General features: G+C 38.5%; 1 protein-coding gene across 2 annotated transcripts; it reads right to left on the bottom strand.

Annotated features, from left to right (window-relative positions):
* Positions 1-33,638: 33,638 nt before the first annotated feature.
* Positions 33,639-69,694, bottom strand: LOC138335415 (lysine-specific demethylase 3B-like). Of its 2 annotated transcripts, none has more exons than XM_069284495.1 (17): positions 69,487-69,694; positions 64,268-66,200; positions 60,872-61,109; positions 60,348-60,515; positions 57,926-60,166; positions 52,431-52,610; positions 47,062-47,680; positions 46,712-46,904; positions 43,462-43,679; positions 42,899-43,204; positions 42,448-42,560; positions 41,561-42,301; positions 39,844-40,015; positions 39,325-39,546; positions 38,765-39,030; positions 36,759-37,070; positions 33,639-36,542 (listed from the first exon to the last, which is right to left on the bottom strand). In XM_069284495.1, exons 2-17 carry the CDS (start codon positions 65,359-65,361, stop codon positions 36,468-36,470), a joined length of 7,158 nt encoding a protein of 2,385 aa, XP_069140596.1. In that variant the 5' UTR covers positions 65,362-66,200; positions 69,487-69,694; the 3' UTR covers positions 33,639-36,467. The 2 variants fall into 2 exon arrangements, with proteins under 2 accessions (XP_069140596.1, XP_069140595.1); XM_069284494.1 differs by lacking the exon at positions 69,487-69,694 and adding an exon at positions 66,427-66,478.
* Positions 69,695-72,089: the final 2,395 nt, after the last annotated feature.

The following is a 72,089-nucleotide window of genomic DNA, read 5'->3' as shown; positions in this document are numbered from 1 at the left end:
TCAGATACAGTTCAGTACCATGGTAACTTACCGTTCAGATACAGTTCAGTACCATGGTAACTTACCGTTCAGATACAGGTTCAGTACCATGGTAACTTAACGTTCAGATACAGGTCAGTACCATGGTAACCAACCGTTCAGATACAGTTCAATACCATGGTAACCAACGTTCAGATACAGTTCCATGGTACCATGGTTCAATACAAATACCGTTCAGATACAGGTCAGTACCATGGTAACCAACCGTTCAGATACAGTTCAGTACCATGGTAACCAACCGTTCAGATACAGTTCAGTACAGTAACCATCTGTTTCAGATACAGTTTTGACTTTGCGGAATGGTAAGTTCAGATTTGACTTCGCGGAGGATTTAATCTAAGGTTTCAGTCCCGTTGAAGTCGCGTTTTCAACTAATATAAAAAAAAAGTTATGAGATTTTCAAATACAATCTATTAATATCTGTAGAAGTTGCAGTTGCAAATTTTTATCAAAAAAGGTCTAGCCCTTTTAGCCAAATTACGCTTATCAAACTTACATTGCCGTGTATATGTACAGGACCATAATTGAAAAGATGCTAAAACATAGCACTTATAGGAGTTGCCTCCCTTACACAACTTTAAAAAAAAGTTGTCGGCGGGTATTATTTGAAGTAGCGTTTGAATCACGGATAAACTTGTAACAAATTAATTTATGAAAGACAACTCGTGAAGACTTTGAGTTTAAAGGAAGGACTTGTACCAAGAAATTGCTCAAATTACAGTTAATTATAAGACAGTCAATCAGTAGGTACAATGTACTGTGTATTATTTGAAAAGACATTATGACTACATACATGACATGGTCTTCATCATAATTGTACATTAGAAATTACATTCTATAATCTCCGTCGTATTATGAAAGATGACAAAGTATATACTGTAATTTGTATTTTTTCGGGGCGAAAAGGCGAAAAAGACGAAAAGACGAAAAGACGAAAATTAAGGTTTGTTAATTTTCGTCTTTTCGGGGCGAAAAGACGAAAAGAGACGAAATTTAAGGTATGTAATTTTCGTCCTTTTCGGGGCGAAAAGACGAAAAGACGAGATTTTTGAAGACGAAAAGACGAAAATTAAAGGCGCTTATTAGCGTGCTTCACTTTCGGCTTTTCGTGTTTGACTTTTCGACTTTTCGTCTCTTTGCGCCGCGAAAAGACGAATTTTAAATTTGCGTTAATTTCGTCTTTTTCGGGCCGCGAAAAGACGAAGAATTTATATAATTTTCGTCTTTTCGGGAGCGAAAAATACGAAAAGACGAATGGCAGAAAATCACCACCGTAAATAATCTCGAAGTAGATTTTTTTTAGTACATGGAATTTAAAGACAATGCCCAAATTTTCGTCTTTTCCATCTGGTTTAAAATTGATGTCTGGAATAGAAAATGGCCCAAGAGCCACTTTTCCTTTTTTACTGATTACTTAAATCACTGCGCCAGCATAAAAATGTGTCAATATTAACATTTAATGAAACAACAAAATATTCAAATGGGCAAAAAAAAAGAGAAGCACACGAACCTCCCATTTTTCTGTTTGATTTAGAAAGAACAACCCTTTCCATATTGGTATCCAAAATATTAACAAAAGTTGAACACCAGAACTTTTTCTATATAGGGTAAAATTTGGCAAAAATCGCTGAAAATGGTGCATTTGTAGCTCAAAATTAAGGGGTAGGGGTTGGATATTCTTATTAATCAAAACTGGTATATAATTAAAGAAGACCACTGGTAAATTATTTCGATAATATAATGACAGAGAAAGTAATCCCTTGAGTATGAAGGATGGTCGACTCACAGGGATTTGAGAATTAGTTACAGTTTATATAATTATTATATACATACATTATATATCAGAGATCAAAAATTGGTAAAATCTTTTTTCTACATTGTACTATACAGATTTATAGTACTACAATGTATATAGAGTTTGATTTTTACTGATATTTTTCTTATCTAGACCCCAAAAAACGTTTAAAAATGGGCTAAGGGCACTTACTGGTAGGTCCATAATAACTTGTAATATAAACTGTAACTAATTCTCAGATCCCCGTGACTACACTATAGGTACATAAATTATGTAGCTACTTGTGACATACCCATATTTTCACAAAATGTGACCATTTTTCTAATATTAGTTTACTGATGTACAGGGACATTTCAGAAAATTGTTAATATACAGTTTTCTATAAACCAATTCCGAAAATGTATGCGTCTGATTATCAAATTTAATATTTTCAATTACGTGTATATCAAAATGATAATAAACTGACCACGAGAAATGACCGTTAATGCGGGCTATTTGTGTCTGTTTTCGAGACCCAAATCACGACAGGAAGCCCCAAATGGTAAGCAACACCCGTGAATGGTAAACTGGACTCATGGAAAAAATAATAATAATTCAATTTAGCAGGAATACCGAATATAAGTTTGTTTTTACGTAAATTTACTTACCTAAATGCAGTTGGTAAACTTACGTAAAAAAAAACCTTATATTTTATATTCCTGCCAAATTAAAATTATCATTATTCAAAAATTGAAGTGTATATGATGTAGTCACTTTCCTAACTATCAATCCTCACAAAAAAACTGTTCTACCTGAACACACACATTGCTGGTATTATTCATTAATTACTTCTACCTGAACACACACATTGCTGGTATAATTCATTGATTACTTCATATACAATATATGAAGTGCATACTGTAATATTTACATTTTAGATTGTTTACTGTATTGTTTACATTTTATGTTACAAAATTAAAAAAAAAAAATTTAATGCTGCCTAGCAATTTTGCTAGAATGCCCAAAGCCCTTTTAAAAAGCAGAGGGGAATATTTTTATATTTACTAATAAATAATATATAAAAAAAACCACCGAAGAAAAATAACATGATAAAAGTGTTGATAAAAAATCCTGTGGTGAAATGGTCATAAGTTGTCACACTTTGGAGACCCGGGTTCGATTCCTGGTGGGATTTTTAACACATTTAGCACAGATTTTCGCTCATATTTCAATACCTCGAGCCATATCTTTGTCGTTTCTTACTAAATATATTGTCAATCTTATTAAAACCAGATCTTCGATTACGATCTGAGACTCTACGCTCCCGTACGATGTGACACGAGAACATGTACGTTCACCGGAACGGCGTGGATATCAATATATGATTTTAATCGGAATTGTATTATTCAAGGATGGCATTCAAGTACTCCTTATTTTTCTTTCATTTTTTTATTTTTTTTTTTTTATTTTTTATTTTATTTTTTTTTTCGAATTCAGTTGCGTGATTTTAGGTGAAACTCTTAGTATTGGTTATTATATTCAACGAATAGATGAAACATAACGAAAAAACGCAAAATAATTTCTATGGTGAAGTGGCTTCACACATGTTCTATGTGACAGGAGACCCGGGTTCGATTGAATACCTTCTGAACAATTTAATCAAAATAACTGAAATTCCGTTTCCCGCCGTCGTCCTAATTACCGGGAGTTATCTCTCTTCCCCCAGAAAATTTCATAGATGGCTAACGCGTGCTAGCTCTGAAGAAAGACACAGCTGGCCGGTTACGTTTTATTTTCTTTTAAATTAAAACAAAAAAAAACTGCGTTAATATACTAGCAAATTGTCATGTTTATCCAATTATACTTTCAAATCAAATATTTCTTATTTTTCTTTCTCTGAAGATGGCTAAAACGATGCGCGTAAATGTGTCGTCTGCTCCAGTCAGCGCGTCTGAACTCAAATTGAGTGCAACTGTGCTTTAAAGGCTACGCAAGTTTTTTTTGTGAAACATTAATTTATGGACAAATTGCTACTAGTGTTTCAGACACTGACATATTTAGATTATGATTTTTGTTTAATCTTTTTCAAAATATTGATTTTGTGCAGTGTCTCATATGGAAAGAAGCTTGAAAGAGAGACATTCTAACTATAAGTTAAATTTACATGAATTACAGAATCTTTTAGAGAAATCCCATATTACATTTGTTCTGAATTTGAAATCGGTTCTTTTGAATTTATCTTTATGACTATTTTCTGATTGTAAAGATAATTGCACTTTCCCTAAAACATAGTTACTATTTGTAGTCTGTTTTGATGTCCTTTGATTAATTTAGCGTTGCGTAACTGTTAGAGTAATGTATTGTCTGATTGAAGCAGGAATGGAATCATCTGAGGATCGTACACAGTTAAAGCTGTGTGCTTTCATAATGCTGTTTTGCAGTTCTTGTAGAATGTCCTTTTTTACAATTTGAAATGAAGCATGACAATACGTTAATGGTGTTCTACTACTGACTGGGTGGTTAATGTGTCTAACTCTACCACTGACTGAATGGTTAAGTTGTCTAACTCTACCACTGACTGAGTGGTTAAGGTGTCTAACTCTACCACTGACTGAGTGGTTAAGTTGTCTAACTCTACCACTGACTGAGTGGTTAAGGTGTCTAACTCTACCACTGACTGAGTGGTTAAGGTGTCTAACTCTACCACTGACTGAGTGGTTAAGTTGTCTAACTCTACCACTGACTGAGTGGTTAAGTTGTCTAACTCTACCACTGAGAGGTTAAGTTGTCTAACTCTACTGAGTGGTTAAGTTGTCTAACTCTACCACTGACTGAGTGGTTAAGTTGTCTAACTCTACCACTGACTGAGAGGTTAAGTTGTCTAACTCTACCACTGACTGAGTGGTTAAGTTGTCTAACTCTACCACTGACTGAGAGGTTAAGTTGTCTAACTCTACCACTGACTGAGTGGTTAAGGTGTCTAACTCTACCACTGACTGAGTGGTTAATGTGTCTAACTCTACCACTGACTGAAATGGTTTAAAGTTTGTCTAACTCTACCACTGACTGACGTGGTTAAGTTGTCTAACTCTACCACTGACTGAGTGGTTAAGTTGTCTAACTCTACCACTGACTGAGAGGTTAAGTTGTCTAACTCTACCACTGACTGAGTGGTTAAGGTGTCTAACTCTACCACTGACTGAGTGGTTAAGTTGTCTAACTCTACCACTGACTGAGAGGTTAAGGTGTCTAATACTACTGACTGAGTGGTTAAGTTGTCTAACTCTACCACTGACTGAGTGGTTAAGGTGTCTAACTCTACCACTGACTGAGTGGTTAAGGTGTCTAACTCTACTGACTGAGTGGTTAAGGTGTCTAACTCTACCACTGACTGAGTGGTTAAGGTGTCTACTAACTCTACTGACTGAGTGGTTAAGGTGTCTAACCTATTGTCTAACTCTACTAACTCTACTGACTGAGTGGTTAAGTTGTCTAACTCTACCACTGACTGAGTGGTTAAGGTGTCTAACTCTACCACTGACTGAGTGGTTAAGTTGTCTAACTCTACCACTGACTGAGTGGTTAAGGTGTCTAACTCTACCACTGACTGAGTGGTTAAGGTGTCTAACTCTACCACTGACTGAGTGGTTAAGGTGTCTAACTCTACCACTGACTGAGTGGTTAAGGTGTCTAACTCTACCACTGACTGAGTGGTTAAGGTGTCTAACTCTACCACTGACTGAGTGGTTAAGGTGTCTAACTCTACCACTGACTGAGTGGTTAAGGTGTCTAACTCTACCACTGACTGAGTGGTTAAGGTGTCTAACTCTACTACTGACTGAGTGGTTAAGGTGTCTAACTCTACCACTGACTGAGTGGTTTAGGTGTCTAACTCTACTCACTGACTGAGTGGTTAAGGTGTCTAACTCTACTGACTGAGTGGTTAAGGTGTCTAACTCTACCACTGACTGAGTGGTTAAGGTGTCTAACTCTACTGACTGAGTGGTTAAGGTGTCTAACTCTACCACTGACTGAGTGGTTAAGTTGTCTAACTCTACCACTGACTGAGTGGTTAAGGTGTCTAACTCTACCACTGACTGAGTGGTTAAGTTGTCTAACTCTACTGACTGAGTAGTTTAGGTGTCTAAATCTACTGTGAGTGGTTTAAGGTGTCTAACTCTACTGACTGAGTGGTTAAGGTGTCTAACTCTACCACTGACTGAGTGGTTAAGTTGTCTAATACTCTACTTACTGACTGAGTGGTTAAGGTGTCTAACTCTACTGATTAACTCTACCACTGACTGAGTGGTTAAGTTGTCTAACTCTACCACTGACTGAGTGGTTAAGGTGTCTAACTCTACCACTGACTGAGTGGTTAAGTTGTCTAACTCTACCACTGACTGAGTGGTTAAGTTGTCTAACTCTACTGACTGAGTGGTTAAGGTGTCTAACTCTACTGACTGAGTGGTTAAGTTGTCTAACTCTACCACTGACTGAGTGGTTAAGGTGTCTAATCTACTACTGACTGAGTGGTTAAGGTGTCTAACTTTACTGACTGAGTGGTTAAGTTGTCTAACTCTACCGCTGACTGAGTGGTTAAGGTGTCTAATCTACTGACTGAGTGGTTAAGGTGTCTAACTCTACTGACTGAGTGGTTAAGGTGTCTAACTCTACCACTGACTGAGTGGTTAAGGTGTCTAACTCTACCACTGACTGAGTGGTTAAGGTGTCTAACTCTACCACTGACTGACTGAGTGGTTAAGGTGTCTAACTCTACTGACTGACTGAGTGGTTAAGGTGTCTAACTCTACCACTGACTGAGTGGTTAAGGTGTCTAACTCTACCACTGACTGAGTGGTTAAGGTGTCTAACTCTACTGACTGAGTGGTTAAGTTGTCTAACTCTACCACTGACTGAGTGGTTAAGGTGTCTAACTCTACTGACTGAGTGGTTAAGGTGTCTAACTCTACCACTGACTGAGTGGTTAAGGTGTCTAACTCTACCACTGACTGAGTGGTTAAGGTGTCTAACTCTACTACTGACTGAGTGGTTAAGGTGTCTAACTCTACCACTGACTGAGTGGTTAAGTTGTCTAACTCTACTGACTGACTGAGTGGTTAAGGTGTCTAACTCTACTGACTGAGTGGTTAAGGTGTCTAACTCTACCACTGACTGAGTGGTTAAGGTGTCTAATACTACTGACTGAGTGGTTAAGGTGTCTAACTCTACTGACTGAGTGGTTAAGGTGTCTAACTCTACTGACTGAGTGGTTAAGGTGTCTAACTCTACTGACTGAGTGGTTAAGGTGTCTAATACTACTGACTGAGTGGTTAAGGTGTCTAACTCTACTGACTGAGTGGTTAAGGTGTCTAACTCTACCACTGACTGAGTGGTTAAGGTGTCTAACTCTACTGACTGAGTGGTTAAGTTGTCTAACTCTACCACTGACTGAGTGGTTAAGTTGTCTAACTACTACTGACTGAGTGGTTAAGTTGTCTAATACTACTGACTGAGTGGTTAAGTTGTCTAACTCTACGACTGACTGAGTGGTTAAGGTGTCTAACTCTACTGACTGAGTGGTTAAGTTGTCTAACTCTACTGACTGAGAGGTTAAGTTGTCTAACTCTACTGACTGAGTGGTTAAGTTGTCTAACTCTACTGACTGAGTGGTTAAGTTGTCTAACTCTACTGACTGAGTGGTTAAGTTGTCTAACTCTACTGACTGAGTGGTTAAGTGTCTAACTCTACTGACTGAGTGGTTAAGTTGTCTAACTCTACTGACTGAGAGGTTAAGTTGTCTAACTCTACTGACTGAGTGGTTAAGTTGTCTAACTCTACTGACTGAGTGGTTAAGGTGTCTAACTACTACTGACTGAGAGGTTAAGTTGTCTAACTCTACTGACTGAGAGGTTAAGTTGTCTAATACTACTGACTGAGTGGTTAAGGTGTCTAATACTACTGACTGAGTGGTTAAGTGTCTAACTCTACCACTGACTGAGTGGTTAAGGTGTCTGTAATAACTGACTGACTGAGTGGTTAAGTTGTCTAACTACTACTACTACTGAGGGTTAAGTGTCTAATCTACTGACTGAGTGGTTAAGGTGTCTAACTCTACCACTGACTGAGTGGTTAAGGTGTCTAACTCTACCACTGACTGAGTGGTTAAGGTGTTTCTAACTACTAACACTGACTGAGAGGTTAAGTTGTCTAACTCTACTGACTGAGAGGTTAAGTTGTCTAACTCTACCACTGACTGAGTGGTTAAGGTGTCTAACTCTACCACTGACTGAGTGGTTAAGTTGTCTAACTCTACTGACTGAGTGGTTAAGTTGTCTAACTACTGACTGAGTGGTTAACTCTACTACTGACTGAGTGGTTAAGTTGTCTAACTCTACCACTGACTGAGTGGTTAAGGTGTTATACTAAACTCTACCACTGACCTGATGAGTGGTTAAGGTGTCTAACTCTACTGACTGAGTGGTTAAGTTGTCTAACTACTACTGACTCAGTGGTTAAGCTGTCTAACTCTACTGACTGAGTGGTTAAGCTGTCTAACTCTACTGACTGAGTGGTTAAGCTGTCTAACTCTACTGACTGAGTGGTTAAGGTTGTCTAATACTCTACTGACTCAGTGGTTAAGCTGTCTAACTCTACTGACTGAGTGGTTAAGTTGTCTAACTCTACTGACTGACTGAGTGGTTAAGTTGTCTAACTCTACTGACTGAGTGGTTAAGGTGTCTAACTACTACTGACTGAGTGGTTAAGGTGTCTAACTCTACCACTGACTGAGTGGTTAAGTTGTCTAACTCTACCACTGACTGAGTGGTTAAGTTGTCTAACTCTACTGACTGAGTGGTTAAGGTGTCTAACTCTACCACTGACTGAGTGGTTAAGGTGTCTAACTCTACTGACTGAGTGGTTAAGTTGTCTAACTCTACCACTGACTGAGTGGTTAAGTTGTCTAACTCTACCACTGACTGAGTGGTTAAGGTGTCTAACTCTACTACTGACTGAGTGGTTAAGCTGTCTAACTCTACTGACTGAGTGGTTAAGGTGTCTAACTCTACTGACTGAGTGGTTAAGCTGTCTAACTCTACTGACTGAGTGGTTAAGTTGTCTAACTCTACTGACTGAGTGGTTAAGGTGTCTAACTACTACTGACTGAGTGGTTAAGCTGTCTAACTCTACTGACTGAGTGGTTAAGGTGTCTAACTCTACCACTGACTGAGTGGTTAAGGTGTCTAACTCTACTGACTGAGTGGTTAAGTTGTCTAACTCTACCACTGACTGAGTGGTTAAGGTGTCTAACTCTACCACTGACTGAGTGGTTAAGGTGTCTAACTCTACCACTGACTGAGTGGTTAAGTTGTCTAACTCTACCACTGACTGAGTGGTTAAGTTGTCTAACTCTACCACTGACTGAGTGGTTAAGGTGTCTAACTCTACCACTGACTGATGAAGTGGTTAAGGTGTCTAACTCTACCACTGACTGAGTGGTTAAGGTGTCTAACTCTACTGACTGAGTGGTTAAGGTGTCTAACTCTACTGACTGAGTGGTTAAGGTGTCTAACTCTACCACTGACTGAGTGGTTAAGGTGTCTAACTCTACCACTGACTGAGTGGTTAAGGTGTCTAACTCTACCACTGACTGAGTGGTTAAGGTGTCTAACTCTACTGATAGTGGTTTAAGTGTCTAACTCTACTGACTGAGTGGTTAAGGTGTCTAACTCTACTGACTGAGTGGTTAAGGTGTCTAACTCTACCACTGACTGAGTGGTTAAGGTGTCTAACTCTACTGGACTGACTGAGTGGTTAAGGTGTCTAACTCTACCTACTGACTGAGTGGTTAAGGTGTCTAACTCTACTGACTGAGTGGTTAAGGTGTCTAACTCTACCACTGACTGAGTGGTTAAGGTGTCTAACTCTACTGACTGAGTGGTTAAGGTGTCTAACTCTACTGACTGAGTGGTTAAGGTGTCTAACTCTACTGACTGAGTGGTTAAGTTGTCTAACTCTACTGACTGAGTGGTTAAGGTGTCTAACTCTACTGACTGAGTGGTTAAGTTGTCTAACTCTACTACTGACTGAGTGGTTAAGGTGTCTAACTCTACTGACTGAGTGGTTAAGGTGTCTAACTCTACTGACTGAGTGGTTAAGGTGTCTAACTCTACTGACTGAGTGGTTAAGGTGTCTAATACTACTGACTGAGTGGTTAAGGTGTCTAACTCTACTGACTGAGTGGTTAAGGTGTCTAACTCTACTGACTGAGTGGTTAAGTTGTCTAACTCTACTGACTGAGTGGTTAAGTTGTCTAACTCTACTGACTGAGTGGTTAAGGTGTCTAACTCTACTGACTGAGTGGTTAAGTGTCTAACTCTACTGACTGAGTGGTTAAGTTGTCTAACTCTACTGACTGAGAGGTTAAGGTGTCTAATACTACTGACTCAGTGGTTAAGCTGTCTAACTCTACCTGTGACTGAGTGGTTAAGGTGTCTAACTCTACTGACTGAGTGGTGAATGTGTCAAACATTTTTCTAATACTTGTCCATCTCATGGTCCAGATTTTAGAACTAGTTGACAAGGTACTGACTAGGTCTGTGTTTGTTTCTTTAAGACTCGGAATTGTGTTAAAAATTCATAAACGCTTCCTGATGTAAAAAAATGATGTTATGTTCTAAAATCTTTAGTTATAAACATAATATACAGACAATTACGTGATATAATCATTTTAAAATATGTTTTTTTAATGATTAATGGGTTGGTAATTTACATAATGTAGATTTCATTGTTATATAATATTGTTTTAATTTTCATGTAAGTCATAAATTTCTGGTGTTAAAGGTCAGAATTTCCATAGATATGATAGTGTAATTACCTCTGTGAAACATTAATACGCATAGTTCTCGGAATTAGACACTCTATTTTTAATGATCCAGACATGCCATAATTTGACAATCTCAAAACCAACTTCGTACGTAAACAACCTAAGATAACAACGTGAACAGCCTTTGTTCAGTAAAGCGCTGTTGCTACCGAAATGTAACCCTTCTCAATGCTGTAAAAAGAAAAGTTTAGATTATAAACAAAACAATATTTAGTGCTATTATCGAATATTTGATCATTTCCTTTGATATTTGTGTTTATTGAGTTTTTAGTGGGCTTGGCTTAGTAGTTAAGATGTCCCAACAAATTACAACAAGCCCTCCATCTCTGTGTCACGAGTTCGAATTCCATTTGGGGCAGTTGCCAGGTACCGATCATTGGCCGTGGTTGGTGGGTTTTCTACGGGTACTCCGACTTTCCTCAATCAACAAACTTGGCACTTCCTTAAGTGAGCCTGATTGTTAATAGGGCGTAAAACCAAACATAACAAGTTTTAAAAAGGTCAAAAATAGCATTCAATGTTTTGCTATTTTCATGTGTTCCAGCGTCTGATCTTAAGGAAAGTGCATTAAGCTTGAGTGCAGAAAGGACACCTGATGTTAATATTTAATGTACCAGTATTGTGGTGTTATTGATTGATCCACTGTTTTACATGCAGGTCGATCAATCTGTACTTTTGTTTGAATGATTTACAAGTTACACTAATTAATTTTTAGTTACTGTTAACTATCCTGATTTTAGTGGTCGTCTTATTTTGTAGGTTTTGGTTCTGTTGAAAATAAATAACTTGGAAAATCAATGGATCGTACGTGTAAATGTATTTTATATTATCAAGTAGTCTATAAAATTAATTATAAGCATTGATTTGATTTCACTATTTCTTAATTTCATCAGGTTATGAAAAATCAATTTTATTTGCAAACAAACGTTTTTTTTATACTCTGATGAAATCAAAATAGTGACATCAATACTTAAATAAAGACCAGTTTCCTGTCTCTTTTGGCTGGCCTTTATCGTTAGTTTTGAGTAGCAGGCTGATTGACCTTCACCTTTTTGAGGACCACAAGGTTGTTATCCACATTAAGAGAAAAGCGATTGATTCTCGTATTTGCTGATAGAGTACCATTAACAGTTGGTATTTCTACATCTTTATTGATCCACTCCATATTTGATAGCATTGGTCACGATCTTATACATCTTGGAAGCTGTCGAATTTCATCCATGAATGATCTTCCATTAGATTCCCGGATTCATAAAGCACTTGTTGACACGTAGCAGTGTGTTTGTGTCGGCTAGAGGTCATTAGCCTCATTTTCCGCCTGCTGTCAAAGGTCAAATAAGCAGGACTGTAAAGAAGTAAACAACAAAAGTCAAGGTCAAAGGTCAAAGAAGGACATATACTTAGGAGTTGGAGACATAAACAGTCAATGTCATTGGAATTCATATATCAAGGAAACACCAACAGTCAAGGTCGTTGAAGATCAGATGTCAAGGAAACACCAACAGTCAAGGTCATTAGATTTCATATGTCAAGGAAACACCAACAGTCAAGGTCATTAGAGTTCATATGTCAAGGAAACACCAACAGTCAATGTCATTAGAGTTCATATGTCAAGGAAACACCAACAGTCAAGGTCATTAGAGTTCATATGTCAAGGAAACACCAACAGTCAAGGTCATTAGAGTTCATATGTCAAGGAAACACCAACAGTCAAGGTCATTAGAGTTCATATGTCAATGAAACACCAACAGTCAAGGTCATAAAAGGCCAGGTGTTAAGGAAACACCAACAGTCAAGGTCATTGGAGATCAGATGTCATGAAAACACCAGTAATCAAGGTCATTTGATATTTGACATTTGTCAAGGCAACACAAACACTCAGAATCATAAGAGCATGTGATGTCAATGAAACGTCAATTACCAAGCTCTTCTATGGACGTTTGTCAATGGTACACCAATTACCAAGCTCATATATGGATGTGTGTCAGTAAAATACCAATTACCAAACTCATATATGGATTTATGTCAATAAAACACCAGTTACCAAGCTCATATATGGATGTGTGTCAATAAAACACCAGTTACCAAGCTCATATATGGATGTGTCTATGATACACCAATTACCAAGCTCATATATGGATTTATTTCAATGAAACACCAATTACCAAGCTCATATAAGGATATATGTATATAAAAACACCAATTACCAAGCTCATATATGGAGGTATGTCAATGAGACAAATATCTGTCACATATATCTGAACATGTCGACCGAGAGGAAACCGTTTCCATGTGACTGTATTCCAATAATTCTTTTGATAATGTTATAGAATAATATATTTTTTACGTGTCTAAATCCGTCTTCCCTCTGTGAATATGTTGCCAGCCCAGGCGGTCCACGTGGCCATAGCACCAGACATAGAACTAATTTGGCTTATATGGATGTCTTGCCAGACCCTATTAGTATGTCTAAATCTGGTGTCGGGTTCAGAGGAAACTCATACCACTGTCGCGTCATAAAATGATGATCGTATGCTTTTAGCGGCTGCTCCCTGCTTCCGTTTATTTTTCTCAGTATTACTGAAATAATGTCAGTTTTATATTCTGCTGTCATGCTATTGAAGCCATCCAACAGGTCGTCTGCAACAAATCTTAATTCATGCTGGCCATACAAGTGGCAGGGGAACGCATTCAACTATTCTGTACTTGTAGCATATGCAGAAATACAAGCAAGTTTTCTTCAATTCATGTTTACCATACAAGTAACAGAAGAATACTCTGTACTTGTACCATATGCAGAAGTACAAACAAATATCAATTTTCTTGTGACGTCGCCTGTTTCCTTTGCATTTAATAGAATATACTGTGTAAATATTCAATTAAATTTTAGTCGCTAAGGATAAAAATCTAATAAATAAACAAACAGTGATGCAATATAACAGCAGACGCGGTAATTAGTTTCCGAGCAGAAGGAAATTTGAACGGAGAAGATATCAATCTGCTCCTGTGAGATGAATTTGAGGCTTTAAGACTTTGAGCTGACTGTAACTTAATTATTTTGTTCCAATTTTCTGCTTGGCAAACGCATCGCGTTGTATTGATTTCGCCAAAGATCTGTATGCGTTTCTGCATATTGCATGCTTAATTACATTTGCAAGTTAATGGAACTTTAAATGGATATTGACATAAACCCCCACCCCACTCCCCTGAATTTTAGAATGGAATCTTCCATCAAGAATGCACGTGGTGCAGTTCTAACTTTTGTTGATGGTGTATTAGAACGGTTCACATATCGACATGTGAAACACAAGGGGGAACACATTCTTATTGGATTTTTAAGATGTATTTATTTAAAAAAAAAAAAAAAAAAAACCAGGAACGATGATCCAAACGGATCATTGGGCTTTATATAATTATACTAAAATTATGTTTATCTTGTAGGTGTAAAAGTCCAAAAGAAATGCCACTGGAAAATAGAGTTTATGATTTTTTTACAAACCACTCGCAATGAAATGAGACTACAATGCATTTTTAACCATAACATATTATCGTCTGCAGCCGATGTAGAGTATTTTTCACAACGAAGCCAGAAGAATTCATGAAAAAATGTTTATGAATTCACACGGAAGAAACCAATAATTAATCATTGAAGAAAACGGAAATGAAGATAATTTGTCTTTTTGCTATTGGCCATCAGTATGGCGCCCATTCTGTTAATTGTCTCGGCTTATTTCCTGGAGGGACACATCTTTGTGACAGCGTTAATTTATGTAGTATATGGTGAAATCTAAATCGTAATATTAGATATGCTGTGATTTTCCTCTATTATCATTGGCTACTACATGGTCACGTGGGGTTCAATATTTAGCATGTCAACTCGATGTTTTTTCCCTTTTAGAAACACCGAGTTAATATTCCTTCTGTGACGTCATTACCCAAATATTGAATTCTTCAAGGTGGCGTACTATGACCATCACTCTTCTTGTAACTAACATCTAAATCGTATTATTTGTTTGACAACTGCTAAAGAAACTACATATCTAAAATAAAAATTAAGAACCTTTGATTCGGTTCATATGATGTTATATCACCCTTGTAAAATCTAGAATAAGGATTATTTATTCTATCAGGGCGTTATAACTCCATACGAACCTCAACAAAGGTCTATAATTGATAAATATTTCTAGGATTTTCGTTGTTTGTCAAGACTTATCACAAGAAGAGACAGACAAAGGAAATGCGCTTTTACTCATTATGATTGTAGGATGAAAAGATACTCATTGTTTAATAAATTTCTACAAAATTAGATATTTCTAATTTTTATAATGATTACATTTTCCATTTGTATAGGAAAAAACCCCCACTAATTATCAAATTTTGACCAAGCATTTTCCACTTTATTTTTTAGTTTATGATAAAACGTCACGTAAGAACCGTTTTCATGTACTGAGTGAAATTGTAGCGAAACACAAGCCGCCCGTTTCTAAATGACATTTGGATGTAGTTGGATATTCTAGCCGTGGACTTCAGTTCGATTCTCTCGGATGTAAAAAGGTCAGAGGCCATCTACTCGATCACGTGTATTTTCACCGGGCACTCATATTTCCTCCACATAAAGTTGTATTATATAAGTTGTTTAGCAATCGACGTATACAATTTATTTTTAGTTTGATATGACTATAGGCTCGGTGTTTTAAACGGCATGTAAATAAACAATCTATCTCTTTCGTGTTTCGTCGGGTTCTACTGGTTTTAAAGGTACAATAGGATACTTCAATCATCAATATTTTGTTTGTTAAGATATCGAACAACACATCCACTTACTTGTCAAATAATTATGTCGACGTCAAAATGTCGCATTATGTAATGGATTTTTAATGGGTTTCATTTTTACACTTTTCCGATAAAGACACTCCCCTTTCTCTCCGAAATTAGATTCCCCACCTAACAACATACTAGCACATCAAATAATACAATTGTGACACTTTTTGTATGTTCGATTTTCTGTCTACATTCAGCCCGATCATTAAAACTGAGGCATTAAAACATTTTAAATTATTATGTCTGGAATTGATCGATTTATGGACCAGTCCAGGAATTAAAACTTAGTTAAACATGTGCATGTGGTTATATTGGCTGATCCATTCAATTCAATTCTTTTATTACCTTGAGCCTTTCGGATCCGGATACACTGTATATGCCAAATAACGATCAATCAATCCAAATCACATATCTGGCCATATATAAAAACATCAATACCTTATTTCAAATTCAACTGATTTTAGTTCACTCGTCTCAAAGTTGATTTGGTTAGGTCTTGTCCCCATGACTCTCGCTTTTGCCTAATTTCTCTTCTATTTCGTCGTCGCACTTTTGAATTCATTTCCTTCCGTCTGAAAATAAACTCATGGAAATCTATTCTCACATGTTTTTGTCTCTTAAGCATCTATCCTCAGAAACACTTATTTTGATGAATCATTGACGTATTTCCTTATATGATCCTATCTACCTTGATACCAATTCTCACATGTCCTTGATCCCATCCTCATATGTCCTTGACACCCATCCTCATATGTCCTTGACATCCATCCTCATACGACCTTGACACTCATCCTCATAAGACCTTGACCCCATTATCATATCACCTTGATATTCGTCCTCATATGTCCTTGACACCGATCAACATATGTCCTTGACACCCACCCTCATATGTCTTTGACACCGATCAACATATGACCTTGACACCATTCTCATGTGACCTTGACACCATCCTCACTCGACATTGACACAATCCTCATTTGACACCCATCCTCATATGTCCTTGATAATAATCCTCATATGACCTTGACACCATCCTCATGTGACCTTGACACCATCCTCATTCGACATTGACACAATCCTCATTTGACACCCATCCTCATATGTCCTTGACAATTATCCTCATATGACCTTGACATCATCCTCATATGACAATGAAACCATCCTCATGTGACATTGACTCTATCCTCATGTGTCATTGACACCATCATCATGTGACCTTGACACCATCCTCATTCGACATTGAGGCAATCCTCATTTGACATTGACACCATCCTCATGTGACCTTGACACCATCCTCATATCACCTTGACACCATTCTCATGTGACATTGACACCATCCTCATGTGACACCAATATTCATGTGACCTTGACACCATCCTTATATGACATTGACACCCATGCTAATACGTCCGTCATGGATCCGAACAACTTGTCTTCGGTAGTTTTGTGGATAGATTCCGCATTAAAATATGTATCTATGTATAAAACACATACATTATTACAGATAACATGCTTGGTTGACATATTGGATGTATATATTGATTTATTTATAAGACATTCTTACAGCTAGAATCAGGCGCGGGGGCGGGGGACGGACTAGTGAGCCCACGGGATATTAAAGCTACAGTCATTCTGTGACAGCCTGGTAAATAATTAAACACACAGTAATTGACTGTCTGCATCAGTTAACTAAGTGCCATCATCCCGACGTTCCAGAATGTCGGCCATCGACAGAGGTTGTGAGCAAATCATCTCGCTACTTTGTCGTGGACGCAACAGAAGTAGAAATGGCACTGAAAGTACCTTCATCACATCCTCTTAAAACATAATGGTCATTTCAATGGCGTGTTGTGTTCTTGTGGTACAGGAAATCCAGAGTACACAGAAAAAAATCGCTAAGCTATAACAACACCTCGCAACAGCTGGTGTGGGCTTCGAAGCAAGAAATGGAGGGTTTGTGGTAAAATATCAGATGTCAATTATCATTTATCAAAACTGTGAACAAGAGGCGACTGGCGGGCTAGTGTTAGAATGTCAGACACCTTAACCATTTGGTCACCTTGACCCAGGGGTGAAGGCCTAGTGGATTTCGAGTTAGAAATACGATTCGGTTAAATTCTAACCTTTCCGTCTCTTTTTCTTTTGTCTTTTTTTCCTTTTGTGTGAAATGCACATTTCATTGTGGATAAAATCTTCGTAGAAAGAAATTTTTCGCTGAAATGATATACGTAGCGTTTTCTGAGAACAGTATATACTGTCATAAGAATAGACGCACCTTGAAGCGATATTCCATTAGCTTCTGACAAACCTGCTGTTAAATGCCGTATTGCAGAGGCTTAAAATCGATTAATACTGGCACAGTTTTCAAATTTATAATTTTACACTATGTTTTCAGATTATCCATTCTTACAGCTAGATCAGGCGCGGGGGATGGGCGGGGGGACGGACTAGTGACAAAAACTGCTAGTTTTGTTTGAACTGCTAGTTTTAAGTTGCCATCATCCCGACGTTCCAGAATGTCGGCCATCGACAGAGGTTGTGAGCAAATCATCTCGCTACTTTGTCGTGGACGCAACAGAAGTAGAAATGGCACTGAAAGTACCTTCATCACATCCTCTTAAAACATAATGGTCATTTCAATGGCGCGTTGTGTTCTAGTGGTACAGGAAATCCAGAGTACACAGAAAAAAAATCGCTAAGCTATAACAACACCTCGCAACAGCTGGTGTGGGCTTCGAAGCAAGAAATGGAGGGTTTGTGGTAAAATATCAGATGTCAATTATCATTTATCAAAACTGTGAACAAGAGGCGACTGGCGGGCTAGTGTTAGAATGTCAGACACCTTAACCATTTGGTCACCTTGACCCAGGGGTGAAGGCCTAGTGGATTTCGAGTTAGAAATACGATTCGGTTAAATTCTAACCTTTCCGTCTCTTTTTCTTTTGTCTTTTTTTCCTTTTGTGTGAAATGCACATTTCATTGTGGATAAAATCTTCGTAGAAAGAAATTTTTCGCTGAAATGATATACGTAGCGTTTTCTGAGAACAGTATATACTGTCATAAGAATAGACGCACCTTGAAGCGATATTCCATTAGCTTCTGACAAACCTGCTGTTAAATGCCGTATTGCAGAGGCTTAAAATCGATTAATACTGGCACAGTTTTCAAATTTATAATTTTACACTATGTTTTCAGATTATCAAACAAAAACTGCTAGTTTTGTTGTGATTTTTTTAACTTAACTAACAAAAAATCCGACCATATCAGCCGATCATGTGCCAATCAGGTGATATATAAAATGGACGTGATAACCCCTAAAATGGTTATTTTTAGATCGAGAGTTTCGACAATACAATACATCTGATAGGAGATAAAGACTTAATAACGACGGGCATCATTTTGATTTAAATCTGCTAGAAATTGATCCTTGTGTTGACAACGATCGACAGGATTTTGCTATCATTAAAATGGTATTTCTGGTCCCTTCAACTAACTCGGAATTCTCACGAACGCTTCCACTCTCGATAGATAATCAACAGACGAAAACAAGCAACGGTATTCACTAGACAGGAAGTAGTATTCTATGGGTCAAGGTCAATCGCAACATCGGCAGGGTAGTGTCTTGGTTGTAGTGGTTTAAATTAATCGTCCATGATTACGGTATTCCGCATCGTCTGGAACGGAAGACACTATGTAACACAAATGTCATCCTGGTCACGGCACCAAAATATACTCAAACTGGTGTATCACAAAGCCTACTACTTACTAGTGCGTTTCAATGGAGGTGAGATTGATATATAAGACTATAGAGCTGAAATTCTGACCTCCTTTAAATGTACTGTCCACGTAAAAGGATTTTTTGTTCATAAGTACTCACACAGTATTTTGGAACCTACAATTTAGATTTAATTGAAATTATCCTTAATTGAGTGACAGCTAAAATATATATATATATATAAAGTATCCTCTTCTAGTCGTGTCAATTATTGCATTATCTTCAATCGTAGGCGAACATATCGCCATATGAGCTCGAGTTTAAAAGGTTTTAACAATGATTGATCTGACGTCTAAAACCTTTGTTTCCGGTGTAAACAAGCAGGAAGTACAATGTTGATTGTCGTAGATGATAAGCGAGCTCCTTGAGACAATCAGACTGAATCTACTTAGATACATTCATATTGATCTTGGAGTCATTACATCTTGCGCCATGATATTCCCCACCATGCACTAAAGTGAAAAAGTGATTTCTCTAAATCAATTACTTGGCAGCGCACTTTTAAATTCGAAGAAGTGTAGTTAGAAGCCAATGCTTGAACATGACATTTTAATACATGTTTTGACTGCGTAATGTGTTTCTTAAAATTGATTTGCACGCGCTGTGTGATGTAATATGGAAGTGGAGGTTTCAGCTTGAGTACAACATCCCTAATTGGACGCTCGCACTTTCCCGTCATTCCTTCCGAAAAAACAGACATTATCTTATAGAGATTACAAAATCTACATGTAGCACAAGATACACGTGGAATTTTTCCGTGACTCTCCTAGACTTCGTCGCGTGGGGAATTGAACTTTCACGTTCATCTGTAAAACTATAAAACTGAAACCTAGTGATTTAATTGTTCAATGTTATCAACGGGAAACACTAAACTCAGATAACGCAAATTCTCAAAGGCACCAGAAATTCTCGGTACACAATGTCATGTTCATACACATTTTAACCTTTCCTTTCCGGAATATAATCTTTAATTCTTATCGTTAAAACATAAAATTCGATAGGTTATTACAGAGCGGGGATGTGATAGATTTTTTTTATATAATTTGAGTTCAAAAGGGACAAATGAATTATCTATATGGTACTAACCGTTCTTATGGCAAATGCATTCTTACAAACGTGACACCTTGGTGATATTATTACTCTAGGTTTAACGGGATAAACATCCCAGAACACAACATGCCGAACACACGATCTGATGACGTCATCGAACACTAAAATAGTCAGAGACATAAACCAACTCCAAGGTTACGGAGTCAGAGGAAAAAAACAGGCGACCGCTTTCAAACAGAAGCCAGCACAAAAACGCAGTTGATAGGGTTATTTAGTATGATTTTAAGCCGCATGTTGAGCTAAAGCGTATATTAATTTGTTGGATTGCGTAACGGCCTGTCGATAAAACACATCAATGTGACTTGGTGCAGGAATGTGCATGGACCGTATTCCTCTGGTTTAATCTCAATTCGAGAAATATCCTGAGAATCACAAACGAAACGCTGGAATTATCTTGTCTTTCACATTATTAAATTCCAGAAATGAAAATATCTCATGTACAGTTTCACTTGTCTAATCAGAATTTTTTGGCCGGGATAGGTAAGTTTCCGGGTTAGATAGGTTTTAATAACAATGTTTAAGAAGAAAATACAAACAATTAAATCGGAACAGATAGGTGTCCGGATTAGACAAGGGCCGTTTTTGACAAGTTATACTGTATATGAAAATGAAATAGGATATGAACTGAAAAATCACTTCACATAAATTGTTACTAGTTCTCATGGCTAAGTGATTAGAATAAATCAAGAATAGACTTTGAATAGTTGCCAGCGCCCTGCGACAAGAAGAGCTCCATCAGCACATAGACCGTAACTAGTTACCAGGGCCCTGTGAAAAGGATAGCTCCATCAGCACACAGACTGTAACTATTTACCAGGGCCCTGTGACAAGAATAGCTCAATCCACACATAGACTGTAACTAGTTACAGGGCCCTGTGATAAGGATAGCTCCATTAGCATATCGACTGTAACTAGTTACCGGGGCCCTGTGATAAGGATAGCTCCATCAGTACATAGACTGTAACTAGTTATTAGGGCCCTGTGATAAGGATAGCTCCATCCACACATAGACCGTAACTACTTACCAGGGCCCTGTGACAAGGATAGCTCCATCAGCAAATAGACTGTAACTAGTTACAAGGCCCTGTGATAAGTATAGCTCCATCCATACATAGACTGTAACTAGTTACCAGGGCCCTGTGACAAGGATAGCTCCATCCATACATAGACTGTAACTAGTTACCAGGGCCCTGTGATAAGGATAGCTCCATCAGTACATAGACTGTAACTAGTTACAAGGCCCTGTGATAAGGATAGCTCCATCAGCATATAGACTGTAACTAGTTACCAGGGCCCTGTGATAAGGATAGTTCCATCCACACATAGACTGTAACTAGTTACCAGGGCCCTGTGATAAGGATAGCTCCATCCACACATAGACTATAACTAGTTACCAGGGCCCTGTGACAAGGATAGCTCTATCAGCATAAAGACTGTAACTAGTTACCAGGGCCCTGTGATAAGGATAGCTCCATCAGTACATAGACTGTAACTAGTTACCAGGGCCCTGTGACAAGGATAGCTCCATCAGCACATAGACTGTAACTAGTTACTAGGGCCCTGTGATAAGGATAGCTCCATCCACACATAGACCGTAACTACTTACCAGGGCCCTGTGACAAGGATAGCTCCATCAGCACATAGACTGTAACTAGTTACAAGGCCCTGTGATAAGGATAGCTCCATCAGTACATAGACTGTAACTAGTTACCAGGGCCCTGTGATAAGGATAGCTCCATCAGTACATAGACTGTAACTAGTTACCAGGGCCCTGTGACAAGGATAGCTCCATCAGCACATAGACTGTAACTAGTTACTAGGGCCCTGTGATAAGGATAGCTCCATCCACACAAAGACCGTAACTACTTACCAGGGCTCTGTGACAAGGATAGCTCCATCAGCACATAGACTGTAACTAGTTACAAGGCCCTGTGATAAGGATAGCTCCATCAGTACATAGACTGTAACTAGTTACCAGGGCCCTGTGACAAGGATAGCTCCATCAGCACATAGACTGTAACTACTTACTAGGGCCCTGTGACAAGGATAGCTCCATCCACACATAGACTGTAACTAGTTATCATGGCCTTGTGATAAGGATAGCTCCATCCACACATGGAATGTAACTATAGTTTCAGGGTCCTGTGACAAGGATAGCTCCATCCACACATGGAATGTATCTATAGTTTCAGGGCCCTGTGACAAGGATAGCTCCATCCACACATAGAATATAATTAAAGTTTCATGGCCCTGTGACAAGAATAGCTTCACCCACACACAGACTGTAACTACTGTAGTCATCGGGCCCTGTAGTGGCGTAGAAAGATGAAACGTCATGGGGGGGGGGGGGGGGGGGGGGGAAAGGTCCTCAATATTTTGTAACCCCCCCCCCCCCCCCCGCCACACCTACAGGAGGAGATTAATTCAACTCCCAACCATATAATATATGTTTTATGTACATTTTTCATATATCACTAAATTTAATCCTTGTACACATTTATAGACAGTGGGGTCGCTAAAAGGAAATTAACGAATACGCAAATTGGCCAAATTAGCGTGTGAGCGTCGAAGGCGCAAGATTTTGGTGTTTTATTAGGGGTCTGAGGGTGACCCCCCGGGATGAGTTTTATGTATTTTGATGATTTTGCGATCGCCCGAAAGCGCGAGAAATTTGGTGTTTGGGGGGTCCGGGGGTCTCCCCCGAGAAAAAATTACAATTTAGAATGGCTTAGATGAGTTTTACGATGCATTTTGATGAATTTGCGAGCGCCCAAAGGCGCGAGAATTTGGTGTTAGGGGGGTCCGGGGGTCTCCCCCCCGGAAAAAAATTACGATTTAGAATGGCTGAGATGAGTTTTACGATAAAGTTTAATGATTATAAAGCGTGCTTATCATGGTAATTTTTCGATTTAAAGCTACCTGCATTTAGAAATGATAATTGTGTCGTCATAACATTATGGAACCCTACTCGATCTGAATATACCGGCTTCACACCATCGGCACATTGTTGTGTAACAGAAAAAAAAATGAATTAATTGTCTCGCTAAGACATATAAACAAATTGATCTTTTAAGTGACATTTTTTTAAATAGTACATAGAATCCCTTGATTGACATTTTTAGTCTAGTTTGTGTGTATTGAATTTTTACAATTTAAGGTTTTGACATTATGTGCTTGAACCTTTTAGGAAATGCGCCGCGCAGCGGAAAATTTTCTAGAATGAAGTACGAAAAATGTGCAGGAGGACCCTTTTTTCTTTCAAATAAGCTTTTTTAAGCTTCCAGTCCGCGAAAAATGGGGGGGCAAAAAGACATGTTTGCCCCCCCCCCCCCGTCCTGGGGAACGGGGGGCAGTTGCCCCATACCCCCCCCCCCCCCCCCCCCCCCCCCCCGCTTCCTACGCCCCCTGCCCTGTGATAAGGATTCCTCCATCCACACATATAGACTGTAACTATTGTTCAGGGCCCTTTGACAGGATACCTCCAAACACATAAGTATAGACTGAACTAGTTATCAGGGCCCTGTGACATGATACCTCCAAACACATAAGTATAGACTGAACTAGTTATCAGGGCCCTGTGACATGATACTTCCACACACATAATTATAGACTGAACTAGTTATCAGGGCCCTGTGATAACGACATGCTTGCATTTATTTAATGTCATTTTATGGCAACATGGTTTACCAGAGTCGAAATAAAATATCTGGAGATGGATCTTATTAGCTTGATGGACAAAAAATTAACAAATTAAAGTAGAAATTCGATCTTCATTACTATTAACACAACCTCTAGTGGAACTCTGCAATAAACGACGTTTGAATCGGTCTCCGACAAGTACACGTAACCTTTGACCTCTGGGCGGCAAGCGCTCTAAAGTACACGTTCCTCTGTGAAGAGATATCGACACGGAAAACATTCATTTATCATCAAATTTCGCAACAATTAAAGAGCAGAGATTGGAATTGAAATTTAGTTATCGTCATATCCTCGTGGTTCTAAAGTTAAAGTGGTTTTTTTCCATGTGATCTGTTGTTAAAACAACATTAAACATTATGGTTAATGAAATTATAAACGCCAAAATGTAGCCTGAGAGTTTTTTATTTTGTGTTTAAATCTGTATGAACAAGACAATATCGACTCGTGTAGTGTTTTGCTTTGCCCTTATGCAACCTTCTTATGCAATGTATTGAATTTAAATGTGCCAAGTTTGGGGAGAAAGAATGCCAGAATTCCGCTAGCCACCGACCTATATTTAGTGGACGGTGACCAGCTAGGAACTCACGACCCAGAGGCAGAAAGCAAGACATCTACACCACTAAGCCATCGTGGCCCAGACACCGATAACTATTTGTAAACTGTGAGTAACCGTAACCACTATGCCATTACGATACATACTATAGTAGCATGTGCGCTCTCAGCTATTGTTAAAGACTTGCATTCATCCCTGGAGACACATTTATGCTCTTATTAATCAAAGACTAGAGCAGTCCATTATGGAATTTCAGGGATGAATGAGTTAAAGCACAATTAACATTTGTCAGAATCCTTTGAATTTTCCAATACAGTTTTATTTTTATAGCATTTTTATTACTTTTCGGACGTTTTGACACTTTACCAGATAGATATGATTCGACGCATGGTACTCTGGATGACCGAGACTGGGATAATTTGAGAGGGTTAAATATTGGCATCACTGTCCTAGCATAGGTTGCTGTCTAACTCACGGAACGGAACATACTTTTGTTAATGGAGAAATCATGAACTGAAACAGAAGCTAATGTTGACATACATATTGGCTGAACTTGTGTTGCTGAAATCTACATCAAAAGGAAGCCTGTATCGGCTTGTATAGATACCTCTTGATTGTTATGGCTCGTTGTAGATGCGGTTGTCCGTTAGTGGATAACTTCTCTACAGTGTAACTGGTTAACAATCGTGCAAATCTTTATTTACTGAAGGCAGTTGACAGGGAAGAGATTAAAAGCAGTTGGCTGGGAAGAGATTTAAGTGCATTTGACAGGTTCAGGGACTTGAGAGAGGCTTGAAGGAAGTTGGCGAGGAGAAAGACTCGGGCAGCTGACAGGGTGGGATGGCATAGCGACCGTTCGCAGTTTGTGGCAGGGTGAGCACTTGTGTTCATTGGACAGGACAAGAGACTTGAATGTTGTTGGCAAGGTGAGAGACTTGCGGGCAGTAAGCAGGGCGAAAAAATGCAGAAAGTTGGCAGGACAACTAGGGCAGTTGGCAGGACGACAGAATGAAGGTAGTTTGCAGGTTGACAGACTTGTAGGCAGTTGGCAGTGCAACTAGGGCAGTTTGTAGGACGAGAGACTTGAAGACAGTTGGCAGGACGAAAGACTAGGGCAATTGGCAGGACGAAAGACTAGGGCAGTTGGCAGAACGAAAGACTAGGGCAGTTGGCAGAACGAAAGACTAGGGCAGGTGGCAGTACGAAAGGCTAGGGTAGTTGGCAGGACAAAAGACAGGCAATTGACAGGGCAGTGGCCGGTATAAGTGACTATGACACAATTTGTGGGTAAAGGAAATTACAATGTTGATGGACAGAAGGCAAATGAGAGACTATTGGCAGTTGGCGTTGTGAAAAACTGAGGGTAGTGTGCAGGGCGACAGACCTACATGTTCGGCTACCAGAACGTGTATGGATGATAAATGTTTTTCGCTGTGCTCAGTCTCGAACTGATTGACGAGGTTTGCCACATCACCTCATCACATACGTCGTTTTTATTACAATTTCCAAACTATTCGCACACGTTTTTATCCATAATGGTTAGACTCTGCTGGAACTGTTATGATTTAGGCCTTGTACTATGAGAGATCTTCACTTCTGATTGTCAGCCCCGCGTTATAGACGAGTGAGGCCATGCTGCGCTGAGCGTCGTTACATCGCCGAGTCTGATAAAACCATCATTTTTGTTTTAACTGTTTTGTACATTTTGACAGCTGTTCCATTATAAATCTTTTTATTTTGCAGTTTCTCGCTCAATCAAACCGCTGTAGCATCTGGCCGCGTGCTATTTTGACGACAGATATCATGTACGAGGAAAGCTCTTTCTTGGAGTGTCGAGGACATGTATACGAAGTTACATGTAAATGCAAAATTTCGTGGACCATACTTGTAAATCAAAGATTGTTTTAATAAGAGTATGAATAAAAATACAGGTACTCCAATACACAATATTATCATGGACTATATTACACATCGGTAGGCCTGCGTCTTGACGTTGTTGCGGCAATCCCCATACCCCAAGTTAAGTTCCATTACCGCCAGTTAAGTTACATCCTGTCTTTGCATTCCGTTAGAAAGAATCAGATAACCTAGTCCCGATGTTAGGTCTTGCTGTCCCCACCGCAATGAACTCTGGGGGAGATTACCGCCCTCTTTACCACCGGTTTTGCCTGATTGTCCCCGTTCGCGATTTTTAGTGAATGCAGCCATAGTAGGTCACATTGACCTATTTTCATAGTTAATATCAGATAAATTATACGGAATACCCAGCTTCAGTTGGTGTGTGAACAGAGAAATTCGTATTATTGAAATAAAGGTTGAGGTCAAATGTCTAATGGCAGGTATCGCTTATAAACATGTAACATGCATTCATGTATATGTGACCTTTCTAAATTTAAAAGTCAAGGTCAAAGTATCAACTAACATGAAACAGACAGTTACGTCTATGACGAACAATTTGCTCCAGGTCATGCCACGTTGTTATTTCTAAGTTAATAATAAAAAAGATGACATAAAAGAAAATGCGACGTTTTGCTAGGACTCAGACAAATTCAAATTTGTATGAAGGGAGGACAGACTTTTGATAGACAGATGAACGCACAGATAAAGTTATAATAAACATTACCCAGACAGGACAAAGAAATACAGACAAAACATGTCCCTATGTTGTGAACTTGTCAGACCTTTAGTCGTGCGTGTGTGGAGAATGTCATATCTTTCCCTCCACAATATAATAGGCACTAAAACCTCCTCTGCTATCAATCACATGTGTGACTCATACAAAAGGGGCCGTCTCAAAACCTAATTCACACTGGCGGGGAAATGTAGGTCACTTCTCACAGATTGTCTTCTGTCAGTTGTTTACCTCCCGCCCAGATATCACAACGACATTTGTTAGCATCAATCTTATGGATTCCACCTGCTATATTAGAAACCGGTTTACCCTTTTCATGTATTTACATCGGAGTTATGTTTTTGTGCGTTGAGTCACAATATTACTTAGAGAGATCTAGATACGTTTGAAAATAGATGTTACATCATAAAATTGGCACTATAAATACACTCATACATTCATTAGACTTCCAACACATGTTTCTCAACCCACATTATTAAATAACATATACCACTCACATTTCTAGCAACGGACCGGTCTTTGCTGTATCGTTTCATCGGAAGATATATACATGTACCTATAGCCTCATTGATCTGAAAAGCATTCTGGGAACCAGTGTGTGGTGTAGCCACCAGCAACTACCTACGAGTAAATGTTTACATGGCAACGGAAATTGGACAAACAATTTCGTCAAAATATAATTTCTCGTTTGAATATTTCTTTTGCGCTTTCTTCGTAATTTACGCGCATCAAATCAATCCCCCATGGATAATACTTTTCCCAGGGAGGTGAAGGGGATGTATTTGACGAAATTGATTACCACAAATGACAACTTAAACGATTGATGCCCGGATATCTACGAACTACTCCATGATGTTAATAGCACTGCTCTACCAAATTGATAATACACCATTGTGCGCTCCCTGTCATAAAATCAATGTCGATAAATTTGTCTCCCGCGTAACATCAGTTTAAAATGTATATATGCTTCATCTCGTTCATGCAAACATCCGTGAATTCTGTTTGATCTTATCTGCATACAAACGTAGATGTCTGCCACACTCATAAATGAACAGATCATGAATATGCAAATGCCATTTCTCATTATAATGAATCACTATCTATAACCATGCTAAAAATACTAGTTTATGCATGACTTAACAGCTATTTTAATTGCATGCAATCGATGATGCATCATATATATATATGCTTTCGTGGCAATGACCCATATAACAAATAATTTTTTTTTGCCCCGGTAGTGCCCACAATCGCTGGAAATGACCTCGAACAATATCATTGCTGTATTATAGATAGAGGTCATCGACTCAGACAAACACTACCAAATACTACAAGGTCTTTGCGGTGAGGTTATTGTCTTAATTCCTTTCATTCACTTGAGCTCTTCTAGATCAAACATTGTTTATTAATGGGACATCACGTGTTTTGAGCAGTCCATTAGCTATTTCTTTGTCATATTCCTTCAATTTGTGCGGGACATTCTATCTGCATGTGCCCAACTTTAACCACAAGACGTTATGGGTATTTCTAAAACTTTAACAAAAGTTCCCAAACATTCCCCTCCCCACCCTACCCTTGCCAAATTAACTAAGCCTTTCATCATAAACTTCCACCTTACTCGATTCATTATAATTAATCTAAGGAACAACAACTCACTCCAAAACCGTGGCCTATAACAAGTGAAGCAGAACACTCACCTTATCCCTCCCATCCAAACGGAGCGAGGTGGAGTTTAGACACTGGTTTCCGAGGTGATCCAAATCTAATCCTAGACATTAGTTTTTATACCATGGCCTATACCAAACGATCAACTTATCACCTCTGAAATTCAAACGACACAACTTCTCATCCTTACAATCCATATCCGATACCAGACCCTAGTTTTACCACTGAACCACTCCTCTGATCCGAACAAACCAATATCCCACTCTACAAATCCCTACGATATCCTCAAAACAAAGATATGAGACAAATAGAGATGTGCAAATAAAGGTTTATGGGTATAACATTGAGACAAATAGGGCTTTGTGGGCACAACATTGAGGCAAAAAGAGGTCTGTTGAATAATATTGGGACTATTCACCTTACTTTATAAATGGAATCATTAGATATTGGTCTTGTGGAACGGTTTGTCGAGACATTCTTTATTTATTTCTTGCCTTCCTGACCGAGATTTCCTTATAACATACTAAGGTACTTTGGGCTGGACTGATTCAATGTCTACATACATACATTGTCTATTGCAGGCACAATGACCTCTACGAACGCAGACTTGGTGATTGCTAGAACAAGCCTGAAATCGTAAAAGAATGATCCATTTTGAATGTATCCGCCGTAAAAGCCCCATAAAACAATGGAAGGCTTGTGTTAATCTTTACGACTTGTCATGAACATGCCAGATGCGGATTCTTGAACTAGTCTTGACTTCCCAGGTGGATGATGTCCGTTGTTGTGTAAATCTGAGTCGGAAATCAATGAGTGCAAGTAGGTTATTGCTCGACTTGAGAAACAAGAGATTTCTCCTGTGTATGCGATAATGATGGAACTCCAGGGGAATAATAGGCACATCTTCAAAGTTCTACACATTCTCACCGTCAAAGAGATTTGAAAAAAAAACCGCATTGATTGTCAAACTCCAAATGATGGAACAACACAATCATTCAAAATTCAAACTCTCACTCTTTTTGAGATGACAACAATGCCACGTACTTTGAAGCCACATTTTTGTTACCACATGGCGATATACTACATGTTCATATTTCCGTAAAGTGAAGGAATCAACACAAGAAGGCTTTGCTTCCATTTCTATGGGAATCCAGTTTTCAAACCTTTTTTGTTGATGACTTCAGACATTGATAGTTTACTTTTTTTTCATTTGGCATGGCCATTTTAATTTTTGTTGTTGAACATTTTATTTTGGCAGAGTGGCAAGTTGATGTTATCTTCATTGCTTTTTAACTCATTCACCCCTGTTCCAGCTTTAGTTTTGGAAAATTTCAAATGAGTTTTCAGAAGTGAATGATCTCAGATGTTTACCAAATTTCATTATACTTGCACTACTATAAGACTTCACTGATGAAGTATTTCAGAATACCAAGGATATAGAGAATACAAATATAAGATTTTTAGTGTCCAGTACCCAGACTAGTCTTTAAAAGTGGTAGTTTCTTCTCCTGCTTAGGGCTCAGTATACAGGGAGTGGGATGACTGGTTTGCCCTTATCAGCATAATGTGACCGGTTGAGTGTGCTAGTTGTGTCTCGGACATGCTTCAGTGAGATAGCACTATAAAAATGGTAAGATTCTCACTATTACAAGAGTCACAACACGAATATACCGCAGCCTCCAGAAACATTAGCAATTCATACACTCAACACACTGCAAACATGTCGGGAGGTATCCTCCGATGAACTTGATTTTTGATAGGACGTTAAGTATTATCAACCAACCAACAAACCAATCAGCATTAACAACCATCCAACCAATCAAGTATTATCAACCAACCAACCAACCAATCAGCATTATCAACCAACAAACCAATCAGCATTATCAAACAACCAACCAATCAGCATTATCAACCAACAAACCAATCAGCATTATCAAGCAACCAACCAATCAAGTATTATCAACAACTAACCAATATCAACAACTAACCAATCAGCATTAACAACCATCCAACCAATCAAGTTTTATCAACCAACCAATCAGCATTAATAACCATCCAACCAATCAAGTTTTATCAACCAACCAATCAGCATTAACAACCATCCAACCAATCAAGTTTTATCAACCAACCAACCAATCAATCAAGTATTATCAACAACCAACCAATCAGCATTAACAACCATCAAACCAATCAAGTATTATCAACCAACCAATCAATCAAGTATTATCAACCAACCAACCAATCAGCATTAACAACCATCCAACCAATCAAGTATTATCAACAACCAACCAATCAGCTTTATCAACAACCAACCAATCAAGTTTATCAACCTACCAACCAATCAAGTTTATCAACAACCAACCAATCAAGTATCAGCCTGTTACAATGCCATATGTATAAATTACCCTTTTATGTTACCTAAGTATGAATGTGGTAGAAGGCAATCCTACAGGAGAGTTGTTTTAAAGCTGTGCCATATTACTAATAGGGGCTTGTAATATTTGAGCGGTTGGCGTGATGAGCATGTCGTTCATATAGTATAATGTACACAGAAAACCAACATCCCCAACCTTTGTTACAAGCCCCTGTGATATTACTCTGAGATGTCTGGCTTCTGGGATTTTCTTTGAGAGGCAGCATAATTATTATCTACTCACAGGAACTTGTATGTCCTCCAAATAGTATCCTTAACCTCTCTTACAAGCCCCTGTGATAATACTCTGGGATGGAACTGGTTGTAAATCTTCTCCTGTTTCTTTGTGAAGCTGCATAATCGTACATTGCAAGTTTTGTCTGGCATAGCTTGATCTTTAGTCTCAGCTGCAGTGGTATGGTTGGAATAAATTAATTTATATACAAAGGTGTCATCCCTGACATATACCGGTAAATGTGTTTTCAACTGGGGAATTTGATACACCAGTGAGTGTTGCATGTTCCAATTTATACAATAGCTTTCTTAAAGATGCTCCACCGCTGACAGAGCATAATTGATATTCATTATTTGAGCAACAATTGGTGTTTGATCGTATATATATATGTCTAATTAACACAAAAAATAATATCAAATAATTTACTTTGACTTTGGTGCATGCACAATCAGTACTTCATTCCATGAAGGATATAGTGCCACGGATTTTTTCGGGATGCAATTAATTATTTTTCATATTTTTAACTTGAAGTAAAATTAGAAGCTCAAACTTTTCTATGTTGGTAATGGTGTAAAGTACCTAACTTTTGTAACTGAAGAAAAATACTAAATCGTCTGCTCCTGTTTTTGATAGTTAAAAATTACCATATTTCGGCGGTGGAGCATCTTTTATCTTCAGCCTTAATGGCTCCAATATCAAGAATCAATACTGAAACCCTAATCCATGTTTGATAATGAATTTCTATTAATATACATTTTGTCATATGAAACATTGGTCTAATCAATCTATCTTATTGCTAAGAATTGTAGAAACTGGTGTTGAAAATAAATTTTTTCGGTCTGTTGAAATATCAACTTCCTGAAATTCAAATACAATAACTTGGTGTGGTTATTTGTGTGTTGTCATGGTAATTAGGTAGTCTGGTGAAAAAACAAAATATTCATAATGTACAGATGTCCTCAAGTTCCAAGTCCCATAATTACATTAAATGTTTCCAATATATATATGCAACCTTACAGTACACTAGATCTGTCAGCAGTTTTTGTGAAACCTTAGTTTAAAAGTTTTCTATTTCAGATTTCCTGTGAGAACCGCTTGCTTTGTTTGACCCCCATCCAAGATCCATTTGTGAAGGTCAAACAGAAGTACAGATATCTGCTAACAACATCACGTTCCAAGGTTTCTTGACAAAACACACATTTTAAGGGGCATTCAGGACTGCATTCAACATCACCACAAGACTTAAAACCTGTAACTTCAGTTTCTTCTATTATGAGTGTCTTTTGTGTCAGAAATCTATTTTGTTTGTTATAATATAATAAACTTAAATAATAGTGGTCCTCACAAACACTGCCATTAATTGAATGTTATTCTTTATTCACCCCTAAAAACACATTTGAGTTCTTCCAATACAAAGGCTGGGACAGTCCATAATGAATTTTGAGGGATGAATGATAAGTTAAAAGTCATTGGGGCGATTGTAATTGCTATGCTAATGCTTAAATACATGTAGTCTTAAATGCATTTTTATAATCTTAACTATTCAACTTAAATAATAAAAGGATTTATAACCTTTGAAAGTTTGAATTCCAGAGTGGATTGGTTGGGGATATTTAACTTGGCTTAAACTTGGCTTAAACTTTTAAGCTAGCATGCACATCAAATTAATTAGATATTTTGTTTATCACATACCTGGTACAAAGAAATTTTATTTTATTTCTATACAGGAAATGCAGTTTTTAACTCAATCACCCCATAAATGTCATAATGGACTGGTCTTGTCTTTCATTTGGAAGAATCTAAATGTGTCTTCAGGGGTGAATGAATTAGCTAAGACCATGATGAGGTGTACACACACTCAACGACAACGACTGGAAGTAATCGGGTCAGTCTGGTGAACCAACGACATTATGAAAATGTGTTTAATCATCCGTCATCGTCATCATCATGTCTGCTCAGTGAACCATGACATAAAGGTACACACACACACACGTCACAGTTTGGTGGTTACATCGTCGGCCAGAAAAAACAAAAGTAGAGATTAGTTTATAGAGCAATGGATGTTTTATTAAGAATAGTAGGACATGTCTACATCTACACGCTCCTCCAATGTGAGGTCGTCTCACATCATATATACCTGGCATTTCATAAAAAAATAATCCACACACATATATATGTTTTATATATATACACATGAGGCTAGTTACCACCCAATGTGCCATCTCTTCATATACAAATTCAGATGAATAATAATAATTTTTTAATAATAAATGTAAATTTGAAATTTTGAACAAAGAAATTTTTCAACAAATGTGATATTAAATGAACTACAACAAGGTTTTTTCTCAGAAAAAACCCAAGTGAATTATAGTAATAATAATAATGTAATAATAACTCATTCACCCCTGAAAATTCATAATGAACTGTTCCGGCATTTGAAACGGAAGAGTTCAAATGTGTCTTCAGGGGTGAGCAAGGTAATAATAATAATAAATGGCAAAATGCGATATCCATTTACAACCAGGTGAAGCCACTAGACGTAAATGGACCAAGCTTATAACTTTGCTACTTCTTCAATGGATAAAGCTCCTAAATTATACACTAGAATGGAACTATAATATGAACATGTTCCTTTCCCAATGTATCCCACCCTAGCCCAGCCAGTCACAGCTATAATTCCACCTGCACAGTCTTGGCTTATGGAATGGATATACAAGTAAGAAAATGGGAAAGATTGGATTCAAACATGTGTGACCTTCAAAACAAGCGTAAAAAACATTTGCTAATTGTTTTGAGTTTTATTAAAAAGAATGATGCAAAAAAAAAAAAAAAAAAAGTTAATGAATTGAATAAAATGTAGTTGCTCAACTACTGGCCCCGAATGATGAATCTGAATATTCGTGATTACGAATGACGAATCTGAATATTCATGATTACAAATGACGAATCTGAATATTCATGATTACAAATGATGAATCTGAATATTCATGATTGAAGAGAATGATTATGTCTTGGCAGTTTCGGCTTTAGTCAAGTGAAATCATTTCATGGAACATTAAATAAAGACTTTTGAATTCCAACTTAATGCGGAGAATATGAAAGGAATCATTCACCTAATCGTCCAACAAGAAGCAGTAGAGAAAAGCAAAATGTTTTTCTGCCCTGGTCAAAAATACTTTGATAATAAAATTCTAAAGTAATTTTACATTTATTTCAACAAAAATATATCTTTGTTATTCATTGTATACATGATATTCATTATCAGCAACCAACATTATGCAAATCCCATCTACACGGAACCATTTACCATAATGGTCTATGAGCACATATCTACTATATCACTTCCATACAATATACCTACACACAGTGATCTTACAAAGCTGGTACACCAAAATTTGTGTTTTGTAAAACAAACATCATATGACCTTTGAATGACCTTGACTATTGACTTTCTGAATGAGCACAAATTCTATAAACGTAAATGCAATTAGTAGTTGCCTTATATCTAGAAGCGACAGTTGCCAATATACATTGCCAATTATATATCACATGCTGCAACGGGGGGGTCAAAGTTCACATTGTAGTAGTAACCACGGAGACAGGTTGGGTACAAAAGGTCAATAGAGGTCAAAACAGCAGGTCATTCGCATAATGATAACTATATATAATCTATATATATTTATATCCATATCCACATAGATATATATAGATATAAAGTATTTCATGTAATAATATTTATAATATATATATATACTTTATTTTATCCCTGAAAGTTAACTGAGATCTACGGCCATTCAAACCTGTGAAGACATATTCTGATCATATATATCTCAACAAGTTTGGCAACCAAGTCGTGCCTACACCCAGCACATATAATCGTAACACTGGCAGACGCGTGGAAGTCGGGAACACAACATTGATCACCGGCGAAGTTGTATCGTCCTCCATCGACACAGCCTCGCGGCATATAACATCCTTTGTTTTACACGTTTCCTACCTCCACGCGCCACAAATGAGTTCGTAAAGATAAGGACTTAAGATAAAAGAAAGACAAACATTTTCCAACATCACAACATAACATTGGTAATTATCCGGTTGGCACTGTTCAGAATGTGTAATGAATCCACCTTCCAGCAGCAGACTGCAGGAGAATCACATGAACGGATATAAACCCTACACTATAAGTTATCAACTGTATTGCTTAAATCTCTGTAGGAACAGATATGTGCGTTACATCGATGGAGGCCAAACCTTCCCCTCCAAGGGATGGCTTCCACACTTCCTCACCAATCATGTCAACTCATACTTCCGCAATTTGGTCCGTCACAAAGCCTTGGGGCTTACACAACCTCGCCAAGGCTCACTTGTGACTTTGTGGCTTTGTGATGTCCAGACGAACTCTCCTCACCGAGTTCATGTGGGTAGCCACACGAGATTGCCACATGAGTAGCCACACGAGGGTATAGCCACACGGTTCTCCAAAACAGCTTTCAGTGTTATGTGTCACCTAACTGTTACAATTGTAGCACTTCTTTGGTCATTTTTGTCTTTGGCAGTGATGTAAAGGTCAAGGTCATATAATCCAGGGCGAACACTAAAAACAATCTGACCACTTTGCTTCGTGTTTTCCACAATGACCTAGTATTTTAGATTCGGGATTTCACCCGTGCTGTCATAATTTTGATCCATGGTACGTACTCAGTTTAACTGAGTTAGCATCCTTGTCTTCCAGCCTCACTTTCCATGGAATAAGGATTTCAGTTTTGGATGTTAAAACACCAACATTCTGTGTAATCCATCATGTCTTTACATCCATGTCTTGATATGTAAATAATGTGTTGATATGAAGCAATGTTGATGCCGACGTCCTTCACTCGTTGTCACGATCGGCCTCATTAAGAACCGCTATTGCATCCTTAACTGCATGGTAAACGATGTTCTTCACCTGAAACAGCCACAAACATTTTATTACTTTTCTTCCCCCAAAGATTTTCATTAAGATCTTCTAAATCAAAGACAAGACCAGTCCATTATGAAATTTCAGGGGTAAATAAGTTAAATGTTATGCTAAATTCTTCATACCAAAGTATACTAAAGTTATTCTTCAGAGTTCCATAAATCAATGAAAGTGTTACGATACAGAATTGATAGAGAAACCTACCTGGAGTTTGTCCTCGTGGTTGGAATGTGTGTCGGACAACAGACGGAACTCTTGTGTCAGAGAGAAACAGTGGTTAAGGTGTTCCGGAGACACAAAGTCCTCTGCGACCTTGATACAGCTGTGAAGGTTGCGGACCTGGTGAGGAGCACCTGCGGGGATAAAGATGGCATCGCCCGCACACTGGACAATGGTATAGCCCAATACTCCGTACTCCTTGTAGAGTCGGTCACGAAGGTCCTCGTTCAAATACCAGCTCTGGTCGTGGATAGGGTCATGGTGCTGCTCAATCACCTCGCCACGCTCTTTAGCAACCTACAAGAACAAGCAATTGGTTAATACACAAAATGAAGCATTGAAAACTTTACAATCAAATAAGATTAAACGGAGCATTAAAAACAATATAACCAACCTGTAAAAGCAGAGAACTTACCTTAAACACATATCATAACCCCAAACTGGGGATACCATGGTCAGTAAATTTTTCCAAGATGCAAACAACATAGAAGTGTTATTGTATTCATGAAGAATTCTGGAATCTTTGAAATAAATATCCGTAACAACTCATTTCTACAGATTCTTTTATATAAAGATGGCAAAATATGCTTTCTCTATTCAACAAATAGATGCCAGGTGTTTACGGAATTGACCACTTTTCAAACTGTTATACATGTTTTTAAGCAGTTTCTGTCAGCAAAGACAAGCGATTTATACAAGAGGTTTTTCAGCAGTTTCTGTCAGCAAAGACAAGTGATTTATACAAGAGGTTTTTCAGCAGTTTCTGTCAGCAAAGACAAGCGATTTATACAAGAGGTTTAGTAGGAAAGTAACAACATGATGGAGGTAAACTTGTAATAGGTTAACCCCCTGCTGTGTTACTTTATCAGTGGTGTACTTGGTACAAGTAATAGCGGTGTGTCATGGCATTAGATTGATGTGTTCAATACAAATACAGGCTCTCTATGTATACACTGTACAAGGTCTACACCGATAGGTAGGTACAGGGCAGGTGTTCCCCACGTACCCAGGTTAACTGGAGAATTCACACACAGACGTACCAGGAGGAAATAGATTGTTTGACTACACTTAGAGCCAATATCCTGTTACACACTGTATACTTTCATCATTGATAAAATCGTTTATCAACAGGAAACAATTCGTCATTTTCAAATGATCATGTTTCTATTTAGAATAGAATATATTTATACTATTTGTTGTGTTTTGATTGTTAAGTTTCTCATAAAATTTATTTTGGTACATGGTTTTATATTTTAAATAAAGTTTTAAATAGCAAGAAACATATTGTCTAATACATGTTTTCTATATCTTCACATGGAATTTTGAAGGATGGGACGAGCTGCAACGTGACATAAAGAGACTGAACAGGACAGGCTGGGACACACTATATACCTATGCCAGGGCATTATGAAATGTTTACTGAAGCATTAAGTCTTTATGAAGAATAACAAAGAAAATCCCCTTCCACTTTGTTAGAACGAAAAGAATTTATGATTCCATAGTTACATGTTAACCTCTACTGATAAAAGAAGACACCAGAATTAACATCATCCCATGTGCTTTAACAGTGTAGCAGCTGGAGCCTTAAGAGCACCTGTTCCTATAGTAAACAGGCCTTTCATGTGTTAGAACCTATACAGTTATATATTTAGATAACTGCCTCCATAAGTTACACTTATACACAAGATGCAGCTGCTAAATCTGTGGCCTAAAACCAAGTCACTTTCATTTGATACTAATATAGATTTTTACAGTTTTCTGAAACATGAAATAAACGAGCCCTGGAAGGTTCAAACATGCCTACATGAATTCCCCTGTAATGCAAGTCGTCTCTTGGCGCACTCTGAATTGCTAGTCTGCTTTTGAGAGATATATATCTGAAAATCTTTTTAATTTCAACAGTATTTAACCTGAAGACCCTGTTTATTTCAATCCTGGCTAAATTTTTCACCGATATTTATTCCGTCACTTGTTTAACTGTACTTGCTTACCTTGTTGAGGAAATCCCTCATTTTGTCAGCATCTCTTGCATCCCAGATCTGCCATAAAGCACCCGGCACCTCATGGACTTCCCGTACACGGCGTTTGGTGATCATGTCACAACCGGCTTCGTCGATGGCCTGAAGGGCGGCATTTTCATAAAAGGCTCGCCCTCCAGCATCGTCGTCAGGGATTCCGACGTACACCATAACGTTTACGGCGTCCGATACGTCCAAATGCAGGTTTGTGGTACCTTCTTCTGGGTGCAGAGCAGATCCTGTATGGGTAGAAATAGCAAGCATTGTATGAGAAAAGTGAAATCATCAACACACCTTTACATATCAAATCTTTAAACAATTTATCAGTGATGAGAGATCTCCCCATTCTAAGGCTGAATCAATTATTATGAAGTATCAGCAGTGAAATAGTCACTGTGATTTAAAGCTTGTCATACTCAGGGAAGAGCAAGTCTTACAGTTTCCATACAACAGGTTGAGGTATGGGTGAAATGTTCCATTTTGGCACTAGGTCTTGTCTGACAAGATTCAGCTGAGGTTTGAGCGAGACTTACCGTAAGCATTGTACATTTTCGGCCCGAGGTCTGGCCTGACGAGGAAGTCTGGGAGTCTGGATGCGAGGTTGAGACGTCCCTGCCTGTGTGTGTACTCTGGCAGAGGCAGGGCCTGCATCAGATCCTCAAAATGCTGCGGCATCAGGTCACTGAAGTCATCGCCCGGAGGCCAGTCTTTCAGCTTCAGCAGGATCGGCTCGCCTTCGTCATCCACCAGACGTTCTGTAATACACAATACAATATAATACAAATAGGCCAAAAACTGTTATCATGCAAAATATACTAGGTATATATTTTCCAGGACACTGGGTGTGGGTATTTATTTCCCAGGACATAGGGTGTGTTTTTGGTTATCAACAGTCAAGGTTGTCATCAATCCTTATCCTATCTTATTGCCACTGCTTTCATTGTTAATTTCAATTGTTTATTTCATTGATATTATTGTACGTTTGGAAGATCACTTCACTATCCAGTTTACAATATTGATGCCTGGTAAATGACCCAGGTTTACCAACTCACCAGAGATTTTGTCAAATCCTTCCCAGAATGTCGCCATAGGGTGACCGACGATGAGACAGCCATTTCTGGTGTTGATGAGATCATTCTTGTGTTTACCAAAGTCGCGTGAAAACGTCTTTGGACTCCACAAGTTTCTGTTCAGGCAGTTGTCCACACCAGACACCAAAACAGGCTGGAAAAGTAAAATATATACAATGTAACACAAGATGGAAGGGTGAATATGTATATTGTAACAAGTTGGAATTGTGAATATGTAACAAGTTGAAGATTGAATACATACAATGTAACACAGGCCAGAAGGGTGAATACTGTTATGGTTCACTGTATACTTCAATAACGAATATGTTTTTACATTTCAAGCCCTTTTTGTACTTAAATGAGAAATCTATTCTTTGCTGCCTGTAACATGTGTCCTCTTATGACCCGACTTTTGTGTAAATCTTTCTATATAACCAAACAGTAAAACCCAGTTTGATCTGCATTTACTTAATAGAAGTTCTATTCAGAATCTATAATTACAGCAAATAGTGTATTGTCCACAGCTGTTTGTAAATTAACAATTTGGACCCGAAGCTTTATTATATACATACATGTACATTGGAGAATTAATATACATGTGTACTTTAAAAGTTATTCCCATCACACAAGCTCTGTAAATCTCTCAAATCATAATGCTTGTCTACCTTTGAAAGCATGCCAAGTTTCCAATTGGCAGAGATTTATTGGCGTATATTTACATTTCCTGTGGCCCTCTATGCCTGATATTTATTTGTAGTGCGGTGGGCTACAAAATGTTGTTATGTATATGTAGCACATAGTACAGGTCATGCGACAACGAGCCCCGCATACAAAGGGCTTTTATGATCGACCAAATATTGAAGTATGTGTTCATTGATTTCTGTGTATACCGGTTTGATATGTGATTATGTCTGTAGATGATATTGGTATACATGTACAGGCCCGGACAGATCAACAATCCTTTACCAAACCTCATTGCCAATATACAGAATCTGGCACAAGTTGACAGAAGTCTACAGAAATCTAGCAGATTAAAGCGTGAAGCACTTAAGATGTTGGGAGAATACTTCATACAAGTTTTATGCCAGAACAAAATGGCTTCATTTCTTTGTTGGGTTACCTTCAACATAATGACCGTCTGCTCAAACAATTAAAACACTGATACAACCTGTATTCGGTTATGAAGGTGTAACAAGAGGCCATATTTTGTATAAGTGTACTTGGTAGCCCCCAACATTTGATGTATACATCTGCTTTATGGCCATTAATAAACCATATAGCATAGTCATAACTATATTATGGTCTAACTGCCAATATATACATGTATCCACACTCAGCCGTTCATTGCACTGACCTAGTTTCTGTAGGAGTTTATCATTATAGATAAATAGATGGGAGTCATCTATAAATAAAAATTCAAATAACCTATTTCTTTTTTAAAACTGCCATTATCTCATTCATATATATGTGCTCTCATCATGAAAGTCAAAAGCAAGAGCTCTGCATGCACTTTAAAGTCTCTAGACTCTGAAACTGACACTGAATATGACAGACCTTTGTCCTTTTTTCATAAAGTCAATTTTGTCTTGCTCTAGAAGTGTTAGAATTATGAAAATGACACTGAACATGGTAGAACTTTGTCAATCTCGTCTTGAAAGACAAAACACACTATTACATTCAGACAATCGAGTATGCTTACCTGTCCTCGTTTCATCTGTTCCTGGAAGATCTTGAAGTTTCCACGGTGTTTAGGGTCGTGGAGACGAAGCAGACGGCCATCACACAACCATGAGTGAGGCACGTCCGGGTAAAGCACACTCGTCTCCGTAAGATTATGAACCATTATCGGCGTATCACATGCAATCATACCACTATATCCAGAACGAGGGATGTAATGCATTAATTTGATTGGCTGACTATTCTCGTCTCTAGGCAACTGCTTTTCGACAACAGATTGAATAATATCGTCCAGCGTACTACTAGCATTGTTCTTAGACTTGGCTGGCTTTTTATTGCCTTCTCCGCCCGATTTCACTTTGCCGGCAGTTTTTGTTAGTAATTCCCGTAAGGTTGAACAACTTGTTGGTCCTTTTTTGTCACTTTCACTTTCCCCAACATTACCCTGTCCACATGGTGACACTGGTTCTGTAATGGGATTATATCCTTTTCCGTACTTATCAGTCTCCCCACGCCGTTTGTTGTACGGAGACTCACTCCGCTCTCTGCTGTTTTCAGAGTCCATGGAAGCGACATCAGCTAACATCCGGAGTGGAGAGGAACTGTCAGGACTGTACCCGCCTAGTGACGGCTTCACGTTTCCGTTAACTGCCTGAGAATCGTGCTTCTTGTTGCCTTTGTGACTCTTGTGATCCTCACCAACACCGTTCACCATTTTTCTGTTCTTCTCATTGGATATGTGGTTTAATGCGTTCATACACTTCTGTGGAAATAAAATAAAATCACAATTTTTTAATGCAGTGTATAAAACAGAAATAGAAAATGTGAAAAGTGCTATCTTTTGAAAAGTTTATCTTTATCATTATAACATTTTTAACCAGAAACTTTTATAATCACGTAAAAGCTCACCTGTGTCAGACCATTCTTTGGGGGGTATTTCATCGACTTATCACAAGAACATTTAGATGGTATATCCCACTTGTTGCGCATTTCATGGATTAGTCGACCGACTTCCCACAGAGCTGTAAACAGAAACAAACAAATCAAATAGTTTTTATAGCCAAGGATTATTCTCTTTGTCTACTTCTATAATGTACTGTTCAACATTTATTTGATGTTTTCGGTATTCTAGAAAGATATTACCATTCTGTCAATGTAAAGTTGGATTAGCCTTATAGAGACCACAGTAACAAAGCTGAATTATATGAATGTTAATATTATAGAGACTGCATGGTTGCCAGTCTACATCAGATCAGATAATTTGGGTTTGGTCAGCAAGATGTGCAGGAATAACTCCAAAACAAATGACCTTCCTCAAAAGAATTAAACTAAACGAGTGATTGATGCTAGAAACACGTACCATCACGTGGAATGATTTGAGTAAGCATGAGTTTGTCGACTTCGTGCTGTTGGCGATTTGAGCTACATGTAAGCCATCTCCTCTGGTCCTCACCAGGAGGAATGACATCCTCGTCATCTCCCTCCCGGTCTGATTTCTCCTCCTCGTCCTCCTCACGCCTCAGGACCTTCATTCGGACCTTGTAGCAGTCGAGACAGACGACAAAGCCACACTTGTGACACACCCAGTGCATGTTGAAGAGAGTTGTGTCACACACATCGCACATTTCACGTACACCGGTCACAGCACGCTTCCATGCTATCTTAGCTGTAAGCAAAACAAAAAGATTCTTGTAGGTATACATTATTTGTTGATCCTTTGATACGGAACAATTAAGCTGCATGGTGCTAAATATTAATTCCTGACAGTTGATGTATTCAGACAACTCTGCAATGACATATCCAACAAGAAATACTTCTGGTTGGTTCAGTTTGAACCAGCAGTGGTAAAGAAGACATTTGTTGACCAATAAAAACAACATTATATGCCAAAGCAAACTTAAAACCAGTATTAATAATGCTAACCTTCCTCGCCTGCCCATGAACGAGCCTCTCTCTCCTGTTCAACAAGTTCACAGAAGCGATCTCCGATTTTGGCAACTACGTATTTGGATGTTTCTATGTCCATCTTTGGTTCCATGACGGGCGTGTGTGGCAGCCATGGCTCGATGTCGTCATACTCCGCATCCGAGAGTTCCGAAAACCCAGCAATTGTAAGGAAACCTTTCTGACTATACCTCAGCCTAAAATGAAGCAGAAAAAAAATATATAATAAATTGTGTCCTCTATTCAAGTTTTGTCTCTGTTTCATGTTATTTTATTGTTGAATTGGTAATGTTGGTTTGTATGTAAAGAAATCTGGTCTTTTCTGGAATCTAACTGTGGTGAAGACAACTAAATCCACTACACAGTGTGTTGTTTACTGTACAGGCCATTACCATTAGGTCTATGACCTTGGCCTGTGACCTTGGGGGTATGATTGATGTCAGTTCCTGGTGCTGTCACTTCCATTACCTTCACTAAGTTACTATTCAGCTGGCCCGCATGGTGTTGGGTGTATAGAACCACAGGCGGTCCAGATAACAATAACCCTTCCCAATAATTACAATGCTACATTAAACATGAGTTTTGAGATGGTCCCCACCAGTTAACATGATTTTGAGAAAGTCCCCTACCAGTTTGACCTGTACCTTCACCTCATTGGATGGCAGGCCTAGAGCTTTTCAGTCAACACTTTAGTTTCTTCATGTGGAAACTTCTCTTACCATCGAGGCAGGGGGTACAAGGGGGAAATACGCTGTGACGATAGATAAACAACCTAATTGTACTCTCTGGCCACCTTAATGCCACTTAACATCAACTATCAGCTACAGAACAAACCAACTTAGAATATTATCCGACCTACCATAATGCTCCAAGGAATTCTAACCATGAGTGGTGTAATTGGATTTATTGACCAACAAACCCACTTCCCCTAAAGAAAATGTGATTATATCCTGTATCTTGTTTCAGATACATTCCCTAATTAAACATCCATAAAAAGTTCTGGAGCCTCTCCAGTGAAATCATCCATCACTCTATGATGGTTTCATAGGCGACACGGAGGACTGTTTATCCTCTAAGTGCCTCGTAAAAGTCTACACCTATCTGAGTAAGTTCTGCTGAATTTTGACCCAGTTTAACCACAATACTTGTTGCCAGGTTTTTATACTCAGGCCATATGACATCAGCCTGTTAATTGACATCAGTAAAGGTCACAACTTTTGACCTTTCAGTACACACAACCACCCGATAAGCATCCTATACTATTCCCGCCCATTCACAACAAAGACATATCTGGTGTGACCGCTAAGAATAATGAGATCTTGTGGTGATATAAAAATATCAAGAAAACAAAACTGCCAACAGTGGCTTATTGTTTGCAGCCATGCGAAGGAATGTGGGAAAACCAGTCATTTTGACCACAACAAAAACCACAATCTGCATTAGGAGCTTTTCTGTAAAATGTATCCAGAGAAAACACCAAACGCTATTGAAGGTTATTGGACTTTACCATGAAATCTGTAAAGTGCAGACTAGCTAGCTTATACAAGTGTTGAAAACAAAGAAAATTTCTACCTAACACTTTCAGGGCCATCACCGTCCCAACATATGTAAAAGGAAGGTAATGGTAGCTGACAAAGAAATTACCTGCTCATTTAAAAGCTCTCCAAAATGTTTCTAGCAATTTATTGGTTACTAAAAATTCTGTGTAGATGAGCAGAACTGTTTACAGGCAGTACAGACAGAGGAAGTGTATATGTGAGAATGTATCCTGGCATTACAGACAGATTTGGCCTGTATCCCAGACTCCATCAATTCTGCCTAAGTACTTGGCCAACTGTGCAGTATTTGGCTTCCTCCTCCTCTCTATGTACACATCCACAAACCATATCTTAGTTTGTTTACAATATTTCTCCCATCTTCAGTTTCTTTCATTTTTACATCATACAAAACATGTGCGCTTAAGAATTCATTGAAAATAAAAAAAGAACTCTATAAAGATTCATTTCACATTAGGAATATTGTTGTTGAAAGCGTTGTTTTTATAGGACATTGAAGTTGAGGGTGCATGGGAGATGAAGTTTTATACACCGCCAGTCTCTATAATCAGAACCAGATGTCTGGCCTCACAACCATGCTATCAAACAAGCACTCACTTCAAAATTTCAAGAGATATTTTTTCCAGATTGTGTGTCGGAGTTCCTACTTACCGTCATGACCCCTGCCTACAAATAGACTACAGGTTTTTTTTCTTCCGGTAATGTTATAGGAGATCAACACTTCAACTAAAATCTGATAAACTTTTTAATTTCTCATGTCTGCTACATACTGATTTTTATCTCTGAAGAGGTTCTTTTTATTTCATCTTCTGTATTCATTACTTTTATCTCCTGTACAGAGAGAATTAATTATCTGGTAGGTTTTCCCACCACATATGGTAGACCGTTGGAAATTGGCTCAGGGCTTCGTAAACAAACAAACATTGTCCACTTTCAGGGCCAATCAACTTAATTATACAGCTTCAGGGCCAACTGCTGAAGATGCAAAGAATGAATATAACTTGTACACAGGATATCACAATTCATTTATAATTTTTTTGTTGTTGTTGTGAAGTATGGGTGTAAGTTTTTACCGAGTGCTTGACTTTGCGGGTGGGTATAAGCACAATGCCCCAGACCTAACACCATAATTGTGAACATGTAGGTCTAGTGAAGTCTGGGTGTCAAGTTTTTAATGAATGTTTTACTTTGTGGGCTGGATATACCTTCCTAGACTAACACACAGTTGTGTACAGGTAGGTCTAGGTATAACTGTGACATGCACAAGTGATCATGCATGTTCAGCAGATCATACCATCGATATCATTATTGCCCCATAAAATACACGTAGACCTGCCAGGTGACAAAACACGAGGCATACTGACTCATCACAATTTACATGCTCGGAATTATATATACAATCTGTCCTTCACAAAGAACTCAATTACATAGCTAGTTATGTAAATATCTATCTTTGATATTAGGGACTGGAAGTTACATTAAATGGCAGAAATGACATGTTCTTCATTAAAGAAAATTTGCAACAAGACTTTTGTATTTGTTCAACAACTATTGATTCATTCATCCCTAAAGTTTCATGATGGACTGGTCTATTCTTTGATTTAGAGGAGTCTAAATGTGTCCTGAGGGGTGAATGAGTTGATGTATCATTGCATTTATAGGCGTTATCTCACCTCCTGAAGGCATAGAACCTGCAGAATATGTTCGGAAGTTTCTTGCTGCGCTGTGTGGGAGTCATTTTGCATTCGCGACACTTCATTAGTTTAGGTGTTACTTCACTACAAGAGCCATCCTGGAGAAATGGCTGACAAGTCCTTTTGAGAGTTGCTACGGTTGCCTTCACCAACGGCTTATTGAACGAAGAACCTGTAATGACAAAATATTTTTTACTTTCTATGAAAATAACAAATCCTTTATGTTCATCTGCAAAACAACAGAAGATTCGAAATGATCAGGTAGCTATTGAATATTATTAATGTGTTAAAAAGATTTGATACAACCTACTTTATGAATTAAAACTTACCATTGTTTTTAGCAATGAAATCCACATCCTTCGGTGGGATGATGCTGTTGTGTCCCCGATTCTTTTCCTTTTCCCACTCCAATTCTCTTTCCTTCATTTCTTGTTCCATCAATTCCTGTTCTTTTCTCTCTTTCTCCCTTTCCTTTTCCCGATCTCTGCTTCTGTCTCTCTCCCTATCTTTGTCCCTTTCACGGTCTTTTTCATTCTCCCTATCTCTTCCTCTTTCTCGTTCCCTCTCCTTTTCTCGTTCTTTTTCTCTCTGTTTTTCCTTTTTGTGCTTCTTCCTCTCCTTGCTGCTGAGACTACCAGAGGAAGAAGAAGAGAGGGATGATGAAAGTGGTGCTTCCATGGGTTTAGAAGTATCCATAGGTTTGGGGCCATCGTTTGACGACTCGCCCTGTTGAATGGTTTCCTGGGACATGTGAGAGGTGTGTTTGGCCTCCTTTTTCTCTTTTTTGGTGGGTGGAGTGGGGACGGGAGGACTATTCGCGGTACTACTGCTGCCATTGTTCACTTCGTTCTCGGACTTGGGTTCTGACTTGACCTCAACTTTGGGCTCCAACTTTGGTTTCTTAACAGCGCTGCCATTGCTGCGCTCATCCTCACTTGTGTCTTTATTCTGTGAAAATGTAAAGAAAGCGATCGTAAAAATTATTTTCTTCACTGGAAGAAGAAATAATGTTAAACAGAAGAGAAAAAGCTGAGTTAATTTCATCATGTTTTATATTTACAGAGTCATTTAGATGATAAAGGGAATTTGTATTTATTAGTGAAGAGGTTACCAGGGGAAAAAGGTTTCTAAATCCGGAAAGCATTGCAAGAGTCAATATTAGATGCAATAGGTTCTAAAAATTTCATCTGTAAAATATGAAACCCTTTCTGTGAGTCTTTATACCAAATCACCCTTAATATCGTTGCTTGTATGAGTTTTAAAACACTCCAACTTGAAAAAGCTTTTTGATATCAGAACTAGGCACAGCAAAGTTATACAAGATTCCTTTAAGGATAGAAGCCTAAAAAGCTCAAAATTACAGGATTTGCATCTACAGATTACAGAGCTAGAACTTCAAAGCTAGTGTATAAAACTGAGTGGCTGATATCAATACTCTAGAGCAGCCGGTAAACAACCAATAAGACAGATGAAGCCAAACAACACACCATGATTAGAACCGACATTATCCATGCCGCTGGTAAAACCACAGAGACATTTCTGGAAAAACCACAACGTAATAGCTCAGTAGACCTACACAATGCATTGTGAGTGCTGGGTTCAGTAGCCTAGTGCCTTTGTCCGTCTATACCAGCCACTACAAACACACTGGCCTGTAATGGAGGCACAACACGCTGTGGCCCAGAGCATTGTCAGATCAATGTGAGATTTATTTTACAGTGTGATAAACCTGCTGGGAGGACATTCCTGGGTGGTTCAGAGTCTGTCGGCTATTGATTTCTACAACTTCCTTTCTGCTCTCACCAGTAATAACCAACACACGTTTTCTCCTGTATGTCTGATCCCCGAGATATCCCTAAACCAGTATTACTCATCCTGTTATGATAAGAGCCCCGAAAGCTTCCCCCTTCAATAGACCTCACCTTGAATAATTTAAACAACTAGGTAACTGAGTTGGCTAACCTACCATAGCGGTGTGTGTTGGCCATATTACCTCACCTACAAGCCTGTTCTGCCACACTACCTGTATAAAGCCCTTCTCCACAATCCTTGTAGCGGCCATGATCTACAGTGAGCTATCCCACCGCCCTACAGCTCCTAGACAGATCATATCTGGCCCTCTGCTACTAAATCAGCATATTGATTTTCCACAACATACAAATTCCAACTAAACCCAATTTTGCGCCAAGCCCATTAAAGTGACTGCCAGTGGTGCGCTGATAAGTTGACTGTAACCCGAATATACATTACCCGCAGGCTTACTTCTTATTCTATAGCGCATTCCTCAACACTTCAATTATTCATTTTCATGCAACAGAATTCCTAGAGGCATGATTTAAATATCTGGGTTGATGGGTTTACAAATATAGCTTCACTAATAAACTATGTAATAGCTGAGATTTTTATCGGAGCTAGTGTATCAACAGGAAAGTTACTTCAACAAGATGATTAACACTGATCCACTTCAAAATACAACTACTCCTCATTAAACATGCTAGCTAATACAGTTGTACCTTACGCAGTTGGCCTATATATAGCCATTTTAGTTTGAATTAAGTAAGCAGATATTCATGTATAATCCTACCTATGATTGGGTGGAAATATTAATACAGCGAATCCGAAACAACCAAATCACACCTGTCGATATATATAGATTTTTACTAAAACAAATTCTTTATCAATCATTGTGATTAATGGAAGTTGATGTAAACATCTGGATAAAAAGGATTAGTGTTGGTAGCGGTGAAGGTTCACTTAGAGGTCACCTTCAAACATATAAACACACAGAATCCTGGCCGTCAACAGCTGGGCTATCTCTCAGCTGGTACTATAGGCCCATCATTGATTAGAGAACAGATATATATACAACACAAGGTTAATAGGGGGAGGAGGGGGATGAAAAAAATACACACATATTGTAGGGTTGTTGTGCTGTGAATCTAGGTTCATACCTATAGACAAATGGAATGAGCAGTCAAAAATCACTTATAAAGGCATTCCTTTTCATATTGTTTAAAATGTCGTTTTTTTTTTTGTTTTTTTTTAAATTTATAACCCAAAGACGGAAAGTAAAAGAAAGTTCCTGTTGTGGAATTGTGGGAAAAGCTGAGTCAAGTGGGAAACACTTCACACAGTTCTTTATGGAGTTTTGATAACAATTGAGAGTCTCACGATATCCTTGATATCCTCAGCATTATAATACTTCTCAATACTACAAATCCTTGTTGCTCATCCTGGGGATCAACCCAGTTCTGTTTGAAGATTTGAAGTCAGGCAGATTACTCAAGTGATAGTATCTCTTTTTCAAAATATACAACAGAACATCTGTGAGGAGTGTTTATGATAGCGGCAGCCACTCCTAGCTCCCCATCACAACACACTCCCCTACTCCCATCACATTTGTCCATTGTCATAGTGAGAGTGTTACACAACCATAGCATATCAATACCATCTCCTTACACATCAATCCCAGTAGTATATTCTGTGGGCCAGTATTATTACCTCTGTTCCAGGTAATGTTTACTACAGTAAACAGTAGTGTTTTGCCAGACTAACTCATTACTATGACTTGTGGTATCTACTACAATTCACTTGGCCATAGACAGGTAGATTAAACTTAACCGCAAGCTTCCGGCTTGGTGGACAAAGCCATATATGTTACACCCACGTCATCCCACCGCTGACACCACTCTGGGTCACAACCATCAAACCCTGACAGTGACAAACAGCAATTAAGGTAGAAAACCAGCATTACTATACCAATCAATGTTAATGAGCTGAAATCACTGGAAAAACCTCAGTACACTTTGAAGTTAGGTGGTCATGATGTTTAGGTGAGTCAGCGGGTGGGTTATTCGGTGCTCTGTTGTGTGGAAGAGATGAGAGAGTCGGTGGAAAGATTGGTGCACATTAGAAGTGTCTGGATTACAAAGCTGACCTAGCTTACAGGCCAAGCACTGTGTACTCTGTGACCGCCACCACTGTCAGAGAATAACCCCAAAAAACGTGTGGTTATATAGCTACACATACGAGGGCTATTGAGAACGTGCACCAGTGCAACATCAATGTGCAATATCAAAACTCAAGGACCTTATCGAGCATGAATAGCTGGCAGCTAAATAACTTCAGTATAAATAAGAGGAAATAAAAATAATGACCTAAAGTATTTTGAACCTTAACACGCATGAAGAGTTGTTAGCAAAATTAACTTCAGTTTAAATAGGAAGAAATAAAAATACCAACCAAAAGTATTTTGATTGATCATGTAGCTGTATTACACAATCTAGAAAAGTATATATATGCAGAATTGCTGATTTAAAAATTATTAACCGACATTCACTATAGCGAGCATAAAAAATTGATAAGTAAGTGTGTCAAAATAAAACAATTTAATGGTATTTTGACAATAATTTTACAACCATCTCCCTGGCAAAGCCAGAACTGTAAGCCAACCGTGAATACTAAGATACATCATAACACGTAAGTTATTGCAGGGTCTGATTTTCCTTATACTAAACCAACGTGAGAACCTTGTTGATCTGATGATATTGCTGACAAGGTGCAGATCTGGTGCAGAGGTTACTGACTAGACAAGCTAATCACTTCAGACCATACTGTTTGCACACCATGCACGGCAGAACAGCCCCTCTGGTGTACTTGACCCTCGGTGGGGGTCACAGATCTAGAGGGGAAGGACCTCAAGCATGTAAACCTGCATCACATGCTGTGACATGTACAGACAGTGCAGTTGGACCTCTCTGACCCCCCAGCCACCACTGCCACAGCCTCTCTGTGGGGGAGGCTTATATGCCGGTCCACCTGCAGGTTTTTAACAAACAAGGTGTCCCTTTACTTCACTGGTGGTCTATATAAATAGTGCTGATTGGTTCCACATTGTAAATACAAAATCTTGTTGTCAACTGGGACCAGTAATTTGCCCGAATATTCTCTCTCAGCCAGGCTGACTTCAAAGCCGGGAAATGCACACAACGCAGAAGATGAGGTTGAGTGATAAAACAGACACTTAATTAAATTGCACGGGGCAGTAGAAAAAAATCCGCCATGTGCAGGTTGTAGCAGTGTATATGATTGTATCTCACACAGTTACAACATTCTATTGCATCATACTACTGCAACCAAGGTACAGTCTGCAGCAACCCCCCCCCCTCCCCCACGGCCACCTCAAACATCCCCAGAGACACACCCAAGTATAAATGACATGTGAGCTCAAAGGCCTCTCATACACCACTATGCAGTGGTTGATAAACTTTACCATTGAGAACTAGAATTTATATCGTTACTAATTACTAATGGTAATTATGACCAAACACATTCCCAAAGATCTCCAATCTATGATATAACCCCAAACAATCACAAATACATGTACTACCTTTTATACATGAAAACATATAAATGTATAACATACAGGCTAGGCCTATATAAATCTATCTTCAAAGATCTACAAAATAATAAACCCAATATAATCACAAATCTTCAAAGATCTCCAAACTGTAATTAACCCAATACAATCACAAATGCTACCTTCAAGGATCTCAAGACTGCAGCAGACCCGGACATTGTTTTCTGATAAATATCCACCACCAAGGTCGGTAAAGACAACTCAGTAAAGGCCTGATGTCCCACATGATGAGCTGTGCTCACCTGTACACATTATAACTAATCCTATAGGCAGTGTTACCTTCGAGTTCTCCTTATTTTTCTTGCCCTTCTTTTTGCCGACTGGGGGAGGATTGGTAGGGGTAGGGTTTGGGTTAGGAGCATTCTCTACCGTTGCTTCGCTCGGTTGATCTTGTCGCTGCTGCTTTTTACTCGTACTGCTTCGCTTTTTCTGTCGTTTTTTCCCTGGGACTTCAGGATTCTGAAAAGACAAACAGCCAGAATAATATATGGAAATCAAATCCACAAAGAACTTTGTATTATGTTCTGGAAGTGTCTGAAAAGTGAGAAAACAACTGTGGCATCTGCATGAGTCTGGAATAAAGATGTCTGATAGGTGAAAAAAAAATCAAAAAAAAAAAAAAAAAAAAAAATCATTGTGATGAGTTTAACCAATAAATAAACAAAAGCAATTAAAGTACATCAAGTGTATTAATTGTGTTATAAAAGTAATAGATTACAATTGATTTTTTTAAGATCACTCCAGTAAGTAACGACTTGTTTTATCAATAAATAACATACCATAAACTATAATGAAAACCTTAAATAGTGATTTCAAAAACAGATATTGCATTTTCAGAATATCTTAATTCTAGATGGTTTTTCCCCCTCATATTTTTTTCATGCATGTGTTTTCAGGAGAGACTGACATGAACATGTGTTGTATAGTGCAGACATCCTACAAATAACATGATCTGGATTGCAAATTGAAAAGCTGTGTGAGGTAATAGTTAGGTACTTCTGTAGGGCTAAGGTTTTCATCCGAGTACTCGGGCTTTCATTCGTCTCAATATCCCAAGACTTAGTTGTCAAACAAAAAGCTAACCAAACTAAATTTCAATGTGTCATATTTAACTTGATAAAATAGTGTTTTTAGAAATTATTTTTTTAACAATGAATATGGAATTTTTTTATGGCTCATTGTAGGGGCTTATACACATAACAATTTATTTCATCAGTTCTAAAAATAGCGCCTTAAATCCTTCTATTGTACCACCTACTCATAAAATGACTTTTCATGATTATCACCCCAGCTCTAACCTAAACAAATAAAAATGAGCTCTTCTCCATATCACCCATTTCTGTACACATACAGAAGATCCAAAGAGTACTTTTGAGTATTATCATGTATATCACTTCGGTCTGGCCAACAGCTGACAGAGCTCAAAGTCACAACACCAGCTAGAAATAGTAATCTCTAAAATGTCAGGAAACAGCTGGCACTGTTTGCCCATCAGCTATTCTGCATGATTGCAACCAGGTCAGATTTTACACACTATTTCACCGGAAACAGTAAATATCATCCATCAGAAAAAAGTTGTGGGAAACAGCTGTATCTGCCTCAGGGCTGATGGAGCATTAGAGCGGTTTGTATACAAAAATATGTATCCTAGCACTTATAGTTATAGCTGAAGCTAGTATTGAGGTTTGTTTGTGTGGTATATATTATTCATAGGTAATAAAATCAATGTAATGTTTCAATGTTGCATCAGCTACTAGTACTGGGAGGTCTGGACGTAGTACATCGTCTGGATACTGTGAAATCTTCTCTGTTCATGATGTTACTCATTCATCCCTGGAGACATATTTAGACTCTACTAATTCAAAGACTGGAACAGTTCATTATGAATTTTTAAGGGTGAATGATTTATTAAAATCTGTTTAACAGCTAGAGGATATTATAATGCGAGGTACAAGCACCTGTTATATGAACATGTGATTGCGGTAAAAGTATTACGTTTTTATACGTGAGGTACAAGTACAGGTCTGTTATATGAAGCTGTAATTGTGGTTAGATTTAACATTTTTGTGGCTGAATGTTATTGAATGTTACCAGAAAGCAGGTAAGCCCTATACTAAAGGTTATTAATGATGTACCAGTAGTTGGCCCGTGATGTAATTGGCAGGAAGGTGGTAGAGCAGGTTTGTCTGATATGCTGATAGAATGTAATGAACTGACTGAGGTGGTGAGTCACCGTCCTGCACCTAACCTCACTCAAACACAAACTACACACCACGAAATCTGTTTATAATGTAAACTAACATCACCATAACAAACAGAAAATTTGGGATAAGACATCAGCTTAAAGAGAATGTTCTGGACCCAGTAGTGTAAACAATTTTTGCATTACATTAGTATCAAATAAACAACCAAGGTTTAAAGTTTAACACTCCCTGATTTGAGATTATGCTGTGGGATTTAAGTGCCCAGAGATTTCCTTTCATAAAACTTTAAATGACTCCTAGAAGATTTTAATATCACCTAGAAATCTAGGACTTTACCGGTAGCCCGTTATCTCGCAATAATCTGTTGTGCTTCCTCTTTTCAGTGAAATAGAGGTACTTAAAAGGCTTGTGTACTAAACTGTTCACCAGGACATGGAAATATATATTCAAAGTTTTGATAAGTGACAAGAAATAACCTGTAACTGTTTAATTCCTGTGTACATATTGTGACACATCAGTAAATCTATATATCACTTGTAGAACTTCAGATACACAGTCAATAAACTTGTCCTGCATTCAGAAATATCAATAAATTGATTATCAATAACTCAGAATATCTGAATTGAAGCCATATAAATGTCCCTTATATAACTGTAATGTAAACTGAAGGCAATATTTACCTCACCAATAAATCTATAGGGTTTGTTAATATCATTTGGACAAACAACCAGGCATGTCAATAAAAATTCTATTTTTACAGACTTACAGACCTAAGTAGCAAACAGAGAACCGTAATACCACTAATATATCATACCAACATTTAACCTGGCACCTATGACAACTTGTATGAGATATGAGAACTATATATGACTACATTTGACCTTGACACTTGAACACAACTTGAAGGAGATATGAGAACTATGACTACATTTGACCTTGACACTTGAACACAACTTGTATGAGATGTGGGAATTATAACTACATTTGACCTTGACACTTGAACACAACTTGAAGGAGATATGAGAACTATGACTACATTTGATCTTGACACTTGAACACAACTTGTATGAGATGTTGGAATTATGACTACATTTGACCTTGACACTTGAACACAACTTGAAGGAGATATGAGAACTATGACTACATTTGACCTTGACACTTGAACACAACTTGTATGAGATGTGGGAATTATGACTACATTTGACCTTGACACTTGAATACAACTCGAAGGAGATATGAGAACTATGACTACATTTGACCTTGACACTTGAACACAGCTTGTATGAGATGTGGGAATTATGACTACATTTGACCTGGACACCAATAACTACACAATATTAAAATAAAACCAGTATCAAGTGGATTCCAAACACAATTTCCTTATCAGTTGACCTCAATGAAGACCTTTAAATACTGTCTGGAATGCCATAAAGGTTTTCATAAAACCCCTTTGGAACCCCTGTATCTTTATATTAGTTATCTCCCTTGTTGCTGGTAGGTTTAACCCCGGCGAAGGACAAATCGAACATTTGCCAAAATGTTATCTGACAGATTTGGCAGGGAATAATTGAGCGCCAAAAGGCCTGTAGAAACTGGCAATGTCCTCCTCGCTTTCAATTTCCAGAATATTTTGATCCAAATCGGTTTCCAAAGCAGCATGCAGCCCGAGAGTACCAATGATTTGTGATGTGGAGTGCTAGCTACTGGGTGTAATATAACATTCCTGGCATACAACCAATGGAGAAGAATTCTGTATAATTCTAGGAGCATGTTACACTTGTCAGTGCTCTCCACCATCTGATTATAACTTCTATATATACCATCAACAAGGCTGCCACTGCTGGAATTCTAAGTAACACTGCCAAATCTCTGGTTAGGAGATGGTTTATTGTCGCTAAGTAAACATTTCCCAAAAGAGTCATCCAGGTATGCTTGATCTATAACATATCACTGTACCAGAAGGGTCAAGCTCCAAATACTGGACAATAACATCATAAGTGTGTACTAGGAGGGTCAAGCTCCAAATACTGGACAATATAACATCATTAGTGTGTACTAGGAGGGTCAATCTCTACATACTGGACAATACCCTACTGGTCAACCACAGCTAATACACCATCCGATTACTGAGTTCATATCTATACACCATATGTTAGATTATTCTAATATTTGCTGGCTATATAGTGCTAGGACAGTTCTATATAAATCAATGCTGTATCTTCTAAAGTGCAATGTTTTGTATAATCATTTTGATAAAAAAAACCCACAATACACTATTGTACATATCTATCAGTTGTTACTGGTAGACCATCTAGGAATTCTTAGAGAGGAATCATACAACATTCAACGCATCTCTGAAATAAAGTTACCGCAAAGGCATAGCCAGTTATTTCCTCAGGACATTGTTATGATAGCAAAACAAGATCGATATGTGAAATATTGAAATATGGTTCACTCATACATCTCAAGATCACAAAAATGTTAAATCGCTGAAATTTAATTTCACCATTTTTACAAACTAAACATTTGCTATATGGCGTATGCAATATTACAATATTATCATGGTTGGTCTCTTATAACAAGCCCTAGATGTGTAGTCATGCCTGGAATTAAAACAGAATGAAATTCTGCCACAGTGAATCAATATTATCTCAGTCACCATTTGTATAAAGGCTGCGCGATGAAACATTCCAACATTAATTATGTACAGCTGTTGTCAACACCTACGTGATAACCTGATGCATGGGTAAGCCCATGAATAATTTCTCGGTATTCTTCCGAAAATAGCAACAATTCATTACATAATAACACAGCTATCGAACAAATCATGCCTTTTAATTATAATATCTTCTGAAGATGAGAATATAGATCAAATTCTGATTAAGATGGAAGTTTAAATAACAAGATAGAGATAAAAAAACACAGGAATTAATATACATGTAATTTAGGTAAGACATTTTAAAAGATAATATGCGATGATACACATGTATGACAGTCAGTTTCCTGGTATCTGTATATATACAGTAACACTATGATTAAACATCCCATGTCAGAGACATAAACAAGTACAGAAATGTCACATAAAGCATCAGTTTACATGTGAACGTGACAGATAAAAATGGCCACCATGAGAAACTGCATCTCCCTGCAGTTGTTGACAACTTTCTGCATGTTTCAATTTCAACAACTGAGATATTTATGTATTATGAAATAATCTTTTACAACAGCACTTTTCATGGTGGCAAAAACAAAACGAATGCAAAATACAATCAAACCTCTTTAACTGCAGCACCTGCCGACTAAAAATTTTGGTTTGTTTGAATATATATTTAATAAAAATGCAGTCAGAACCAACAAAATACTTGTAACTAAACACTTCTGTGATTTTGATTAAAATATTCAACAGTATCTTATACAAGAATAAATCAATATTATGACTTGAGTTACGAGGTTCAATTTTATACAATACCAGAACAAATAAATTGTTCGAAACAACCAACAATCAAAGAGGCAAAACATATTTCAATAAGGAAGGCAGACAAAACAGAACAATTAACATTTTCAACTTACCTGAGCAGATTCAGTTTCTGACGCTGATGTGGTTGACTCGTCGTTACTGATAGAGTGATCCTTGAGGTTGCCGTTGATTCTAAGAGCACTGATTGGGGACCGGCTACCTCCCTCCTTACTCGGTGAGATGTAAGAACAATTCACATAACAATTCCGCACAATTTCCGCCTTTTGTTCACGACTTTCTCCGTGAGGAACTGGCGAGTTTTTTAACTCCTTGTCTTCGTCCGAGTGGCGTTGCAACCAAGCCTTTTTCAGCTTGGGTGCATTGCCCGATTTGTGAGGGGATGTGTGGTCTGATTTGACGTGGGGAGGGGGACTAGGGGCACTAAGTGTGTCACTATCGGTGTCTATCTGCCCGTTGGCCACGCGATTGATAGTCTCCATCAGTGCCGTGTGACTACTAATGCTACTGCTGCTGCTGCTCAGAGTCTGGGAGTTGTTGGAGTCTTCCAGACCTGCACTGAGCTGAAGAGGGTCACTTTTACGGCGCTGATTTTGTGACTTGGACTGGGGTGGAGGTTGGGGCTGGGGAGAGTTGCGTACCACCTGTTGAGGGGGTGGGGTCTGTCCCACTTGAGCTGGAGGTGGTGGAGGACTTTTCGCACTTGGGTGCCATGATTGTTGTTGTTGGGGTTTGGTTTCAGAGGTTGGCGATGAATGTTGCTGTTTGCTACTATTACTGCTACCACTACTGTTCGACGATTTGCTGGATTTGTTATCCTGGTCTTGCAGAAACGCGTTCTGAACAGCATTTTCTACAAACGATTTAAAACTATCCATAAATCCGGAAGCAGTTTGTGAGCCGGAAGCTAACGAGGATGGAGAGGACATAAACAATGATGAAGATAAAGTTGACGAGGAAAACGATGAAGATGAAGATGAAACTGTGTTAACTGCTGATTTAGTTGTCATGGTGACACTGGAGAGAGCACTAGACACTGTTGTACACGTCGAACTACTTGTAGTTGTATATGGAGAATGATTAGTCAGGATTTGCGGCGTTGTCACAGGAACATTCAGTGCTGAGTTAGCATCTGCCTTCTGTCTTTTGCGTTGTGGGCCATCCTTGATAACCTTGCGCTTGACTCCCTGTTGTGCAGCTGAACTGCTCGACTGGGGGGTTGTTGCTGGAATGTTTGCGGAGGAGTTCCCCTTCTGTTGTTGTTCATTATGAGCTGATGACATGGACTTGACGGTGCTTTGTGAGTAGATTGGGTTTGGCACAAGGCCTTGCTGAATGAGACTATAACTGTATGCCAGGGATCTGCCCGGCAGGGACACAGGTGGCTGGGCTATTGCTGCAGACATGTAGTGACTGTTGCTACTGGACGATCCACTAGAGGATGCAGAGGACACTGACGATGATTTACCCCGATGATAATCCACTGGCTGGCCTAACATGGCAGACGCAAGCTGCTGGTGAGTCAGGCCCTGACTCAGTGGACTGTTGGATGCGATATGTTTATTTTCCCCTTTTAGGGAGCTGAGTGATACATGAGATCCAGATGAGGACAGGTCCATCGACCCCGAAACATCGTGGTGATAAGAACCAGCTGAAGGACTACTGCTGGCTAGCGCCGAGCGTGGCCGGTCATGATGATGGCGATCTGGGGTATGTGCTGGCTTGGGTTGGGGACGAGGTGAGGTGGAGGAGGGCATGGGGATGGTACTACTGTAGTGAGAATGGGCCGGGCGCGGGCTGGCCGATTTACCACTGTCTTTACCCTTGTTCTCCACTATCACAGAGCTGTGAGATTTAATGTCCTTTATCAAAGGTGGAGGTACACCCGATTTGGCTCGCTTAGGCGACGTTGAGCATGCGGACCCGGATTTAGAGTCTATATTCATTTTCTCTTCACTTTGTTTCTCTGCAGCTGCCAAGCCATGCAGATGAAGCTGTTCTGGTGAGATGTAAGTGTGCTGGAATGGTTGATAGCCATACAAACTGAAGTTAGGTTCTTGTTTGACCCCTGATCCGGAGCCAGACGAAGAAGAAACAGGAAAACCTTTAAAGCCCTGTGCCTGTTGGTAATTGTGTGGTTTGCTATCACTAGAACGACTTGAACTGACTTTCTCCACTTTTTGTTCTGACTTGTGTTCAGCAGCGAGAGCTTTCTGACGCTCCTTTAAAAACTCCTCTTGCTTTGCAGCAGCAAAAAGTTCTTGCCTCATCATTTCTTGTCGTCGAAGCATCTCTTGGTTGAAAGAGAGATGTCGCATTTCCTCCCTTTCTCGCTCCTGCAACATATTGAACAAACTTTTTAGATTTTCAGAGAAAAGAAAACCATTTTCTTATGCAATAACGAGGCAAGCTTACTGTTCTTATTGATTTTAGATCTTCACTGAAATAAGGCAAGAACAGAAGCCTGAAGATCATTGATAGCATCTGAAGACTATTATCAAGGAACTGGGTCTATACCTGTTTGACTTTCTCCTCCATGCTCTTGATAATGTCCTGTTTATCCATCTTTTCACCGTGACTATAGTGGTAGGAGGATGGAGACTGCTGCTCCGACTTTGGAGGGCCACCCTTGCCGGTCCCAAGGGTGATGGAGGGTGGGGCCCACATCATCCCCGACTGCTGAGCCTACAACACACCAGGGAAGTGATAACATTGCTGTACTCTCAGACACCAGTGTTGAGATCAATGTACAGACGAGTGCTGAGCTCCAGTACAAGCCAACTCTCTGACAAGTATTCAGGGCTCAAGGTGAGAATTGGCAAAGCCATCAATGTGAGGTGCAGGTGGGTAAGATCGCAAGCCAAGGATCTGGCTAGGATCAGGCCACATCTTAGGTTAGTAAAATAACAGTTAGGGTCTAAACACAGCTCCTTGCACAGACCAAGCTGGAACTAAACAAACACATCCAACCTGGTCCTGTGAAGGGGTGTTTCAGACAATACAGAACAAGAATCAACTCTGTAACATGTTGTTCCACTTACCCTTTGTTTTGCAAGCCTCAGTGACTGCTGGAAGTGATCATCTACAGCAGCTAATGTATCCGCAGACTCCTTCAGAATTCTCTCCCTTTCCTGCCGCTGTTCATTCTCACGTTCCCTGCGTTGACGTTCTAGCTCGCGTTCTCTTTCACGTTCCATGTGTTCTTTCTCCATGCGTTCTCGTTCAGCTCGTTCGCGTTCTGCTCTTTCTCTCTCAATTTTTTCTCTTTCAATACGCTCCCTGAAAGTACAGAACATGAAATATATATTACTATTTTACAAAATTGACAACAAATGACACATCGTGCACCTTTCTTACACTGCATTTCTTTAACTGTACAGAGGGTTCCAACTACACTCTTAACATAGCAAAATAACCATTTTTTTCTTTTTAATACTGTACTAAAATTCATCCGGTACTTTATAAGTCATCCTTACCATTACCCATGTTTGAAGTTGTTGTGATCTTTTAAGGAGATTCTTACAAAGATGATGTGGACTTGGATGAAAATTTTATTGTCAAACAATTGTCCTCTAAAGGGATTTGAAAATCTTTCCATTTTGTTTGAAAATTTCCTCTATGGACAGATGAAAGTACGAGTGATATACCTTAAATGCTGTTAAACTTGGAGAATTACTGGTTAAGCCTTAAATCTTTCATTAGACTCCTTACTGATTTACACTGCAAAGGAAGGTCAATAGCCTGGAAGGTGAATTATTAGTCTGTGCATGTCGTCTAGATACTGGTTTGTAATTAGCTGTGTCTATAGACCTGAGCTCTCTAGATATATCAGCGTTTAGTTAAAAATTGATATCCCCGCAGGAATAATGGCCTTTAATTGGCCTACAAAATGATCACGATAATGTGTGTGTATATATAGCTACATGTACGTGGTAATGCGAGCCAATTACTACAAAGAGTTGTTGGTCTATAGATCATAGAGCCTGGTTTTATCGACCACCACTTTCAGTAGTTATACCATCAATGATTGCCCTGCCTAATGGAAATGTGTTAAAGCCTATATGTTCTACACATATCAATAATAAAACAGTCAATCAATGACGTGGACCTCGCCTTAATCTGCTGTAGGAAATTACTCTATTGTTGATTCCGAATCTATTTTTCAAATATATGTAAAGCGAAGTTTTTAAAAGCGATTAAGGAAATAAAGCCATTGAAACCAACATAAAAGAACTATTCAGAGATTCCACACAGAGGATGTGTTCATCTTGTACAAGAAACAAACCACAAAAACGCCAACCTAATGTTGTATGACCGATTGCTATACAGGGCCTTGAGGATCATTATATGACATTTTGATATCACCAAGCTAAATGTGGAGGATACTTTCTGATAAGTATTAAGTCATTAAGTATTGTCAGCCCACTGACACCTCGATCAGTTGACCATCAGTTGACGTCAATCGATCATGGTGTAAGCTACTTCCACCGCCACTTATACTTCGGTGTGTCAAGGTAGCTCTACTAATCACACACAAAACACAAATGTCTATAGAACTACAGGCCAAGCTCAAACAAATACAGCTCCAACAGTATATTATTTTTTCAGATAATGTGGATGAATTCCTTAACCATTATTAGGGGATAAATAGTATTACCTGACAGTCCAATCAGTGGAAAGATACAAAAGTAGAGAGGTACATTTTGTTAGGTGGAACATGGAGACGAAATTGTACAAATTCTTGTACTTGAGTGCTAACTGGAACTTTGCTAAGTTGAACATTGTATGGGAGGTAAAATGGAGCTTACAGTACCTTATATACCTGTGAACAGAACAAAACAATAATTGTAACACTATATGCCCATATCGCCTAAAGCTCCACAAACTAGCTACGAACTGTGGCCTACATACATTGAAAGTAAAGCTGCCCAAACAGTTAACAAACAAAACTGGTGACAAACAATTTACTGAATTGCTGATATATGATATTCAAAAGTGATAAATGATTTATGATATAATCTAGTAGGATTGGACGCAGTCAATCAAGAGCATACGGCTAGTGTTTGGAGGTGTTGGGTTTGAACCCAGGTCTATTATCAACAAAGTTGATAGTCAGGTGTGTGACCTTTGTCTGTATGAGCTACGAAGGTATTACAAAAGTGAGGACAATTATATCAAATTTTTGTCCAGTTTTCAAAGCAATTGCCTGGTATAAACATTTCAAGTAGTCCTAATGGTATAAACATTTCGAGTAGTCCTATATACAGATACATTATCTATAAGGTGTCCCATGACCTTCCTATATATACATATATATATGAGGAAAGCAAACATTGTGTGTATATATACACAAACAAGAGCTGGTGAGAATCCTGAGTCTGTACATGTGTCACAAACACACATGACATTAGCCAGGTGAAAAATGTTTGCCATTTATACATTGCCAGAGAGATAGCAGATGCACCACTATCTGGTGGTATATATTATTGTGTAACATTAAATCGGTCATAAGAATACTGTGAAAAACAATACTTGACAATAACCCGCCATTCACAGTTTTACTTATAATATGGCCATTCTGATTAAACATAGTTTCATAAGCAATTGACAGATTATTAAATTTAATACTGTGAAAAACCCTATCTTTGCAATAACCCTCGCTCCATGATTTTATCCATAATAAGGTAATTCTGGTTAAATGTCATTTCAGAAGTATGACCTATGAATATTATATTTTTTTCCCTCATTGTTCACAGTTTGGAAATTCATAATCAAATAAAAGTCTGGCACTCCGTCAAAACTCTACATAAAAGATTTCTAGTTACATTCACAGGGGTTTGGCAAATAATTTTGCCATTTTCAGATTTGCACATAATGTCGGCAAATTCATTTGAGAATCGCACGTCAACACAAAACGATATCAACGCTTTATCCCTTTATCACTATAGATATGTATGGGTTTATGTCACCCAGTCTATATATACAAACACAAGAAGCTTATGACTAAGAGCATTACGGACAAAAGTACAAAATGGATAAGTGACTAAATTATACAGTGTAATGAGTTATTTCGAGACTACACATAATACAATGATACAATAATACTGTAATATTTCAAGGATTATATATATAAATTAATACTTAAGGAAATAAAGCTCTTGATGAATGAAACATGAAATGTTCCAATTCAAACATTGGAGACCTAAACAAACAATGCTCAGTATGTAACTTCCTATATATAAACAATTTCCAAGACATGGAAATTCATTCAAGTTTCAGGAATAATGGAATATTCTAGTTGTAAATGCCTGTTTGACATTCATTTGCCCCTGAAGACACATATAGACTCTTCTAAATCAAAGACTAGACCAGTCTATTATGGAATTTCAGGAGTGAATAAATTAAATCTACCAAATTATAAAAGACAAATATCTTACCTTTCAATGCGCTCTCTCTCCTGTCTTTCTCTTTCAATCTGACGGTCCCTCTCAATTTTTTCCCTTTCAAGACGATCCATACGTTCTCTCTCTAAACGCTCCCGTTCAATGCGGTCACGTTCATATCGTTCCAACTCGCGTTCCTTCAAGCTGAAGATGTCCCGAACAAGGTCCTCCTGTTTGCTGGCAAGCATCCACTGAGGAGGGACGGGTACTGAGGGGTACTTCTGCTGCCAAAGGAGTTCCAATTGAGCCATCGTTAGGTTGTTCGGAGGAGGGTATCCTGCAGCCGAACGCTGGATCAAAAGTGAGTTGGAATATTGCAGCGCGAGCTGTTGCTGCTGAATGGCTGCCAATGTGGCATGGTCAAGTTGCCCTAGCCCCGGTGACAAACCTAGCTGGGCAGCCGCGGCTGCACCCATGGGGTGATAGGACATGGAGGGTATGACATGAGGGCGAGGGAGGGGATGGGTGGGGAATGATGTGGTGGTGGGCAGACTCCCGGAGGGGGGAGCTGATGGAATGGGGTTATGTACACTGGGGTATGTTGAAGACTTGTGAGGGGGTCCCAACATACTTTGCACATTGCTCTGAACTGGATTTTTCCTCATTAATTCCGGGTCCCTGTAGGGTAGAACAGGTTCTGTTCTATCGATAATGAGCGGACTAGATGCTGGACTGTTTTTACTAGATGTTGTTCTCAGATCGTCGAGCCGCGAGGAAGGTCGCCGATCATCACCGTAACCAGAATAGCTAGAATGTTCACTTGTCCGGGAACTAGACCGGTCATTGGGTGTCTGGTTGGAATTTCCGTAACTGGATAAATCCTTGATCGGAACACTATCGGACCTTACGTCCTTAGACGGCACCACAGTATCTGAAGACTCACTATGAGGGGACACAGATTTGGTTTGGTTGTTTGAGCTGCCAGTGTCTTCCCCATGGAGTGCTAACTTTTCTGTCCTGGCGAGTTTTGTGATTTGGTCCGTCAGTGATCGGTTGACGTCGATGCCAGCCAGAGAATTGGAAGGTGGATTACTACTACTTTCTGAAGAATTGTTACCAGCTAACAACCTCCGTTTCATAAAGTGCATATTATCGTCTGTGTCTGTTGTAAGTGTTTCCACGTTTTGGTGCGAACTGTCGTCAGCGACAGTTTCACTTTCACTAACTGTACATTCCCCTGTTCGTTGTGTATCACACGATACCACACTATCAGACACAACACAACTTGTTACTTCATCACTAGTACAGTCTCGTTCTGTTTTTGTATCATTGTTTACTGTTGTTTCCTCCGTTACCTGCGCCGAATCTGAGTCTGTTGTGCTCTTTATCACACAGGTATCTGAATCACATTTAGAAGTTTCTATGGAGTCTTTAACCTTATTAACATCACAATGTTGCTCTTCCACATTCCTCCTCTTAGCAACTGCTGCCGGTGAAGTTTGTTTCCCTGAAACTTTGGATCTACGCGACTCTCTCTCACTAACTTTCCGAGTAGGTTTTACCGGAGATGGAGAAATCTGTCTGCGTTCCTTGGAATAAATAGATCTGGGAGTAGTCCGTGGTTCACTGCGATTTCGTAACTTTTTAGTATGTGCTGTCACTGGTTTGTTTGAGAACACAGATTTGTCCGGAGATATATCACACTTTTTTAAATGAACAGTTGGTTTCCTCTCCAATGACTTTGGTCTCCTATTAGGACACACTGAATTATCCTGATTCCCTTTACGACTGTCAGATGACCTTGCCCTTTTCACAGGACTTAAAGTTTTCTCCTGTTTCTCCTCTACAGGGGAATCCTGTTTGCTGATATCCTTTGGTTTTGAACGTTTGCCTGTAAGCGTAGTCTGTACTGGTGTTGAAGGACTCCAGTCACTCTGCTCTTCAGTTTTGCGTTTGCGTGTTGGTTTTGTACGAACATTGGTTTTATCTGAAAAAATCAACAAAAAATATTAGGTCACTTCATCTATGACAGCTTCTACTGATCAAATTCACATGTTTTCTACAGTGGACATAAGAGTATTAAATATCAATCCCCAGATTAAAATGTTTCTTGGAGTTCACTCAAAATCATTAATAGTATTTGGATATTAACAGACCAGCTAAGCTAATAAAGAGTTACCTGTATTAGTTGTTCGGCCCTGATGTAAACTTACATGGTGAAGAATTAAAGTAAATAATCCCGTCTTTCATTTAACACACCAGGATTAACACATGGCCTATACAGCCGAGCTCCACACAGGGTCTGAGGGTCATAGTGAACCAGATCTACCCCGGCAGCACCATTACAAACCACATACTTTATCTAAGCTCAACTCGATCTTTTCAGAGTTACTGAACTGATTATAACAACACATCCACAATAATGGTGCCGCGCTTGACTGGTCACCACAAACGGAGCCAAGCCTTTTGGTGATATATCATTGACCTCGCGGCTTCATACTATTGTTATTTCTTCACAACTCAGTGAACCTATCGACTGTTTGTTTGTCGGCTCTTTCAGTTTGTGCCCACACTTTTTCACTAAGCGCTTTCTTCAGTGTGAATTATGCATAACAGAGTGATGTCACAATTCAGATCGGCTCCTTAATTATCACACATAATTAAACATCATGCCTAAAAATACACTCAAAGCGGTATATTTTTCATCGACAGACGAATATAAAAGCACAGCTATAGCTTTGTTTTTATTTCAGTGAAAATCAGTCTCGGAGGAAGCCCGGCTTAGATGACTAACACGTGTGTCTGGAAAACACACATGACTGTACTCCTCGCCTCAAGTATGTAACCTCTTGGTGTATAGGGACCACATGTACTATCACATGATCACTAGTCTCTTATCTTATTTGTACAAGCAGGGCCACAAAGTGGGTGTATAGCAGTACTGTATTTGTCTTAGTTCTATGGAGGTATCACTTCTATATGTAATTCATTCTATAGACTGTACTGTTTGATAAAGTTTTTATAGGTGTATACGATGTAGGCCTAAGTAGAACTTTCTATTGCACAATATCCGTTAATACATTCTGTATGAGTATTTACCCTATTTCTTTAGTATTATGACTTAAACACTACTAAATGTATATATATTGTACTGTTGTATGGGTATATATATATATATATATTGTAGCCCTAAGTAGATATGTCCATTGCACAATGTCTTAATTCATAGATATATAAAACCCAGCTATTTGATAATGCCAAAAAATAAATTACATATATATACAATCTAAACAGTGCTTCAGACTGCCATACAATTTATAATTAGATTGACGTATGGCGATGATCAATCCGATAGAATAAAAGATTTTTCTACAAACAACAATGAACGAAGCAGTGGGTGCAAATTATATTCATTTACCGCTAGGATCAATAGTATATCTTTTAAATACATTCATATCAGAAGACAATCTTCAGGACCAATTTATTCACAACATTAGATATAAAGAGAAGTATATCGTAAAAATAGATTGAATGGTTTGTACGAACAATAAATTATTGCTGAAGAACAATGCCACCTTTTTAGTCCGTCGCAACCATTATAGTGTGTACACCTGCTTGGGGACAATAGTGTTGGCAGTGCTAATCAAGCCTTTGTTTGACTCTGACTAACTAGCTAGAGATCAGCGTTCATAGTTCACCTGTCATCATAATCCCATGAACTTAATTAAATGTAAGCTACATGTCACTTTTGTCATCTGGTATATTTGAACGGTATAAGCTGGATCATTTTGAACTGGTATAATTAAAGCATTAAATTCATCGAATAATATTTTCATTTTCACAACAATTGCATTATGATCTTCAACCAAATACAAAACTCTCTTTTTGAACTGGTTTAATCAAAGCATTAAAATCATAAAATAACGTTTTTATTTTCACAACAATTATTATATATATAATGATTTTCAACCACCAACAAAAAACTCTGGAAATATTTCAGTCAGATCGACACTCATGGATCCATATTTCAAGCTTTAAACAAGCATCTACTGTTTTGTTAGAAGTTCTTTCTCCATGGCGAACATGAAAGCCCTTTGTAGTGTATCAGACAACTTGATCCAGCACATTGCCACATGTCAAAGTCGACCCATTAAAATGTCAGACGATGATACAACCGTTTTGCGTGATTTGAATCCCCTGTGCATACAATTAACCCCAGGATTCTCACCAGTCCTAGACAAAGGACCGCTTTGATTGAAAATGAATTATTCCTCAAAAACAATAAAAGTTTAATAGAGGGCTCCTGTAGCTGATAGCAGGCTGAATGCCTAGTCAATACAAATGCATTATACACACAGATGGGACACTAAAGCGGCTTGGCAGGCTGTACAAGGAAATATAGTCCAACAACATACTGCCTGGGGAAAGGCCGGCAATTACGTAATGGTCATACATTCTAAAATGCTGACACTTTGTGAACGATGGTATGTAAATTTATAAAATATACTCCAGAACAATAAAACAAACTGTTACCAGTCCTGAGAACCCTTTTTAGTCTTTAAAGATCTAATCTCTCCCATGACTTGTGGTAGAAGTGAGACTACACATGAGCTGGCTGACTATAGCGGGGCCCCCCCATCATACATTCATGCTATACACAGCCATATTGGATCCTATCACAACCCTATACACACACTGGCATAACATATGTTTTTAGTCCTACATGTTATTTATTTTGCTTATGATATAGCAAATTTTTTCAAACAAAATATTTTTTCAAGAAAAATTAATATGCCACAACTATTCAAGACCAACGTTCCTGAATTTAGGATTTTGTAAAACTATTACTTTGAAAATAGCCATGTGTATATATACATACAACACAATTAGACCTATCTAAATCTGTATAGTGCTTTGTTTGATACACCTATAGCCATCATGACCCTTTAATAAAAAATTCCCAGACATTTCCTCTGACTGAGGTGAATACAGACAAAGAAACAGCAACATCCAACACCGTCTACGGAGTGTGCTTTGTCGTTAAACATTTATATGCCGTGGATAGTAACCGAGGGAGAAAATCAAACACTCGTAGGCTTTCATCAAATATGTACAGAACGAGTTAATGTGATATCGGGGCTTCAATCAAGAAAAACATGTGGCAACGTGATCAGACCACACTTGACCTAAATTTCTAAATCGAAAACCTAGAATACCTATAACTTATATTTTACATATCATTTTAGTGATCAGAGAAAGATTTAAATTCTTACCTTTTTCAGAGTCTGGTGTGGATGGGGTATTTCCAGTAGGAATTCCTTGCTGGCTTTGTGAAGTGTTCTGGGGTGTAGGTACTCGAGTTTTACTCGTCCGAGATAGAGCCTTAGGAGTAGAATTGCTAGGCGGTTCGCTAGGTTTTGTTGTACTCCGTGGAAATGAATTCTGTAAAATCACAAACACAAGTTTTTCGTTACTCACAGATCACTTCACCACACATGACATATCTTCTGTATATATCCACTAGTAAATCAGGGGTCAGATATGGCGGACATTACTGTACATCACACTATACACACTGAAGAGAAAACACATCTATACCTATCCCCTTCTGGCTGGGTGTGACTTGTACAGTGTGGTGGTGGTAGTAGTGTATGACCTATCTCTTCAGGCCTGCAGCCAGTGTTGAGTCAACAGATTGTATGCCTGCCTGGTATGACCTTCACAGAGAGTTTGGCGGGCTGTAACATCAAGGCCTACCATACCAATGTGACTGAGAGCTGTGTCCAGCTAATACACTGTGCATTACAGCTGTAGTATATAGGATCTACTTTCCTGCTATAATTGAACTATTTACCTGTGTAACTGTACATGTATACATACAAATCAGTTATTTGGCAGACGGCCAGAATCACACACAATATCAATCATCTCTGCCAGTGCTTTAGACATGGAAGGCTAAAAACAGGCATTACACAGACAGATAGCAGGAAGGCTAGCACTGCCACTTCTAGGTAGATAGGATAGCAGTTATAACTGTGATGAATGGTGCAGACCCTAGCACAGGCATCAATGGCTCCTATACAGATAGACAGATGGAGGAGACACACTAACACTGAGTGATAGACAGAGGGTAATAATGGAGAAACACCAATGCTAATAGATAGAGAGTAATAGTAAAGAAACACCAACAATGATGGATGGATTGTAAAAGGAGAAACATTAATACCGATAGACAGATGGTAAAAGTGTAGAAACACTAGCAATGAGAGATAGCTAGTAAAAGTGGAGAAAAAATACCTTTTTCAGATATTCGAAAAATAAATAAATGAGCATTTAAAGTTCTATATATTTGTAAGTAACCTTCAACAACTCCCCCCCCCACTCCACCACAAATTAAACATTTCTTTACATTAGAATACATATGTAGTATGTACTCCACGTTGTAATTCATGAGTCATAGCGTCATGTAGGCTCATTTTACATCTATAACTATTTACATTTCTATGTCAACATATCCATTTACCTGAATGTGGAACGCATTAACGAATTATTTTTTTTTAAATAAATAAAAAATGCTGTTTAAACCTGAAGTCCATAAGTTGGATAAATTGTATGACTGCTATTCGCTAAACTGCAGTCGGCTTTCGAGTGTGACCTCATTTCGATTACTTACCCCACAAAGAATTTACATATATCCCAAAGTTCACTAAAATATACACTAATTACTGCCTGTAAATTTCACAAATCCATAGAATTTATTCCAGTTTGATATTACTGTTGTTTTTATAGATTTTCCACGAGGCTGTCGCGCAGAGGGTACACACAAGCCAAGTGTGAATAGGAATGGCCGCCTATACAGAACCCCAGTTGGCTGAATAGTCTGCCTGTAATCTCTGGCATTCAGCGCTCTAGAGGTTTTATCATGCTAATGTTGCCTGCCTAGAGCAAGTTTCACAAACAGCCCAAGTCAACAATTACTCTGTTGATTATCACGGTCAGGGGGCGTCTTGCAATACTCTACTGATTACGGCTAACAGGGGTCGTCTCAAAAGGCACATTGGACTTGCCAGGAGCGTTCTTTTTATCTAATCAAGAGTGTATTACATATCCAACGCCCCTGGTCCCTGATAATCCCTATTGAATACCTGAGCCTATCTAGCCATGTATTAACTTGTCCAGTTCAATGTGTGTTTACTGGGTATGGAACCATTAAACAACAAATTAAACTACAGCTTTAATGTGAGCTAGAACTATGGAACAATACAGGTCTAAATCATACATAAAGCCTAAGGCTTATTTGTGTGACATAGAACAAATGTGAAGGTCGTTTGAGCCAGCATTACTCCCCGAGCTATCAATCAGGCATTGGTATAGATTTTATTGTCATATTTACTGTTAATGTATTGTAGGTTAGCATGCAGGCAGTCCTCAACTCCACTCTTACTCCGAGTTTTATTGTGGAAATAAAGATAAAATACTGTCAGCGCAGGAGATTAATTAAGTTGGATGAGAATGTGCATGTCGGTGTGAGGAAAGGAGAATGGCCATTAACATCTCTCTAGAGTTTGTTGTATTTTCTAACACAAACAACAGGCAGTGATCAATACTCCGTCTGCCTCATTCCATACCTAGTTTTATTATTCATCTGTGAAAAAGTGCGAAATAATGGACTCGCGTTGGCACAGCAATCACAGCCTTACATTTACAGTCGGCATAGATCAATAAACCCATATCCCAGAAGTCGTCCTATGTACACCAGAGCGGTAATACTGGAATAGTATCACCCACACTTTGTATGTCAACAGTAACTACCAGCTCTCCGCATCTGATCAATACAATGATGACTTTCTAAACATCCATGTGGATTTTCACAGCG

The sequence above is a fragment of the Argopecten irradians genome, chromosome 11, assembly GCF_041381155.1.
Source record: "Argopecten irradians isolate NY chromosome 11, Ai_NY, whole genome shotgun sequence".
Classification (NCBI taxonomy): domain Eukaryota; kingdom Metazoa; phylum Mollusca; class Bivalvia; order Pectinida; family Pectinidae; genus Argopecten; species Argopecten irradians.
The sequence above is the reverse complement of the archived record's forward strand: the minus strand, read 5'-3'. Positions and strand labels throughout refer to the sequence as shown.

Coding starts and splice junctions, on each gene's coding strand:
- LOC138335415 (XM_069284494.1), bottom strand. CDS start 66,463: ATGAAAGACGGGATTATTTACTTTAATTCTTCACCAT. Junction 52,611..57,925: donor CAGAAACTGAATCTGCTCAG/GTAAGTTGAAAA, acceptor TTGTCTTTTCAG/AATCCTGAAGTCCCAGGGAA. Junction 43,205..43,461: donor TTCATGGGCAGGCGAGGAAG/GTTAGCATTATT, acceptor TTTTGCTTACAG/CTAAGATAGCATGGAAGCGT.